Source organism: Anomalospiza imberbis, chromosome 10 (assembly GCF_031753505.1).
Source record: "Anomalospiza imberbis isolate Cuckoo-Finch-1a 21T00152 chromosome 10, ASM3175350v1, whole genome shotgun sequence".
Taxonomy (NCBI): Eukaryota; Metazoa; Chordata; class Aves; order Passeriformes; family Viduidae; genus Anomalospiza; species Anomalospiza imberbis.
In genome coordinates, this window is record NC_089690.1 from 17,109,903 (window position 1) to 17,181,565 (window position 71,663).

General features: G+C 40.3%; 2 protein-coding genes across 2 annotated transcripts; both read left to right on the forward strand.

The window, feature by feature from the left end:
• Positions 1–420: 420 nt before the first annotated feature.
• CUL3 (cullin 3) lies at positions 421–55,787 on the forward strand. The gene is made up of 16 exons (XM_068200941.1): positions 421–621; positions 19,503–19,700; positions 27,044–27,157; positions 33,880–34,040; positions 34,887–35,001; positions 36,279–36,507; positions 38,125–38,270; positions 41,145–41,321; positions 42,356–42,526; positions 43,908–44,015; positions 47,034–47,158; positions 47,524–47,620; positions 48,583–48,717; positions 53,594–53,780; positions 54,517–54,662; positions 55,312–55,787. Exons 1-16 carry the CDS (start codon positions 556–558, stop codon positions 55,441–55,443), a joined length of 2,307 nt encoding a protein of 768 aa, XP_068057042.1. The 5' UTR covers positions 421–555; the 3' UTR covers positions 55,444–55,787.
• Positions 55,788–68,217: 12,430 nt separating this feature from the next.
• On the forward strand, positions 68,218–71,282 carry FAM124B (family with sequence similarity 124 member B). The gene is given in 3 exon segments (XM_068200942.1): positions 68,218–68,713; positions 68,715–69,128; positions 70,650–71,282. Coding segments are annotated over 3 exon segments (1,347 nt in total). The 5' UTR covers positions 68,218–68,398; the 3' UTR covers positions 71,268–71,282.
• The last annotated feature ends 381 nt before the right edge of the window (positions 71,283–71,663 follow it).

The following is a 71,663-nucleotide window of genomic DNA, read 5'->3' on the forward strand; positions in this document are numbered from 1 at the left end:
CCTCGCGCGGCGCTGCTTTCCGCCAATCAGCGGCGCCCTCCCCGCCCGCGCGCCTTCCCCGCCCTCCACTCCCCGCCCGCCGCGGCCGCGTCGGCCCGCCGGAGGCGAGACGTCTCGCGAGAGCGGCGGAAACCTCGCGAGAGCGGCGAGGCCCCCCCCCCCCTCCGCCCCCGCCCCCGGCCCTCCCGCCGCCCCCGCCCCACCGCGGCCGGATCCGAGTGTGCCGGGCGGTGGGAGGGGAGGGAAGGAAGGGAAGGAGAGCAAGGGAAGGAAGAGAAGGGAAGGAAGGGAAGGGGGGGCGCACGGCCCTGCGCAGTGAGCGATGTTTGTCCGCCATCGCGGCGGAGGCTGAAGGAAGCGCCGCCAGCGGAGCGAGGGGCCCGTGCCGCCGCCTCTCCCGCCCGGCCCGGCCGGCCCGGCCTCCGCGCCCCCCCGGGGGCCGCACTCGCAGCGAAGGTCGCCAGCGGCCTCCCCCGGCCCGGCTCCCGGGTCCACCGCCCCGCCGCGCGTCCCCCGGCTCTGCCGCTCCGCGCCGGAGGCGCCGCCGGACCGAAGATGTCGAACCTGAGCAAGGGGACGGGCAGCCGGAAGGACACCAAGATGCGGATCCGCGCCTTCCCCGTGAGTACCGGGCCTGGGCCGGGCCGAGCGGCCTCCGCAGGCCCCGGCGCCCCGTGGGCCGCGCTGTGTGCCGGGGCCGCGGGGCGCGGGCAGCGGCGGCCGCGGGTGCGAGCGGCGCGGGGGGAGCTGTCAGCCGGGCCGGGCACCCCCAGGGCCGTGCGGGGCGGGGGGAGCTGTCAGCCGGGCCGGGCACCCCCAGGGCCGTGCGGGGCGGGGGGAGCTGTCAGCCGGGCCGGGCACCCCCAGGGCCGTGCGGGGCGGGGGGAGCTGTCAGCCGGGCCGGGCACCCCCAGGGCCGTGCGGGGCGGGGGGAGCTGTCAGCCGGGCCGGGCACCCCCAGGGCCGTGCGGGGCGGGGGGAGCTGTCAGCCGGGCCGGGCACCCCCAGGGCCGTGCGGGGCGGGGGGAGCTGTCAGCCGGGCCGGGCACCCCCAGGGCCGTGCGGGGCGGGGGGAGCTGTCAGCCGGGCCGGGCACCCCCAGGGCCGTGCGGGGCGGGGGGAGCTGTCAGCCGGGCCGGGCACCCCCAGGGCCGTGCGGAAGGCGCTCCTCAGGGAAGCGGTGCCGCACGGAGAGTGGGAGGCGGAGGAACTGGTCCCTGCGATTATCGCCTCCCTCATCAAACAAATCAATTATGAAAATCCACGTACGGCAGTGGGGAGGGGGGCAGTGGGGACCGATTTCTTTGTTTTCAAGGAAAAGGCCTCAAAGAGGGAGCCGAAGGTTATGCGCATTCATCAACAAAATTAGTTAGCCCCGGAAGGTGTGGGGGGGAATATTTATTTACGTCTTCTGCAGAGTTTCCTCTTGCTGAATTTATCTCTCCGCTCTGTAGAAAACGTTCTAAGTCGTACGATTATAAAATGTAGGTGGCACAATGCCAGCTGTTCAGAAGGTGTTACTGTAAACATGTAGGCATAGGTAACTTGCTGCAGGTTCGGCAGAGTCGTGACCGTGCCTTCGCTTTGAGTTACAGAGGGGAAGGAGCCAGATTATTAATTTGAAGTGCCATAACGCGGCTGTGTTTTGACAGTCGGTTCAATTAAAGCTTACAACAGAATAACACCTACAGCACGAGTAATGGCGTTGGGGAACGAGAGGAATAGGAAAGGTTCAGTCTGCCGGAGCGTGTGTGTGTGCAGCGGGGTGTATGTTAAAAAGAAGATACTTAGCTGAGTCTCTGGCTTTTAAGCATTAGCGTTGGCTTTTCAGGTGTAGTGTGAACTTTTCAATGCTATGTCTGATCCCAGTAGGCAGTGGTGTAGAACTAATGTGCTGTGCCTTTATAGAGAAACTGGACATACCTGTTTATCTCATTTCACTGGCAAGGCATATATCAATATATTTACTTCATCCAAACTCTTGCTGATGAAATTAGAAGATCCTTTATAGGCTCAGCACCCAACTTTACAGCAATCTGAGTTACACTGTTTTATTCTTTCCTCTACTTTTAATGACTGATAGTTGCATTTAGTGGTAAAAGTAAAAAGAAAAAAGTGGGCTATGAGATTAGGAATTTTAGCTGATGATAGGTTTTTCATCTCCATATTTCATTTATTTCTTTTAAAAAGCCTTTTCCAAAAATGTCAGTTTTGGATTATAGAAATAAAGGTGAAGACTTCCTGCCATGTGGCCACAGTTTTACTAACAAGTAGTAGGAAAACCTGTACAAACATAAACCATGACAAAAGTAATGTGTATGTTTTATAACAAACTGCACCTAAGTTAGCAGCCTTTTAATTTGATAAACAAATTCATGTATTCCAAGTGTGAATATGTAGCTGTGGGTCAGACAACAAAGGCAGACCTGACAATGCAATAAACTGAAGTTTGTGTATTTCACCTCTTCTGTATGTGAAACTTGTTTTACAGGGGTGAGAAGTGCTCTAATGGAGCCCTGTTCTTACATAAAGTTAAACATTGTCAAGTTTTTTTTAACTGTTTTTACTAGCATTGTCTTTCTTTTCAGTTGCTTAAAGAATATCTATGTTAAAATGTGAAAAACAAAGTGTCTTCTTCCTAAAATAACTCAGTAAGTCACAAGTCATCAAGGCCTGCAACTATATGGGGACATGTGTTGATAACAACTTTGCAGGTGTCCCCTCGGATATTATTTTTTTACTTAAGACATTTTGTTGACAATCCTATTGATAAGGTGTTTATAGAAAAGAAGCATGTACTTTGTTGAGAGATTTGGAGGGGTTTCCCTTTGTTAATTGCAGAAGTCAGCAGCTGTAGTTGATGTAAAAATCTTAAGACACATTTTATGTGTGCCTAAGTGGTTGTGAAGCTTGGTCCAGGAAATGACTTGGTGTTGGAGACTGCAGTGGGATTGTTTGTGTCAATGAGGGGCATTTTTGTGGGGAGTAGAGTCTTATGTTTAGAAAATGTGGTACTCATGCAGCAGCTATGGATCCTCGCTCCTTTGTCCCAAATGTGGTGGTTCTGCTCTTGGGCTCTCAATTAAGAGTGCTTCCAGAGGTGGTTTTGTAGGCTGCTTCAATTTGTCTTATTGATCATCTTTCCTCAGGAGGTCTTTCTGTTTTTGATTAGTTTGCTTCTTGCATGGAGGTAGCTATTTACTATTACATTAGGCTAAAAATAGCCAAATTGGAATGGTGGTGTTCCTAGAACATAGCAATATTAGCATAACTTCCTTCATGCAGGTTCTGGTTTTTTTAATATTTTACATTTTTGTAGTGCATTTCATACTTCTGTTACTATGTTTTATAATAGCTAAAGGAATTGAGAAATAGTAATTTGCCAAACATTACCTAAGTTTACCTTTTCTACCTTATGAAAAATTTGGTAGAAGTGGGCCAAAACTTGGAAAAGCACCAGTCTTCTACCTGGAGATCTTAATACTTAGAAATTAGTTTTATTCTATATTTCTTTTTTATTATTCTTGTAATTGGTGCTAGATTATCTGTCATCCCAAGTATCCATTAAGATTTGCTAGCTCCTGGTGTGTGCTGTGATGTGCTTTTTCTTACCTCCGGGCAATGGCATGGGGTGCACTGTTTTGCTTGTACACAAGTGGGTTGTAGAGTAATCAAAATTAACTGAGCAAAATGGTTTTCTGTATGTTTACCAGTTGTTCTTTTCCTAATTTATAAATTATCTTACTATGAAGAACTTTGCATTCTCTTGTTCTTCCTGACTTAAAGATGGTGATAATCCAGATGAGGATGCATTCTCTGAGTCTTCAGATTTGAGCATATTTCAAACCTAGGAAGAGTAACAGAAATGAATTTCTGAGAGAGTTCATTGTATATTCAGGAAAGCAAACTCATGAGGTTAAGCTCAGAAGACTTCCAGTGTGCTACTTTCAGTATCTACTTCTGGTACTTCTAACACCTCCATAAAATCTAGCTGTTCCATAGTTATCTAAGGTCTATCCAGAGAGCGTTCAAAGTGGTCTTACAGCCATACATGGAACAGTGGAAGAGGGACAGAAGGTTCCTTTTTCTCAAGCAGTTTTCAAACCTTGTTGTTTCAAATTCATACACACTGCAACAGATATGAATATGGATGCTAAAAATAAGAACATTTCAGAAATGTCATGTAATTGTCTGTGATATATGTTGACTGCAGTTAGTAAGTTGGGGTTTTTTAATTATTTGGAAGAGTGCAGTGGTCTACTGAATACATGTGTAAGATATGAAAATGCAGGTTTGATACAGCTACAGAATGTGAATTGCACCTGTTTTGAAGAAGTGTTGGGGTTGTTTTCTTCCAGATTTAAAGGTGCTCTCAGGGACTTAGATTGGCTCTCACTCCTTAACTCTCAGCCCATTACTGCTGGCTACAGGAATACTTTCAAAGCTCTCAAACAAGTTTACAGCAAATCTGATTTTAAGATGATTTAGTTGATATGTGAAAAATGGTGCCAAAAATGGTAGGTTTGCACTTAAAACTTTTGGAGAGATGTGATTTCTGTAAGGGAGATCTAGAATGTGTAAATTATGTTTCCTATTTGAGCTGTTTTGCAGTGACTGGTTAGCTAGTGGAAAACTGTAGCCTTAAATGTATTTTGACGGAAAAGTTGTACATAGTAAAAAGAATCTGACATTTCTTACAGAAATAATTAGAATGTGGGAATTCAGAAAGCATTTGGGGAATTAATTTTCAAAATTTAAACAAGCAGCATTAAGCTGAATGAACTTTTTTGCAAGAGCTCATTCTCCTCTCAGTGCAGGTGTCACCATCAAATTGGTTGGACAGATCTTTCTGCAAGCCAGCATGACCCAGTGTAGATTACTGGGTTTGATCATTGCAGTTGGAGGGCGTTTTTTGAATGCTTCCTTTCCTGCAGAGATGTCTTTCTTCTCTAGAGCAGTGCTACAAAGTAGTGTTTTGCCAGTTCTCAGAACTATTTTGGTGAATCAGTGTTACACAGTTACATTATGAATTCTGCACAGCATTTAGAGAGATTCTACATGTGCACTTGCAGTAGAACAAGTCTTTAAAAAAACGTGTAAGCTTTTGACTAGTTTTATTTGAAATACTTGTGCCCAAGAAAATTCTCATTTTATTCCGTCTTGTGGAGAAAGACAGACAACCTTTCATTTCCTTCAACTGTTTATTGATTGATGTTACTTCTTCCTCGAAGTTACATAAACTTAGAAGTAAATAACTCCATCTCTTCCATGAGAAAGTATTAAGACTCATATTTTCATTGCCAGCACTCCTTTCTCCTCAATCTAACAGCCACTTGTTCTAGGCATTGTGTAGGCAGAAGGCTTTTTTTTTTTTTCCCAGGGAGCACCAACTGCTTCTGTGGTTTGTTTTGAGTCTTGGGGAATTGATGATGCAGGTTGAGATGAGGTTTGTTAAATTTATACTTCAGCCTATAGCGTGTAGATCTATCAGTTCCAGCAGTTGGTGTAAATTTGGTCCATCTTGAGCATCTTAGAGCAGATAGCCCCTAGAAAAAACACTGAAATGTGGTTAAATTTTGAAGCATTCAGGTTATGTAAGCAGTACGTGAGGCTCTGCTTTGGCTTGTAACCCTCAGAGCCTGTGTGAGGTGTTGGGGAGAGCAGGGAGAGGCATGGAACGTGGGGAAAGAGTGGAATGGGGGGTGGTTTACTGCAGGGTTTTTCAGCTCTGAATAAAAGAATGTGAGCATACCGAGTGCTGCAAGATCACCTGGTTAACTGCATGTTTTACATGCTTGGCTTGTGAATCTTGACTACTTTATATTCTCAGATGTATTTATGAGAGCATCTTCACTAAACCCATGTAACATTCACAGTCATGAGTTCACATTCACAACTGAAATTTTGGTAGGCTTAAAAACTAGGAATAAAACAGACCAAAACACTAAAACACGTTCTTTTTCAAAGGAAGGGGGTTTTGTGCAAATTAAGAAAAACATGGAAATACTTGCTATTTACTGGACATTAAAGCTCATGAAATCCATCCAGTTTTCACAATTTTTTTCTTTAATGAAATGCTGTGAGCAAACTGAATGTCCTAATAATACATTTAGAATTTTTAAGAGGTGAGAGCACTAATTCCAGGGCAGTCTGAGTAGTTAGTTGTAGGTGGGTTTTTATTTGGTTGTTTTATTTGTAACACAAGGTGCATATAATCATTTAGTTTTTGCTTAATCTTGTTAGCATTCATCAGTTCTGTACATGTTCAGGTTTCAGTTACAAATTTTCTCGGTTTTCCTTGTTAACTGGGTCTTAAGTTCTGAGCAATGATCATTTGTAGTGGTATAGAGTTTTGAGCCAGTGTCTCTGAGTGGCTCAGGAAGGAGCAGTGCCATTTATGAATCTTGCTGTATTTGAAATTTGCTTGATTTTGCACAGGACTGCAAGGCTAAAGCTGAAGTGACCTGTTAGGATTTTTATGCTGGCTAATTCAATCTGAGCTTTTTCAAGTGGCTTCATTAGGGTTCTCCATCCCTTCACTCGAGTTGTATAGTAATGCATTATTGAACAGGAGTTACTATTTTTCCCTTCTGGGGTAGGTAAGAGAACTCTGTGAGAGTGGCTATAAAACTGATGAAGAGTTTTTGATATTCTACATAAATAATTGTAATAGCACTATGTAACATAAAATTAGCCATTTTTCTGTGAAAGACAGTAAAATTTCTCAAAATTTTCCTTTAAATCTGTTCTGGACAGGTACACACAGCATAAGTGACCCCGTTTCTCAGAATTTCAAGCAAGTATTCGGAGGTCTTAGGCTTTGATCTGTAGGGCAGGTAGTCCAAGTGCAGGTGCCTTTAAATTTTCATCACCACGACTGATGTGCAGTGTCAGTGTCCCTGCATGTGGTGAAAACATTTTGTGATAGACTGGGACAGATTTTTCTTAAGATAGTTTGAGTGAGTCCATTCATAAAAGAGTGATTGTGTTACAGTCTGTAATGGGTTCTTGACCTTGTACATATGCTCACTGGATCTTATCTTTGATTTCTAGTAGCTGTACAAGTGGAAAAGCAGCTCTTGAGAAGTAAGGTCATGCTTTTCATTCTGAGTCAGGTTTTGTGGAAACAGAGCAGGAAAGTAGCATTGTAGAAAATTCCAGCACGGCCAGGCATACTTTTAATCACATGATTATTTTCTGTTTCTGAAGGTCAGTTAAAGCCAGTAGAATTTTTAAATGACTGATGTTTCTTTTCTGAAAGTGCAATTACTGGCATCTCAGCATAAGTAAATACTGTTAGATGGCTTAACAAAAGAACTTCCATATTGACTTCAACATTCTAGGAAAGGCAAAAAATGCACTTAATACATGAGTACTGCAAGGAGAACAAAACTGTAATAAACACTTATGTGTGGATGGTGTTTGCAGTGGAGTGGCCTCAATTCTTTAATTAGCTGTGTATAAAATCAGTGTTTGAGGGCTGAAACTGTCTTGCTTGTAGTTTAGATAAGGTATAATACTATGCAAAATGTGAGCAGATAACTTGCTTTATTGGTTTATGGTTATGAATGAGGTTCATTTGTGGAAAAGCCAATTTTTGTTTAATGCTAATGAGAATAAACATAAATTAAGGAAATAAATTATACATGTGAATGATATAAAATTGGACAAGCTTATATAATAAATTCATAACATTAATTTCTTAGACTGCATGTGGTCTGAGGATAGGGTGTGCATGTCTTTTTCTTACATATTGTAAGTGAAGCATCTTTGTTGAAATAAATATTTTACTTCCACACTAGTTTTGTTTTTAGAGTGTTGATAGCATCTGAGTGGACCTGGTTTTTTATATTACACACATGAATTTAATTTTCTGCATGGCTGTAATTTTTTTTCTATTGCACTCATTTCAGTGTTACTCTTAAGTCTTGCAGGCACTGCTGATCTGTGCATGTGATCATGGTGTTTGCACTGTGTGGTACAAAAATGCCCCAGAGAGAGGTTATTATCAGGACACAGTGGTATTGATTATCTGTAAATTTATAAGAGATTTATTGTGTCTTCCTTCTTCTACCTGAAGTAAGCTATGGGGGAAAAAAGAATCATCCTGTGCTGGCTTCTGTTTACCATAAAATTTCATCTTTCTATTCCAGTGCAAGTTCTCAAATTGTTCTGCTGCTATTATTATGGAGGAGGAATTTTCATCAAGCCCCCAAAATCTCTCAAGGCCCTTTAGCCCCATCATCTCCCTTTCTTCCTTCACCCCCCTCATCATTCATTGTATTCCTTGTTTTGAAATGATTACAGGAAATGTGTCTGCAAACTGTATAAGCTGGTGTGTATTTCACAGATTTCCTCTTTACATAGTGTTGATTTTTGGACAATTGTAAAATAGTGAGCTTCTTGTAGGTTAATTGAAAAAAGGCAGAAACAATTCCTGTGGGATTTGCCTTCAGTGTTGAGTAGGCAAGGAATGGGCTATTTGTGGTCCAGGGAAGCTTTCTGAATTCAGGTCATCAAAGCTGGGAAGTTAATGAGCTAATAGATTTTTTCACTTGGGGAGATGATACCCCTGAGAAGACTCAGTGCCTTCCACAGAAGGTGTGGATGTGCAGAACAGCATTAGCATTGCTTTTTCCTTTGACTCTTCTTAACTGGGATTGAGGCATGCAGCATCTCTGTTATTTTTTTAAGGTTATTATAATGTTAATATTGTAGAGGTCACCAGTACAAAAGATTTGCCAAAAAAACCTAATTAATTTAATCCCTTATTTCTATTTCTACTTTGTAATGTTTGTTGGGTAATGGTCTAAAAACTAAATGGACATATGATCACATACTGAATCAAAGTTTTAATCTGTTCTGACTAGGTTAAAAACAATATTTCTATTCATTTAGAGTTAGGAATGATCTTAGCAGTCTGGGGTGTAGTGGTGCTGCTTCTGCTGACAGTGACCTGTTGTCAGGTATGGCACTCAGGACAACCTGCTGCTCATCACCTGCAGTGCTGAGCTCCCTGTGTTGTAAAAGGAAATGAAGAGAGTCAGGGGCCTAAATCCCACTGAAATTTGAGATTTCCAGCTATCTTCAGTCTTTGCTAGTAAATCTTGTTATGTTATATGTAAGCGAACACCTTCCCTTTCTGCTTTCAAGTCTTTAGTAAATTGGAAGTGGTTCCAGTGGAAGAGGAAGGAGCCGCCTTCCATGTCCTGGAGTGTAAGAGCCTGCACATGGTCCCTTATCCCAAGTAAGCAGCTTTGAGGAAATTTGCAAGCGAGTGTAATTTGTGTAGTTTGCTCACAGTCACACAGTCCTCAGGTTTTGAAAAGCTTGTCCTTGCCTCTTAAAAGCTTTTATTGCAGTGGAGTGCTAAATGGCTTGAATGAAATTTTTAGGATTTGGCCCCATTTATAAATGGGAGAAGCCATGCCCAGTAGTTAATAAAATTTCGTGCCACTGTTTGCAATGTCTTGTCATTTTACTTGCCAAGAGCCTGTTTGACAGACACACAGCTGAGCTGTACTTGTCCTTCCCTACACCTTATAGACCTCCAGGATCCTGCTGACAAATGAGAGGGATGATTCACTCCCAGAAATCCAGATTTTCTTTGTTCCGTCTTCTGTTGTTCTAATTAGGTTCAAATATTTTCTTTTAACACCAACTTTGTTTAGCATAGAAACAAAGCTATTGTATTTCTTTCAGGAACATATTTCCTCCTGTTACACAAGCCTTTTTTTTTTTTTTTTCCATAGCTTTAGTTTGAGGAAAGTTGTTTTAGGATTACTACTTCTGAAGTGAGTCAGGAGGACTCTGAACTTCTCATTAGTTTTCAAAATACTGATAATAATTTCTATTCTTTTGGGTAGGACAGAGGAAGTAGATAGATCTTTAGTGTCAAATCCTTATATTTCTTCCTCTGTTTCGTTCAGAATGGGTTTTTATTTAGTTAAGCAATCCTGACACAATACACTCTCTTTTTTTCCTGAGTGTTATTTGCACAATAAGTGACAGTACATCTACTAAAATATAAGTCCAAAACTTACTTCAGGTCTGAAAATGATTCTGTTAATTTCCAAAGCTAAAAGTGAAAGATCAAACTTTCTGAACTGTGACTTAGATATGGACTTCAGCTCTGAATTTGCAGGGAAGTGAGAGTATAGATAATATATAGCAGCATATAGTGTATATGGAGAGTGTATGTACAGCAGTATAGACAGCTCTTCTTTACCCTTGTTAGTTTGAAGTGCTTTTGGGAAATCAATACTTTCATTGCAGGTGTTTTATAGTCCTCCTCTGTTTTCAGCTGCTGTAGTAATGAGCACTGTAGAAATGTCACTGAATGTTTTTGAAAGGAGCCTTGGTTAATAATGTCACTCTTTCGGCTGTTTAAGTACTTCCATTCTGTATCAGTGACAACTATCTTTTGAGATAGAACTTCCTAGATTTTGCCTCTTAACAGTTCTTCTAGAAGCTTGTACAAAACCAATTAATAGTTTTCTTTTAAATACAACTTCTTAAAAAACAAGTTTCATAATGTAATATCAGGTGGGCAAAAGATTGCATCGTGGCAGGGGAGATTTACTCATTCACAGTGAATGCCTTTTGATATTTGAAAGGCATTTAGATTTGTCTGCACATGCTGGGGAAAAAGATGTTATTTAAAAACTTGGATTTCTGGGTTTTAATTATTATTCTGGTGTCTTCTTTAGGCAAAGCATGCAACTGGTAGAATAAGCTCTTTAGTGTATATAGAAGCACCTCAGTTTATGTTGAAAAGAAGTTTATTTTGGTGTGTATTCTTTGCTTTTCCTCATTATCCAGCCCTCTTGGAGGACAACATCCATTAATCCTTGCTGAATAAAGCATATGCTTATTTCAAGCAGTTTGGGTATTTCGGGAAATAAGTAGCAAGGCAGATGAGTGAGGAAGACTTTTGTTTATATGATCACAGATGCAGACATTACCAACTTTATCCCCTGTTGTTACTTAACCTACTGATAGAGATTATAGAGAGAGCCTTGAAGACTGCTCTGTGTGAATCCATGTATATACCAATAAGTGGATGAAAAATGAGTCTGGTGAGCCAGCATTCATTTTTCATTGGCCCACTCAGACAAGCAGTATTCTGCTTTTGTCTGTATTCGTAAGAGTTCTTTATGTGTATTAATAGAGTGACTGAAAGTGCCTTTTGTAAGCTGAACATCATAAATTGCAAAGTGAACCCATAAGTTGATTTTTGGGGAGTATAAGTTGCCCACTAGTATGGGATAGTGTTGGGAAAATGTGCAAAGGTCTGTAAGAAAAAAATTGTCTTTGTTCACAGAATCACCACTGTGTAACTTCATGTTTCAGTTTATTTGTTTGCCTCTTCAGAATGTCTCTGGTTTTTTGCATTTTTTGAAAGAAATGAAACAAAAACTTTATGATTATCTGGAAAGTGATGGCTGCTCAGAATTACCTAGTTCATAGTCTCGGTTCAGATGAAGCAGGTGTTTGGGAGAAGTTCTCATTTTTTTCTCAATTTTCTCCCCTTCAGCATTTTATGTTCCATAGATTTGCAAGACAAAAGATGAGGAAGGGTATTTGGGAAAAACAAAGTTGAACTCTAGAGTAAGAGAGGTATGTTGATAGTTCAAGATAAGTCTCATCCTTCTGAATTTGTTCCTAAAATATGACAGATAAATGAGTATCTGATCCTCAGTTTTGTACAGTTGCCTAAGTATGTCAAAACTGTTGATGCAGTATTACATGTTCTAATAAAAATTTGTTTTAAGCATTTCATACAGGCTGTTAAATTTTGCTGTTGTGTAGCGAAACTCCTCTCAGGCCTAGCTATAACGCAGGCAAGTGTTACATTTTGAGAGAATTAACAAATCCTTTTTCCTTAGATTTACTAGAAAAGGAAGTTCCTGGAGCATAATGCATTTTGCTGTAAAGCTCATAACCAGACAGCCAACCTGCCTTCCTCCTCAAGCTCCTACCCCAAAGCAGCACTTGTTTTGTGAGACCAGCATGCTCTGAGACAATGCCTTGGAGTAAACCAAATCTGCCAGTCGTGGTGCAGGAGTGACTCCTGCTTTTAAGGAGCTATCACTTTTTAGGCTGCTTAACCCAACTGCTCCATACTGGCAGAACAGATTTTCAGTGCTGCAGAACCCATTCAAGCCAAGTGGAGAAGGAAAGGGTTTCATCTAAAATACTCCAGTTCTTGGATGTTTCAGTCGAGGAGTCCTCTTTGATTTCATTGCAGATTCTGCTTGCTTCTGCTGAGTTAAGCCTGGGAAGGGAGAGGTGGATTTTGCAATTCCTGTATTTCTGTTACCGATTGAGTACTGTCGTGGAGCCCTGCCTGCAGTGGCTCAAGCCTTTCTGAGGGTGAGAGTAGAGTTGATTGTTTCCCTGTCCTTTAGAGTATATCTCTCAGCACCGGTTCCTCAGCTCATCTGCTGAGCCTGGAATGGAACATGGTGCAGGCTGTGAATATTCCTTGCAGGAGGAATCTGGAGAAGTTTAGTGTAGGTTTTGCCCACCCAAACAATAGCAATACTTGAATACCACGGGAAGAGTGAAGAACAAAACACAGGTATTAAAAATTGTGTCAGTATTTAATCTTGTAAATGACAACTGGCAGATGTCATAAGCAAGTTATAGGCATTGATTCCCCCCACCACACACACCCTCTGAGGAAGTATAATACTGTAATAGGCATTTCCTGACACTCCTTAGGAGATGTGGATAATATTGTATTGGCATCTTCAATTGTTGTTAAAGGTCACCTAGGAGCAAAAGGTGTCCTACTTATTCTTAGGACAGTTTTGATAGAATATTTCTATGACTTCCCTGTGACTCTTGGCAGATATCCTAAGATTAACAGCCCAGATGCAGGAGAAGAGCAGTGAGACAGGGTGCCCCTTACTTTCTTCATGCTCCTTCTCTTGGCCTTCAGTCATGCCTTTGGTGTGTCACAGTCAACCTGTTCAGATAACACAGTTGAGAAACTTTGTGGAACTTTCTTTGTGGTGGTTTTGGTTGTTCGGAGATAAGTTGTTTTTATTTGTGGGAGAGTGTGTGTAGCCCATGCATCCTCTTCCAGATATACTCATTGTTACATAGTGAGGAAAACTTCAGAACTCAGATAAGTGCTGACATTGAATTCTCCATCTGACATTAATAGGAGTACATTTTATCTACTCTGTAGTTGAAAAAAAATGTAGTTCCATATCTTAATATGCCATTTTTCAGAGATATTCTTGGAGCAAATGCTAGACAATGTATCTCTGTCATTGTAAATTCTTGTCTTTTAAATTAACAATATTCAAAGGGTTTATAAAAATTCAAATAGTTATTAGGTTCTAAGGCAGAAAATGTACTGCTCTTGCCCTTTTCTGGATAACCTCAGCCAAACTGCATCCAGAATGAAGGATACAGGCTCAGGATACTGAGTTACTGTGTAACAGCCAATTTAATACCATCTTGATGGATGCCCTGTCTTGCAGTGGAAGGGAACAATGTTGGTGACAGTCTCCTTTGTCTCAAGGACTGTGTCCCTGCGGTGGCAGTTTTAGATAACAGCAATCAGACCCTTCTCATTTTTTCTGTGGAGGGATAGGAAATGGGGGAGTGAGAATAGGTGGCAATTATTAGGTGCAAATTAGGTGCTACTCCCAGCACTGCTGGCTAACTTTAATTCTTGGTATCCACTCATTTCCTCACTTCCCTCACTTCCTTCAAGGTAGAGAGCATAAACACCTGTATTCTCTAATTCCAGTTGGTTCTTGTCCCAGTGCTCTGTGGTATTAGACATGTGAAGAATGTCATGGGAAGGAATGAGGCAGATGGTTGCTTTTTTTGAAAACTTTGAGAAGCCTTGTTCTGCAGTAATCACTTCCAGACTGACATGTTTCACCTGCTAATGTGTAGAATTGTGGTAAACACTCTCCAGCTATGCTGTAGAAAAACTGAGTAGTAGTGTTTGAGAGTAAAAATGACCTGCAAATGTGTTGACAGTCTATTAAAACTTCTGAGATTAACAATTTTGGTCTGAGATATTTGTGTGAACTTCCTAGAACTTGTCTAGAACTTTCTTCTGCGTGAAGGATAAGAAGCTGTGTCTGGTCCACTGATCTTGGGAGTACTGGTTCATGTATCTCCTGTTGCTGCTGGTGGACTTCTGGGGATCCTCCTGCTGACACTCTGTAGGACATCTGTTTACCTCTTCCTCGCTTCTTTCTTAACCCCCTCTTGTTAAGAAGACTAAATAAGTACTTAAAGCTGGCATAAACTATCAAGATTTAAGAATGCTCCTAGCAGTTTACTTCTGTAATTTTTCCTTGCAATTCACAGCATTTCAAGAATGGTTGTATAAGAGGAGCGAGCTGTGTTAAGTTAGTGTAGCTGTGTAGTGTTAAGGGCAAAATGATGGCAAGGAAAAAAATGACGAATATGGAATGAAGTTGTGTTCAGAGGAAACTGTTGTAGAAGTTAAAGTAAAGAGAATAGAAATTATACCCCAAAACGTTTATTTCTCTGCAAAGCAATATGGTTTTCCAGCAACAGGTATGTTGGAAGTTCCTGAATCTGGGAGTTTTAGTGTTGTTTTTTTGACTGTCGTTGGTAGAAGCTAGGGAGCAAACAGCGGGTTCCACTGGTGACCACAAGTATTTTGTTGCTCACCTTTGTTACCATACGCTGCATTTCCATTGGAAGACTGGTACAGGCAGTTTGAAAAGGTCACGTGTCCACAGAGAGCCCTGGTTTTCCAGCTTCCTCAGCCTACAGCTGTAATGTGTATCACCAGATCACCCAGTGGTTAAGGTTGGAAGGCACTTTGGGAAGTCATCTTGTCCTGCCCCACTGCTCAGGGTCACCTAGAGCTGGTTGCTCAGGACTGTATGCAGGTGGCTTCTGAATGTCTCTAAGGATGGAGAACTTCGCAGCCTCTCTGGGCAACCCATGCCAGCACTTGGTCACCCATAGAACAAAAAAATTTTCATGATGATCACAAGGAATCTCCTGTGTTTGTGCCTGCTGTGTCTGCTCTTGTCACTTGCACTACCGCAGAGGCTGGTTCCCTCTTCAGTACACCCTCCTTTTGGATTTTACGTATACTGATTTGATGTCTGCAGGGTTTCTCTAGGCTGGCTCTAGAGGCTGACTCTGTCCTTCCTATGAGAGATGCTCCAGAGGCTTGTTAGTGGCCCTTCACTGGACTGTCTCCAGTGTGTTTGTGTCTCTCTTATACTGGGGGACCCAGAACTGGGCACTGTGCTCTACGTGTGGCTTTCCAGTGCTGAGGAGAGCCCTTGGCCTGCTGACAACTCTTCCATATGCAGCCTAGGATACCATTAATCTTCCTTGCCTCAAGGGCCCATTGGTTTGTCATCAACTTGATGTCCACCAAGAGCCTTGGGTTCTTTTCTGCCCAGTCATGTTCCCCAGCAGGCATTAATGCATGGGGTTGTTCCTTCCCCCTAGGGAAGGATGTTGCACTTCTCTTTGAACTACATGTCTAGAAGGGGGCTGATAAAATTTTGTATGAAGTTACACGTTGATGAGAAAATAATGAGAATTGAGCTGTTTGCTTGTTCTGATTGAATGCTGTGGTAGATTACTTGGAAGAGGTGGTACTTGTAAGCTTTGAGGAGGGAGAGACTGAGAAGTCTCTTCAGGACTGTTGCCAGCTTTACCTGCTTTACAGGTGATAACAGCAATAGATTGCTGACAGTGATGGTTTATTTGACTTGATGCTTTTAATAGAGTAGACAGACATTGTTAAAGGAAAGGGCTTGAGTGTATCTGATCCTGCACTGTGGAATAAAGGACCTTTTGAGTCCTTTGTAGTCTCTTTTTTGTGAAATGACTGTACTTTCATGTACACTGACATTTTAGTCTAATTTCCTCAAGATGTACTTGTGCTACACTCTGAGTTCAGATGTTTGTGCTCGAGTTGCATCTTTGAATCATTAGCATTTGGGCAGCAGTGTGTGGAAGTTTTCCAACCCGCGGCTTCTTATAAACAGCTCTCTCTCCTGCCAATAACAGACTTGGTTGCTTTCCCATTCCCCAAGAAAGGTAATGTTCAGATAAGTGTGAGTACATTAACACGTTTCCTCTGCTTGGACACTGGCTTCTTGCTATCTTGGTGAATCTGGGTGTAGACACTACTGAAATGACTGGGATTTCGCTTCTGAAAGCCTTTCCAAACCTGTGTGGTTTTTTTTCAAAGACCAGCAGAAGCAGCAATCTGCGTTCTGCTTAAATCTGCAAGAATACAAAGACACAAGTAAGGCAACTGTATTCTAACTGTGGATTTTAGTTCTAAAATATAACCTTTAGAAGAAATCTGGGAAAAACATCTTGGCTCTGATCCTGTATTTGTGGAAGAGGATCACTTACAGACTTCGTTGCTAGGGTTCTAGAGAGTTGCATAAATCTTCATTGGTGGGTCAGACTGGGGGATTTGGATTGCAGTTGTGCTGTCAGTGATGCTTTTGTAGAGAATTTTGAAAAATGCCAGTGTTCTAGTAGCATCAAAAACTTACTGGTTTTTTGTTTGGATTTTAAATCTGCCTGCAAGCCTGACTTAAGGAATGGGATGAAAAGACATGAACCTGTGAGTTAAATAATCCAAGAGTACATTGCAATTCTTACATACCCTTGAGAATACAGGAAGATCTCTTCCGCTCAAATGCTAATCAACTTTTCAGCAGCAGGGAGGAAATAAAACATTTTTCCTCAAACTTTACTGCAGTGACTTACTGCCAAATAGAATGGAATTATTTAAAGTATTAGGAGTCTGCTTTGTTAGAAAACACTGCTGCAAACAAGTTAGCTATGCTAGGTCTTTTTGGAAGACAGTGTTCTTCTAATGTGATATTCTAGAACTTGAGCAAATCTGTTCCCATAAAACCTCACTGATGTTAATCTCAGTCAGAAACAGAATAAGAAGCTGCATTGAAAAGCAGAGTTTTTAATGCTTAATCCTAAAAGGTAATAAGATAATTTTATAGTACTTTTTCAAATATTTACCTCATGGAGATGTGTACTCCTTAAAATTACCTTCTGTCGACCTTTCTTGTGCTGTTGGGAGTAGCTCGTGGAATGTCAATTGTTAAGTGGCAAAAAGCTCTGTGTTCTTATTTGTATTCAGGGCTTTGGAGCAAATAATACTGCAATCATTCCTTTTTTATAGCATTTGGATTAAAAGTACAAGAATTAACAGTTTGCTTTTAGCTTTTTGCTGAAGGGATCTGAATTACCAGATGTGCTGCTTTATCTCTGTGTGTAACGTACAGAGATGTTCTCTGTGACCAACCCAGAAGCAGGAGCACTGTAATACCTCTGCAGACTGGTGCCCAGTGACTTGCCTGGTTTATACAGATCATACCTTTGCTCAGAATACAGAGTGCAATTAAATTGCAGTTGAGATAAAAAGCTTGTGTTGGCTGAGAGTTTTTTAATTAGCAGAGGGAGCCTCTCTTTGTTTGAAAACAAAACCTTGGGTTTATGCAAGGAAAGCTGAAAAGCTTTTACTTGGATTGCTGTCTGCAAATCTAAATGGTTGCCTTCATTATCAGTACTTGTGAAATTGCTAGTTCAGGAAGACTGTAGAAAATAACTTCCCTGAAGGAGCACCAATGTAGCAAATGCAAATTAAAAACAAAATTACTGACCTTTCATTGCTGTGCATAGCAGAATAAGGAAGTGTGGAGGGACCTGTGACATTCCATCCACCATTCCTCTGTTAGGTTGAGGCTTTACATTTAGGAGATAGGGAGCTAAAATTTTTTCAACGTGTTTGTGATTTTATTTTGTTTTCACTTTTAAATATATAATGGCACATCTTAAGTTTGGGGTACATAGAGTTTAGTAGTCAAGTGGATCTGGTATTAGAGGAGAGAAAAAAGTAATAACAGGATTATTTTTATAATAAAAATCTTTGTATTTAACCAAAACTCCAAAAGATGCACAGGATAGAAAACTGCATGTCCTGTTTTCATTTTATTCAGCAGCCCATTCCCTTCCAAGGCAGTGAATGGCTTCTCTTTATTGTGAGCTGTATTGTTATTTATCATGCCTAGAAAACTTGATACGATATTTTGAAAATACATGTAAAAATATACTTTGAGTAAAAAGATTCTACTAAATAATTTTATTTGATTACAAATGCAATCACATCTAGTCTTCATATCTTTCCTCTATTCACTTGGGGGGTTTTGTTGGAGGGAGAAGGACAGGTGGATTAGGGCTGGTCGTGATTTTCCTCTGTAATGTCATACCATTATTCTTTCCTCTTTTAATACTTTCAGTTCCTATTTTCAAGACTACTTTGACAGTATTGATAGACTCTGGGATATTTTCACTTCCCGTAGTAATTCTGGCAATAGCAGCTTTTTTCCCTTCTCTCTTCAGCCCTTTTCTTTAGCTATAAAATGCTAAATATGTTCTTGGTTTTGTATAAACTAAACCAAACTCAACTTTAACCATTGCTTTGAAAATTGGTTCAGTTTAAGTGTTTGGGTTTTTTTGGTTTTTTTTTTTTTTTTTTCATTTGGGTGATAAGACTTGGCTGAATCACAGGCTTCAAGCAATACTGGCATCTGATATTTTTTTGCTATGCTTACTTGCAATCCCAGATACTGCTTTATCCATAAAACATCATATATTGAAGAACCTTTGCAGTGGTAAAGCACGAGTGTGAAATGATTCACACTAAGTACTAGATAGAAGTTTGCTGCTGTATTGAGACTACTTCTTGTAAGAGTTTTTCTCCTTCTCTGAATCTTTGTTTTTTCTTTCTGTCTGTGTGTTTACTGAAGTTTACAGCATCTGAATAACAGATCAAGCAGATGCTTAATGCTTGGTACATGTCATTTAGAAAGGCATTTATTTGTATTTGTGCAAAGGGAATATGTTCAATGCAAGTGTTAGTGTTGAGCACTTGTGGGGGTTTTCAGTGGAACCTGTGATTATTTAAATTGTAGGTACAGTGTTGTAGTTGTGTAATTCTTCGGCCATTAGTACCTCAGCTAGCTCAAGCAGATGACCATGTTCGCTAAATCTGTGTCAGACATTATTATCTTTTGTTGTACTGGTTGATTTGGGGTCTGGTGAAGCAGATTAGTATTGCAGCACATTTTATGAGGTGCCAAATAATGTGTTAATATGGAATGAGAGTTAACCATCTGTCACTGTCAACCTGTGGAGGAAGAGTGGAGAAGAGACTTTTGTCCACAGTTACCTGCCTTTCCACCTCCAAAGGCTCTGGAGTTGGATTCTGGGCAATTGCAGTTCTGAAACAAAGAAAGCATTAAACGTTTGCAAATTAGTTTTCATAAATATTCTTGATATCTGTACTAGTATCATAAATACTGTTTTTCTTTTACTAAAGTTTGAGAAATCCTATGATAATGGAGTCAACAAGATGGGGCAGAGCAATTACCTCATATTATCTATATTCTTTTTTTTATTCAAAACAATAATATGATGTTTTATTTTTACAGATGACTATGGATGAGAAATATGTGAACAGCATTTGGGATCTTCTGAAAAATGCAATCCAAGAGATTCAGCGTAAGAACAATAGTGGTCTCAGTTTTGAGGAGCTGTATAGAAATGCTTATACAATGGTGTTGCATAAACATGGTGAAAAACTCTACACTGGACTAAGAGAAGTGGTCACTGAGCATCTAATAAACAAGGTTTGTCCATTTGTGAATTAAAATAGTAGTGTCTTATATGAAAGAATTCTGAACAGTTATTTAAATGACAGAAAATATAACTTTATTATGTTACCTTGCGTTGCAGTTGTGTAGCTTCTCTCAAAAATGGTAGCATAGAGCTAACAACAAGCTCAAATGATTTCATGTTCCAGGTATTGTTTGTTGTAAATTACAGATGGAAGGCAGACCATAGGAAGCACTTGAAAGAGTGTAACAGGAAACGACTTTTTTTTGAAGAGTAACTATTAAAAGCTGTTAATCTTTTTAAAGGTCTGTGTCATTTTTGGTGGCATTTTGTGACTTTCTTAGGCCAAATTTTGTCTTGTTTCCTAGTCAGTTTTTTTCACCTGTGGAACAAATAAATACCAGTGTAAGAACTTGTTTTCTCTAGGCTAATGAAATAATTTCCAGGTTAATGAGACAGCTGTGCTGGGATTATGCCCTTTAAAGAGGCGGTAGGCACTGTTCTAAAACAGCAACTCAGCAATAGCAAAAGTCCTGAGTAGCTCACATTCTGCCATGTCAGCCTTTGCAAAACCATGTAGGTCAGTCAAAATGACATGCAGAAACTTTCTGAAGATCTATCATCTTCAGGTCTCGTGTTTAACCATGGAAGTCTTTAGCCTTTGAGAGGAGTTTAGAATTGATTAATAAATATGTAAGTGGAAAAAGTTAGAAGTCACTTTTTAGGACTCTGGGTATTTTTTCATGGCAATAGGATTCTAAGTCTATGGGAGGTACCTGCCTTACTCCTCATGGTAACATCCACAGCAGAGAGGTATGTGTCCACTTTCATCCCATATTCTGGCCATGGGTTCAGATGGAGTATCAAGATTTTTGTCCTGTTTTTATAAGATCTGAAAAGGAAAGTCAGAGACCATCATGTGTCTTGGATGATTACTTCTGGCTGAATTACAGAGAATGGATGGGAGATTTATGGCTAAATAATGCAGGATGCTTGGGGACTTTTTTTGTGTGTTCCAACTGCAGTTACTGCTGTGGCAGAGAAATGTGTTATTTCTTTTGTAAAATCCTAGTTTTCAAAGGTGTGGTCCAGATAAGTATAGTCTAAAAGTGCTTTGAATGTGGGGCTTTTTTACTGTGTGCAACAGAGGAGACATCTTCTATGAAGTGGTTAAATAATTTGCAGTTCTGTTCTATAATTGTAGCACATCTGTGACTCTCAAAAACTTCTTGTTTCATTATCTGTGCATTCATAATCTGTACTATTCATATAAAATGTGGCAAATGGCTGAGGCTTTTTTTGCCTTGTTCTTGTATATGTTTATGCACTTAATAATTGTGACACTAAACTTTTATTATTCCTAGGCTTTAGTTTATCCTGGTTTAATTTGATGGGTGTCTTTTTATCTTTGTTCCTAGGTGTTCTGCCACTTATCTTAGTTCCTAACTATTTTGCATATTAAAAATTATGCATTTGCAGAATTAATTATTCTGAAGTGCTGATTATGGCAGGCTGACAAAGGAGCAGAAGATTTTGAGTTTGTACTTTCAGTGCAGAGGCTGAGAGGCCTGCGCAGATAGCAGTACAGAGAAGTGCCTTTCTGACACTTAATATTTCTGTATCTGGTCCTTTAAAAAAAATCTTCTCTGATGACCAAATATTCTGATCTATAATGTGATTAATCAAATTACATCTATGTGTGTGGGTGAAAAAAGATGACCAAAGCTTTTTCAAATAAAAAGGTTAACTGCGTTTTAGTAGTTAATTGCTATAAAAAAAGCTAAATTTTTCTGATGATGCCAGCCTTTAAAATAATCCAAGGAAAAGACTAAAAAATGTGACTTATGCCAAAAATATCTGAAAAATAAGAAACTTACAGAGGCTAAAAGCTACTGCTTGTCCCTTTTGAATGTTTGCTTAGACACATTATGTTGAGGCATATATAGATGGAAGTATGGAAAAGATAGTGCACTGTTTATCAAGAATAGGATCCGTTCTATAATGGCATCTTCTGTTTGTGCCATTGGTACTTGTTTTAAGATAGATAAAAAAGAAGTTTTGTTTAAGCTCACGTTTTGTCATAGAAATTTTAGCAAAATCTCTTATGTTCGCTGTCTCTTTCCAAGAGATTCAGTGGTGGATGCTAGAATTTAGAAGAGGGGGATTTTGCCAACTGAAATATTGTTCATTAAATTCTTTAACTTTAATAAAAATGGAAGTGTTCGCAGATAAATAGATTTTACTGAAGAGCTATACTCAGTTCAGGGAGCACTGCTGAGGAGCCTACCCCAAATTTGAAATTGCAATAATCGTTGAGCCATAACTGTCATTTGCTGCCCACATGTTCAGGTTATCTTTGTAGAAAAAGCTGCATTCTTGTGGTATTCTAGTCATGCTGGTTAATTAAGAATAGATGAAGAGACTAGGTAGAGGCAGTTGTATATGTTGTTGTTTTGTATATGTTCAATTGTTTTTACAAATAGTTTTAAATCTTGGAAAGCACAAGCCTTCATTTTTGGTGAGGCATGGATAAGAGCTGTATTTATGATTTATGCTAATTTAATTGCCAGATGAAAGTTGTGCTTATTCAGCATTTTAATTAGCAATCAAACACTAATGAGAAAAGTATTTAGCTTCTCAACAAGAAAACAGTGCCGTGCACTGTCTTGACAGCTTAATTGTAAATAAAATAATAGGTGCAAATATGATCAATACAAGGTGCATGCAAGCAAGTTATTATCAAGAATGCTTGGTTTTAGACTTGCAGACCCCAATGATTTGCAGTTCTAAATCACCCTGTTCTGGCTGTGGGATAAAGGCTGTAGTAAGTCAGGTACTCTGCATCACTGAGACGAGTCAGCTCTCTTGAGCTGCCTTGTTTTTACTACAGGGTAAGAGCATGCTAAAACTTGTCTTTACCTGTGTATTGACATCATTATTTAAGTATGGTACATGTAGAGCTATTTAAAAGTACTGTTGGATTTTGAAAGTACTGAAACCTTTCATCTTAATTCAGGTATTTAATTCCTGTGTATCTGATGCTTCACTAATTTCTCCCTTTCTTGCCCACTGACAATCTTGTAGCTTGATGTGGACACTCTTCCTTCACACTTCTCAAGCCTAGTCTGTTATTACTTCATACAAATGTTAAGTGTTTTTAAAACACACAAAGCTCAGTTTACAGCTCTCTAAACCATTTGATGATAAGCAACATCATTTGCTTTTAAGTAAAAAAAAAAAAAAAGTTAAAGTTAAAAAGTTTAGAGGATAATGTTTTTAATGTTCGTTTCGTGCATAAGTCAGTGGGGCCCAATAAGGTGCATCCCAGAGTCCTGAGAGGAATTGGCTGATGTAGTGAACAAGCCACTCTCCGTGATACTTGAGAAGTCATGGCAGTCAGGGGAAGTTCCAGGTGACTGGGAAAGGGGAAACATTGTACCCATCTTTCAGAAGTGTAGAACGGAGTATCCTGGGAACTACAACCTGTCAGCCTCACCTCTGTGTCTGGGAGGATCATGGAACAGATTCTCCTAGGAGCTACACTAAGGTGCATAGATGACAGGGAGGTGATTTGGGACAACCAGCACATTTTCACTAAGGGTGGGTCTTGCCTGGCCAAGTCAGTGGCCTTCTATGAAGGAGTGACCACATCAGTGAACAAGGGAAGAGCTACAGATGTCATTTCTCTGGACATCTGTAAAGATTTTGACACGGTCCCCCATAGCCTTCTTGTGTGTAAATTGGAAAGAGATGGATTCAAGGAGTGGAGTTAAATGGATAAGAAATTGGTTGGATGGTCACACCCATTGGTTGTGGTCAATGGCTCAGAGTCTCATTGGCCATCAGTGACAAGTGGTGCCCCTCAGGGGTCTGTCCAGTACCTGCTGTTTCAGAGTAACAGTACAGGCAGTGAGAGCACCTTTGGTCAGGAGGGCACAGAGCTGCTCGGTGCAGGAGTGGGGTGCTGGTGCAGGTATAGGCTGAAAGAAGTGTGTCTACTCTGGCACTTAGAAAATTATGTCTGGGGTCCTTCGCAAGCTTTAAAATTTGTTATCTTAGTGTTGCAGAGAAAAGGGAGAGATGAGAGTCATCTCCATCAGGGTGTTTGAAATTATTTCCATAACATCAATGAAATAGGGAGGAATGACACGAGAAGTTGTGTAGGAGGCAAATTACCTACTGAGCATTAGAATGAGCCTGACTGGCAATGTATGAAGTGTTATCTGCCTTTTTATTTTCTTAATGATGTTTTCAGATGATCCTGAGCAAGTCTGCTATTATATGGAGGGCAAAAGGATGTGAGGGAATTGCTCGAAAGTACATAACTGTTCAGAATCCCCAGTATTCTTCAGTGTTTGTTTCTTCCTTTTAGCAGTAGGATAGCTGCAGGGATGAACAGACATTTCTGGTAGTCAATCCATTAACCTACTTGGGACTCCTAAGATTTTTAGAATACTATCTTTTAGACTACTCAGATTTTTTTTAAAAGTAACTCTGTAATAAAAGTTCTTAGAGCTTGAGGCCTTGGTTCAGAAAGTGCTGTTCTGTACTGCTGCTCCCCTCAGGATGTTCTGGCTGTCCTTACAGTAGTGGAAATTACATAATTGAACTATTTGTGCTGCTTCATCAGGCCAGGCCCTGTAAGATAGAAATAGTAGGCCATAAGTCTTCTTTATGTACACTTAATCAAGAGTTATTTAAAAGTATTGAAAGCTTATGCCAACAAACTACTCTTACTGGGGGAAGGTTTCTGTGTTTCCTGAAGACCTGTATCCAGTAGAAAATTCAGTTGGGCCTGAAGTTACACACAAAATTTCATCCTTGTAACTATAAGACGACTTTACATATATTACGAAGTTGCTAATTTATTTTCAAGTACATCTGTATATGGACAGTCCTATTTAAGCTGGCTTTCCCTGCAATTTACTTCATAATTGCAAATACTGTCTCAGAAATCACCACAAGCTCAGCTAATTTAACGTAACATTCTGCTGATAAAAATCTTTGAGATTTTAAATTTTCTAAGGCTTTGGCAGAGTAGCAGCTGTGTCTCCTCTTTGTTCAAAGAGTGTGAGTATGCACTTTTTTTACTTCAGATCATTTATTCTACCAAAGTGGTGTGACTCTGCACCTTAGCATGCCTGAGATGTTTTGTGCATTATAGCAGTTTCCCTGTAGTATTGCTGAACTAATGGCCCATACAAGAAATGTGTTGAACACTTGTTAACTATAAAGTTGCTGGAAGTGATAATTTGCTTGGCAGTAGTTTGGTTGGCTTTTGTAGCAGCTGAAAGAATGCCTTTCCAAGCCTCTTCTGCAATTTCAAATAAACCTAGAAGAATGTAATTGAGAAGCTTCACAGGGAAACTCTGAAGGTTGCTCTGTACAGCACCCATTTCTGAATTTCAAGCCATTTCCAGAAATCCACGTGGCACACCATATGGAGCAGAGGTGCCACTATTGCAGAACGTGCCAGTGTCTGCTTGGAAGGAAGTTGTCACTGTTACCTGGTGGCAAGTATCAACCCCCTTCTGTGTGACTTGGCACTGGCTGGCCCAGCAGGATTAGTGTGATGGATGTGGGATGTGAGCAATTCTAAGGGCACACTGCTTCTGTGTTGTTAAAGTAAAGGGTATCATAAAATTGATCAGTAACTACCCTTGGTTATTTGTGCTTATAATCTAATCATGCTATGGTAAATTTTATCAGTGTGGGTGAACTACCAAATAATGTTTTTAAAGCTTTTCCATACTGACCAAAGAAGTGAAAGCAACCATGTCATGTTTGTTTCTCTTGTTCTGGGGGATCATGCATCATCTTCACAAGTATGTCTGCTGAAGTTTTTAGTGTGTATTTATGTTTTGGCTAAAAACTACCTGGACTGGGTGACAACAGAGCACACATTTGGGAGACCAAAGGGTAAATGATGATCATGATCAGAAAGAATGATGCAGTTAAGCAGTGCTTATAACTGCATATTATGTTTTCCAAAAGCAGCGAGAGAGGCCTTACTCAGGTGTGCAGAGTAGGTGTTTGAAGATGTAAGAAAGCTTTGAACAACTTATGCATACCTGTATTGCCTAGATGCAGTAACAAGGTGAATAATATTGGGATAAGATTCCCCTCTTTCATCATTCCCCTCTTACTTCCTCACTCTTCTCTTTCTCCTCCTTCCTCCCTCTCATCTTTCTTCTCCTGCACGTACATTCCTCTCCTTTTCTCCTTCATCCCTTTCATCCTTGAGACCATTGTGTTGGATGATGTTCCACGCTGTGTCTCTGATTTGCTCATCTGAGTTTGTGAGTGTGTACAGTAGTGTGGCAGATGGGATTCTGTTACCCTGGTTTGGCCTAATAACTTCATAAGACTGGAATGACAGAATGAAGCCTGTCAGGTGATTGCATGAGAAGTTAGTGCAGCTTGTGGCTGCCTGGCATGTGTGTTTTGTTTTCCTGTTTGAGTCTCTGTACTGAAATTTACCCTATTTGCCAAGTATCAGTCCAAATCGGTGAATGTGATCATTCTGTTTGGTTACAACAGTGGGCAGAATATATTTGGCATGTTATGTAAAAAGTCAATTCCCACATTTCATTAACTCGAACAATTTTTTTTACATTCCCACAGGTTTCTCTTTGACATTACTTTAAATTTGAGCACTGCAGTGTATGCCTACTGGAAAAAATCAAAATGTGAAACTGGATGGGCTTTTTTAGTAGTAGGGAGAGTGGTGGCAAAGAGGCTTAAAATCTGAAGTTGATGAGACAGATTAAATTGCAAATACATTCATAAAAAACAAAGATGACTTTTCTTTTTCTATGAAATCTTTTTGTTGGTATTATAAGTCTGATCTTTACCAAGCAATTGGTTCCTTTCAGAACTGTTGTTTGCTGTATCTTCACGCTATCTCAGCTTGTCTCTCTAAATGTCATCATGGCAAATTTTCCACCTGTACTTGTTCCTGTTTGTAGCATTTACTGCTACTACCCAATGTTCTGAAATTACTTGTGATAGTAAAATTGCCAGCAATTGAAGCACTGTAACACAGGAAATGAAAGCTTTGAGGAGCTGTCAAAGACTATTTTTAACATTTGAGACTTGAGGAATTCCTTTGAAATTTAAAACCCATGTTTATTTTGTTTCTCTTGTTTCTAGCATAATTTTTCTTACTTATTTTTCCACAGAAGGGAAATACAAGGTAGGGATAGTCAGCACCCAGAAAAAGCAAGAACCTGTTTGCAAAATTCAGGTCCATAGAGGAGCAAGAATTCTTGTGCTGAAGCTAAGTTTAAGATTTAAATGCTGCAGGAGAAACTGACTTGAGTTTATGTCAATATATCTTTTGTTTTTTCCACTTCAGGTGCGAGAAGATGTGTTAAACTCCTTGAATAACAACTTTCTACAAACACTAAACCAAGCCTGGAATGATCACCAAACAGCAATGGTGATGATTAGAGACATTCTCATGTACATGGTGGGTATTCTGCTATTTCACACATTTCACAGTATAGTAAATTGTCCTCTTATCATGCGTACCAGTCTTCTTCCAAAGGCTACTCTCTCTGCTCCTTGTTTTCAATTTTTCGTGTGCATGCAAGACTGCTACAGGTGTTTGACAAATTGTAATTGCATTCATGTTTTAGGTTATCTCATTATCACTTGAAAAATTGATCTAAAATATAGTTGAACTTTACAGTTCTTAAAAAATAAGCTAGTCAGACCCATTCTGGCAGATTTTAGGTGTTAGTTCAGGTGTAGTGGTGTTTTCTTACTGTGGAAAGCACTGTAGTGTAAAGCCTCCTGAAACTTCCAGTGTGGTTGTTCTTTAAGCTTTAGGATTCAAAGAGGATAACTTTGTTTGGGCACAGTGTGTGTCCTTGAATGTTAAATTATAGTTGGATCCTTTGCTGTTCAAGAAGAACTTGTGTAGAAGATTAAGCAATGTACATAAAATGTGATTTTTGGTTGCGTGCTTGCCGTTTCTCACCTATAGCAAAAAGAAAAGACTTTTTTAAAGAGAGAGAGCCTAAGATTTTTGTGTCTGGATTGTGGTATGCTTTAAGTAGTTGGTCAGTGTTAAAATTCCCATAATATTGGGGATGTTTTAGGATGCAAGAGATGCTTAACTTCTAGTTAAAGGTTTTGACTTCAAAAAGAAGTGTTGAGATGCTGTGTTTTTTGTGTAATTTTTTTCCCTCCAAAGTATCTTAAGTATAATAATTGAAACTTGACAGTGAAGGACAGACAATAATGGACTTCTTTGGTCCAAAAAGCAGATGAACTGGAATTGTACTCTTATTTGGTAAACAAGAGGAGTTAAGATCTTGTCTTGTAGCTATTAAAAATCTCATGCTGTGACATTGACCATGTTTGTATAAGCTGTGAAGTCCTCTTTGGTCAATAAGCTACTACAAGTTAAAGAATTTGAAGTAATTACACAATCACAAACAATTATTTTTAATGGATTTACTGGCCTTCATGTTGGATGAGTTGGTTTATTTCAGTAGGGAAAAGACCACATATCAAAAAATAGAGTGCTTGATAATATGCCATCAGTGACACTGAATGATTTGTGTGCCAAAAGGAAGATGCACAGATTGTTTTGGAGATGTACTGTCCTTGCTGTGAGAGATCCTGGACTTCCTAATCTGTTTGTGGTGATGGACAAATACAAATCAATTGCTGTTAGTGGCATCTAGGCATATTCAAGAATATTTAATGATTAGTTTAATCTACCAAAGGCAGTGGTGAATTTTCAGAAAGGTTAGAAGATGGAATCCAGAGCTTTCTAGGGGAGTAGCTTTTGTGTTTTAGCCCAATATTATATATTATTTCAGCACAGGAGGTGCTGGATGGTCCAAAGTAATGGATAATGCAATACCATCTGCTGCTCTTAAATCAATACATTTCTGATCTTTCAAACAGTGGCAGGGAAAACTGGCTTATAAGCTCTCCTTGTTTTAGTGGCTTGACCAGTATATTAAAGGCCAAAATCTTTTCTCTTTGAGGAAGGGTTGCCTGTTTCAGTTACCACTCCTAGGGGAGCAGGAGAGCTGTTTCCTGAGTATTTTTTGCAGTCAGAAGAGCAATGTCTTGACTTTGTTTTGAAGCCTGAGAGTGCTGTTCAAACATCCAGCCAGCCTTTCTTTTCCACCAAGGTTCCAGGAGGAGGAAATCTGCAGCATTCCTTCAAGTGTAAATTGAACCTCATCAGCTGTCTTTTAGATTGAGAACAGAATAATAAATCAGTTTGAATCCTCTGGACTACATAGCCTTCTGTGTGCTGTTTGACAGTTCCTAATTATGTCAAGTGGGTGTTCAGTTGAGCCCTGTGACTAATTATTTGACTCCCACAGATTTTTTTTTCCCTTATACCACAGAAACAGAAAAAAACTATCCACAATAAAATATATTTATAGTATAGTAGTAAAAATAGAACAAAATTTTCTTTCAAAATGCTTATATAAACTTAGGGGCACTGATGTTTGTTTTTTAAACCTCTGTAATGTAACATGAGGTTTACGGTTATAATTTTAATTTTTCTTACATAGAACTGTCTAGTGTGAAGGTCTAATTCAATGGGCAGTCTCCCTTCTTTGACTTGGAGGGACATAAGACAGATTGTCAATTACATGTTTTGATTACAAATTGCAGAATAATCAATGATTTACAACAGGACTACTTTGAAAGATTTGCAGTTTCACCTTTGTCACTGGGATGTCATCTTGAGTCAGACATAGTTTTCTTCATTCACAAAAGACTAAGAGTAAAAAACTTCCCAGTCTTGAAAATGTACTCATTCAAAAAGTTTGGGAAATCAGCCAGTACCACAGAATTATAAAGCACCTGTGAAAGATCAGACCTGACTGCTTTTCAAAGAAGCAGTTTTCAAGAATTTTATAAAATAATGATTTGTCCTTATTTTCTGATGTTGAGTCTGACTGACATGTAGGTTTATAATGATATGCTTATGTCAGAAATAATTTATACACTTTTATTCAAGCAAATCTAATATAACTGGCATTATATTATTTTATCTAAAAAAAAAAACCCCAAACACTGTGCAGCCTGAGTCACCAGACATTGTGAATTAATATGCTTGTGTTCTAGCAGGAGAAGTATCTGCAATTATCTTACGTTTGTAAGTAAAGCATGACCCAATCCTTCTCTTGTTTTGTAGGCCATCTCGATTACACATCAGTTTCAGGAAATGTGCCTATTGCCCAACAGGCCACACTGTGACATCAGTGAAAGTAAAATATTTAATACCCTCTTGAATTCTGGTCTTACTCTCTTGAATTCCTGCTTCAGCCTAGTGATTTTACATCTTAAACTAAATTGTATCTGTTTTAATGCCATATTTGTTTTCCAACTTCATTTCACCCATTGGCTGCCATATGATTTAAGTCAAAACCAACACCTTTCCAACCCACCTTAATTTCTTTCCTCTGTTTAATGTTTCCATTTTCAAATAAAAATCAATACAAATAAATTTTTTTAGGAAGACATGTGTTTTGTACAGTGGGGTTTGTGCATTAGGATGCTTAATAACTAGAAAACTTGCTGTTTGAGGTTATGGCAGGATTTCATTGTTCATGCAGAACATCCTCCACAAGACACTATATCAAGTTTGCCTTATAGTTATGTTTTTTAAAATGTGTATTACCTAGTCTCTTGTAATTGCTCTCTGGTAAAAGTCTGTTGTTTTCATTTCTGTTGCAGTTATAGTATGTGGTTTTTGCAACCTTTTGCACTTACTGTGCAAGGTTTGTCTTGATTATTTTGAGACATTCCAGGTTCCCTGACTGAATTTCAAGTTTGTAGTTCCACTGGATTTTGCTTGATATATCATGAGCTCTCTTCCTTTTTACATGTTGAGGGTGCAGTAATTGGTGCCAGAGTAGATGGAATACACTGTAAATTCTGGCACTGTCTGTGACAAGTAGTGAGGCACTGAAGCAGTCAAATCATGTGCTAAGCAGCATCTTTGCTGAGTCAGGTCAGGTACTAAGATAGAAGTGGTGAAGTACATTTGGGCATATCTGAAATTCAGCCTCACAGTGGCAGTGCAGGTAAACATACCTACAGTGGGCTTTATTTAGCTGCTCTATGGAATGGGAGCAATGGAGGTGGAGTTGTTTGGGCTTTTCTCCAAGCACTGTGAATGTGTGTATTCTTAGAATGTCAAATGGAAACTGGGTTAAACTGGATTCTGTGGTGTGTCTATTACTTGTGCTTGCTAAATTTAATGCAATTTCAGGTATGCAAGTGCAGCAGTCACACCCCTGGCTGCATTACTGTCATATGGGTAGTGCCAGTTATACACTGTCAGAAGTGAACAATTGCTCCTGCAAATACAGCTGTGGATTTCTCAGAAGGCAGAGCATTCCCTTCTCATCTGTGCTGTGCATAAAGCTGGTGTCTTTTTTCAGGCCAGCACTGACAGGTTGGATGTGTGAGTTTTGACGAATGGCTCTCATTGTCCATGGATTACACACAAGGTAATAGGGAGGAATGTTGTTTTTATTTCCAGAACTAGGATCAAAGGCACTTACTGTATACACAAGGGTGTCTGAAGGCTGCTGCATCATCCAGGTAGTGCATCCAGAGATAGGTAAAATGTGGCTACTGGTACCTGACAGTAGGTGACTTCAGAATTATTCTGGAGTGTAAGCAGGATTGTAATTCATCAGTAATTGCTGTCTGAAACTCCATCCTTGTCTCCTGAAAGTTACTCCTACCTTTAAGCACCCACTGCTTCTCCCCATGGGAAGTGATTTCTGTTCAGTAGTGTGTAGCCTTGTCAGTCAAACCTGTTCCAAATGGGGCTCTTTGTGATTTTCTTTTTTAGACTGGGAGAGCTTCCAGCAAATGTGATCTGTTACCAAGGGTGAGCAAATCAGCAGGATCAGAAATGTTAATGTTGCTGCTCTGGTTTGGGTATTGTTTAGAGGTCTGGCTTACTACAGAGGCTGCTGATAAACTGAAAGGAGTTACTCTTTCACAATGGCAGTGTTCAGCACTGCCACAACAGAAGCTATGCAGATGAGTCATGGCCATGGCTTTAATCCTTTTAGATACCCGGCTGCCTGTGCTTCAGAGGCCTGAATATTTTTTGAAAGTAATAATTATGTTCTTTTCTCTTCAAGTTACAATATTAGACATTACATTTTAATTTGTTCTTTCATCTCTTTGAAAATGTATTTTAAGCTTGTCTTACTTGAGAATCCCATTTACTTCTGTTCTTGATGTGTGTAAAGAAGGAAGTGAAATAAACAACCCTGTTTCTAAAAACAGAGAAGCAAAAGTAACCTATTCCAAAGATTAAGCCCAGCACACATCATTGAACTGACTTCATGAGAGCAATTAGTAAATGTTGTGCTTTGAGACAGCTGAGCTTGCTACAGAAGCCACAGAGGAGGCATATCTGACATGTTCCCATCTTGTTTTTTCATTTAAATTCAGGGCTGCCTGTCTGAAGGCAGAGAGTGGGAAATCACACATTAATTGCTGAACCCAGTGTTTTGCTTTCCTGTGGTCACCACGTGGCAATCTGGCATATAATTAGTATAGGAATAATTTTGCCATGTGAATACAGGTGCTAGATGCTGGGCTGTCTGTTCCTTCTTGTTTTTTGAAATTGCAGAATTTACTTAAACTTGCAATTTTGGATTATCTTTTCCACAGTCTGAAGCATAACTTTTGTTCCTTTAATGGTTTCATTTTCCAGGTGCTTGAGTAGCTTTACTCTTTAATTCTGTGTGTGATAAAGCACTTAAGATAGTGATGGAACCAGTGGAGGAGCTAATCTTTCTACTGAATTTCATAAATTAACCATCATTCTTTATAGAATTTGATTATTTTTAGTATTATTGTTTTGTTATAACTATATACATTCTTACAAAACCTCATCCTAGTCAGACTTGTGAGTGGGTACAAAACTCCTAGCTTTTTCTAATGTCATTGTCCTGATGCTTAGATGGTACCAAAGCAGTATTTTTAGTAATTGCCCGAACTGTTAGAGAATATTAGAGGAATGGATTATGCCCTGACAGAAATTAACAAAAATAATGATTGTTCATCTCAGAAAGCGGTTGTAAAAACTCCATTTTTCTATTCTTAATATTGTTTTAAATGGTCTGACACAGTAGTGGCTATTAATCAAATACATGCATTTTCTGTCCACTAGTGACTTTATTAATAAATTCCTTTTTTCAGAGTTAAGTTGGGAGAGAGGAGTAGAAAAGGAGAGACAAATTTTTGGAGCATTTCTTTGGGTAGCAGTAAGAGACTTGGGGTCTGCTTAGCACTCTCAGTCAAATCTGTATGATGGATTCTGGGCTATGCAGTCTTAAAAATGCTGATCTGAGGATCAGCATTTGTTTTTAAATGTAGGTGCATAAAAAATGGGTAGTTGAGGAGCTTGATCCTTCTCATAGACAGAGATTATATATGGAGATAGAATTTAAACATACATGGAAAAAGTATTTTCTTCACTCCCTCTTCTTTTTTTGGGGGGGGGCGGTGGTCTGTGGGTGAGATTATAATGAAACATAATAAGGTTTTGAAATATTGCTCAAGTGGAATGAAACTGAATTTGGGGAGGGTGGAGGGAGAGATGTCTACAGAAGTCTTGTGTACAATTTTGCAGTACTAATCCACAAAGATTTTGATTGTAACTCTTCTTGCTTTGGTTCTGTATTTGCTGCTATTTTTATAATGATGCCATTTCAGGAAATTTCACTGAATATTGAATATCTTTTGCCTAGAAGGAGTGGTAGGAAGATGCATGGAGGGGAGGGGGAAGTTAAATCATTTTTCTTAAAGATCAGAAAGAGATGGAAGGGTTTGAGTAGGTAAGTAGAACCTCTTTCAATAGTGCTATGCATTTAGTCAGTAGTTGGAGACTCCTCTGCACCCAGACTAAAAAGTGGGAAGGCTGTTGATCTGTTCTGTCATGCTTTAGTCATAAATGCTGTGCTTATACTCCTAAGCCAGATAGAACTTCCAGTGTAAATGAAGTTTTGGAAAATGGGACTGATTTTGAATCTTGAAGAGTATACATAATTTCTTCCTATTAAGAGAAGAGATACATTTGGTCATATTTCCACTGTAGAGAAGCAATTGATCTCTTGTATTTGTGAATAGCATTGATGCAGTGGATTCACAATTGTATTGCCATTCATGCCCTTGTAGGACCGAGTGTATGTGCAACAGAACAACGTGGAGAATGTCTACAACTTGGGCCTGATAATTTTTCGAGATCAAGTCGTACGTTATGGCTGCATCAGGGATCACCTGAGGCAAACTCTGCTGGATATGATTGCAAGAGAGAGGAAAGGAGAAGTTGTAGACAGGTAAGATGTTTGTAAGTGGAGTCTTTCATTGTAAATAATGGCTGTCAGTTTTTAAAGAGTGACTCAAGAACATACACAAATAATTTGTTATTTAAGATCACATTTGTGACTAAAATTTCTCCATATTCTGGAGTAACATATTTCTTTTTGTATTATATTTTAGCATAATGGTAAACAGGGAAGCTTGCTAGTGTGCCTGCATTTCTGTGACTAAGATTGCCCAACATGCAATTCAGGAAAAGAAAAAGACTCCCCAGCTACTGCTGTGTATTGTCCCCTACTGCTAGAAAGTGGAATCTTTTTCTAGATGTAATTCTTTTGTTTTCATTAATTTGCTGATATATTTGAATTTTGGTGGCATTTATTTTCTGTTCCGCTGGGGATTTTTTGTTTGTTTGTTTTTGGGTGGTTGTTTTTTTTAAAACAGCCAGCCATCCGAAACCTCAAACTTTGCATAGCAACTTCCACATGTCCAGTTGTTTTGAAGTTGCAGTTGCTCAGTTCTGACCTATGTGCGCAGTTTTCTTCGAAGTACTATTTTGGGTTAATTTCTTATATATTAATATATATTATTCATAATTTTATGACCTAGTAGAACTTGAGCCATTTCTCCCTGTCATTGCATTTAGAATACTTAATAAACATTGTCAGCTCTTTTCTTTTGAAGAAAACAAATGACCTTGCTCGTGTAGTGTTCTTGAAAATGTCATGTACCAGAGTAGAATGGACTTTCTATTGCTACATTTTATTAAAGTTAATATTGTCTTGTGAGTTGTTATTCTGCTGTGTACTCTGTCTTACCACCACATAGATTTCTCAAGTTGTTAACAACTTACTTTTTGGCAGAGGCGCAATAAGAAATGCTTGCCAGATGTTAATGATTCTAGGTCTTGAAGGAAGGTCAGTCTATGAAGAAGACTTCGAGGCTCCATTTTTAGAGATGTCTGCGGAATTTTTTCAGGTACAGCAGTATTCTAATACCATATTTGGAATGCTGTTATAACTCTCAGATCTCTGAACTGTCAGCTTTGGTGGTACTTTACATACTTGTTGCTTTTTGATGAGTATGTCCATCTCTATTAAATGAAATAAGAAAAATAGTCACTAACTTTGCAGGGGAAAGTAACAAAGATTTTACAGAATTAGCATAATTTGAATGTTGTTTTGAGCTATGGGTGCCAATGACATGTACAATAATCATCATGCTAATCTTGTGCCTTCTTTAGGTTATTTCATGTCACTTAGTCTACATCTGCTTTGCACCCACAGTCTTTTTGAAATGCCAGTAGCATGAAAGGTTCAAACTGTTTCAGGCTTGGAAACCTGTCAAACTGCCTTTGAGGAAACTTTTGATACCTTCATAGTTTCCACATTTGTGAGGTTTTTTTTGTAATACAATAAACCAAGTCAAGGAACTAACCATATCCCAGTGGCTCTCTAGTTGTTGATCAGCCACCAAATAATACATTCCAAATATTTTCTGAGGTTTTTTTTTTTGTGAGATACTTGGAGAAGGAAAGCCAGTTAAGTGCTTGTTGAGTGAGATCATGATCATCTATTGCTGGAAATTGATAGAAATTTTAAAATCATGTTAAAAAATATCTAGATAAGGTAATTTGTCAGTCTTCCATTTCTTATGCAGGATCAATTATCATATGCTCTGATCTCCTAACTTCCTTGAAAAGTAGAAGCATATGTTGCACAGCCATTTAAAGTCAGTATTCTGTTTTTCATTGGTGTGTATATAAAATTAAGAAAAACAATTACTTTTGTTTATGTTCTATTACTTAGCTTTGCCTGAAAAATAAGACAGTTTTTCTCCAAAGATTCTGCTGACCATATGAGTAAAACCAATTTAACATGAAATAATGTGCTCAGCATTGTCACTAATGAGAATAAGGAGAACTGCCATAAGTTGGTATTTGGAGGGAATTTTTGATCCTTCACTTCCCCCATTTTTGTTTTCTTTGAACCTGTGGCTAAAACTGTAGTTGGTAACTGGAAACTAAGTTGGCTTGAGTTGTTTTACTATGAAAAATGCATTGTTTAGAGTGCATGTACCCCCTTATGAAACACTTTTAGTATAATAAAACCTTTATTTTGTGTTAAGTGTGTATGTGAATCTTGGATGTGTTGGACATGCTGTTTAATTTGAACTTGCTTATAAATGCTGATCTGACATCTTTTCTTTTTACCCTTTACAAAAAAGTCTAAAGTATTAATTTGTTTTAATCACAGATGGAAAGTCAGAAATTTTTAGCTGAAAACAGTGCTTCTGTATATATAAAGAAAGTAGAAGCTAGAATTAATGAAGAAATAGAGCGGGTGATGCATTGTCTGGATAAATCAACAGAAGAACCCATTGTGAAAGTTGTTGAGAGGGAGCTTATTTCCAAGCATATGAAAACTATAGTGGAAATGGAGAACTCTGGGCTAGTTCACATGCTGAAGAATGGGAAGACAGAAGGTAAGACTGCATCATTTGTGAGACACAAATACTTCTGATACTGCTTATTGTTTTTGAACGTGGGATAAGTCAAGCTGAACATCTGTGATTCTGTGTAATTGTGGAAACATTTAGTAACTGTTTCACAAACATCTGAGAATATTCAGTGACTATTAGATGGCTCTTAAAACAGAGCCCATACACTTAACTTGTTTCTGTTTAGTACCAGATACACGTATTTTTTTTGGTAAACCAAGTATCTGATAAGAAAAGTAGAAATCTATTGTAGCGATTTTTGCCACAAATTGACCATGAGTTTTTTTATTTTATTTTATTATTTCCATTCCTCTAATATGTATTTGTGAAAATGCATCACACTTTTTTTGGCCCACAGGGAGTTATTTTAAAAGTACTTGTGTAAAAGACTTAAACAGAAGCATTGCAGGACTAATTCTTGGGGAGGGAGCGTTGTTGCAGAAAGGAGTTGGCAGTTTCTAAAGGATAAGAAGCAGCTTATTTGAAGTGGTTGAAACAGAAGGGCTTGGCTTGATTTGCTTTTCCCTAACAGAGGTTAATGTGGGACAGAGTGACTGAATGAAAGTTATTATGGAAATAGAACCTAAGTTTCTAAAGCAGCATAACGAAGAGAAGGATTGTAGTATTTATATTTAGAAATCAGTGCTCACTCTAAAGCTGTGAGAATGGGGAGCAGCCTTGCTGCTTAGATTAATGGCCTTTGCTCATTAAAGCAGCTTCACAATTACTAGGTGATAATCAGAGAACAAAGTGAGCACATTTCCTAGCTGTAAAAAAGAATTGCTCTGTTGAAAAAGAAAGTGATAATACTATACTTAACACTTTCTTCTTTTATATCCAGATTAGATAACCTTCAGGCTGAGGGTGCAAGGATATTGAAGGGTATTGATAAAATACAGGAATTTGTTTAATTTTATAGGCCTTGATTTGATTCAGTTAACTAGTAGAGTGGAAATGCTGCTTTGTGAAGATGAGATTTTTCAGAAAGGTACAAGGATGGATTGTTCTTTTGGAAAGAAATGTTTAGCCTAAGCCATTATTTTAGCTGGATAAAACGTAGTAGTGTGAAAGTATATGACTGGCTTTAAGACAAACTCTCTAAATTAAACTTTAAATTTTTGCCAGTTTTTGCTTTTAATACAGAAACAAGTATCTCATTAGTGTTGCCCTATTTGGTTTAACTTGTTTAAAAAAAAAAGTTCGATGCAATGCTTGATTTTGAGAATGATAATCTTGGAAGCTACTTTCTTAAATACCCCTGGAAAGCATAATCTTACTGGAGGTCTAATAGGTTCACTGTCCTTCAGAATTAGCATCATCTTTTGCTGGCCTGCAGGTTGGCAATGACAGGTTCCTTGCTACAGACAACCTAGAATAATTTAATACAGTCTCTACTTTTCATTTTGATGCTGCTGCAGTCAGCATCTTGTCAGGGCTAAAGGAAAGAGGAGATCAGAAGAATCTGGTGCCTGAGCTGTTACAGAATGCTTTCTGTGGCTCAAGAGGCTGAACTTTAACTGTCAGCTTTAGCTCAGAGATGAATGAGTTACAGAAGTGTAACACACAGAGGTGTCCTGCATAATCTCTCACTGTTCCTTGCAGACCTTGCTTGCATGTACAAGTTGTTCAGCCGTGTGCCAAATGGTCTGAAGACAATGTGTGAGTGCATGAGTTCATACCTGAGAGAGCAAGGCAAAGCACTGGTTTCTGAAGAGGGAGAAGGAAAGAATCCAGTTGACTACATTCAGGTAGTTAAATACCTAAACTTCCTTTTCTTTCCCACATTCCCCACAGTAGCAGTTCACCACATACACAGTTTATAAGGTATACCTTAGTATTGATTCAAAAGGGGTTGCTATTAATAAGCTAAACTTATAAATGTTTTTTAATGTACATTCTCTGAATCTTCAGACATGTTTGGAACTCTTACTGAAATTGGTTGGAAAGTACATACTAAGTTTTTGTGCTTTTAGTAGTTGCTTTTAATAAACAACTTACTCAGCCTAATTATCTAACTGCTGGGAACTTCTTGGGTTTCCCTAAGTGCTGTGTCTCCAGAGTGAATTGTATGTCTGCTGACAAATAGCTTTATAGTGTCCACTTTGTTTAATTTTATGTAACATTAGCTATCAGTGTGTATTGAGGCAAAAATCACATGGTAATATTTTATGGCAAGCTTCGCTGTGACTGAGAGGTGAATGTGTTTATCAGTCATAACAAATTACTCATTCCTTTCTCTGTGTCCATGAAAAACAGAACAGTTCTGCATGTTAAAAGATGTGAGTGTTCTTTCTTGTTCTCTCTCACTAAGTAATGTGTACCATTAATTTATCAAGATCACAAAATATGCTTCAGAACTATTTGTCATCTTTTCTCTTCCATTGTCTCTGAGAAGATGGTTTGAAATTTGCGTATAAAACCTTTAGACTTCATTGAACCTTAAAGTTGTGTTTCTATAGCTGGAAGATGTTTTATATTTATTGTGAAAGTGTGTATTCATTAAACATTGCATTTTTAAAAAATGTGTGGTTCAAGTCCTTGTGTCTTTTCTTCGTGAGAAACATTTAATATATGTCTGTCAATCTCTGCTGTTTTGTTTGAAGACAATAACTGTGCTAGAACTGGTTACTCTTTGAAGAAGCCATTTGAGTATGAAAACATTTTTGATTGGATTCTTAATTTTCTGGCAATGCTGAAGCAAACTTCTTACCAGGCTTACACAATAATCACCTCTTCAAGGCCTGGTAAAAAGAAGAGAGAATGCTCTTGAAACATTATTAGCTTTAATGATTAAGGACTCTTACATTTGTGGTGGTGTGATTTAGAAAAAAAAAAAAAAAAAACAGGGGACGGGAGATGTGTGCAAATTATGTGGCAAATAAGGGTCTGGATTACTTTGAAGTAATTTTAGCTCCTGGTGGGCCTAAAGAGGTATCATAAAAAATTTAACTGAGAAAGATCTAAAAACTTAATTATAAAGATAGTATCAAGGTTTCCTGTCACAAAGGTGGAAAGCAAAATGAGGCTGAGGAAGACTTGCCCATGTGCTTTGGCAGAGCTCAGCCCCTCAGTATGGACTCCAGTATCTCATGAAGATGTCCTGGGGCAGGGATTGACATTCAGTTACTGAAAAACCCCCAGAAAGTTTTATCCACCACTTCCACTGAGGGGATGGAAGAAGAGAGGAATATCTATGAATTAAGAAACCACCTTGCTCTTTTCATCTCAGCCATGTTCATGTGACTCTGACAAGGACAATAGCACTAAGGAGACAGACATGAAAGCTGCATTAAACCATCGAGAAAAAAACTCCATCACAGCTCAGCACTGCTTCCACAACATGACATCACCCTGAGCATAATTGGTGAGATGCTTGCAACAGCATTGCCAGGGGATTAGATTTGAAACTTTGTATAATAGTTTGAAGGGATGTTGAAATGCTTTTGTAATTCAAGGTACTAACAGTTTCTCCTGTTTAACACCAGGTTGTTCAGATGGTGTACTCCTGGAGAGGAGACATGAGCTAACCTTGGTAAACAGAGAGATAGTGGGATTTACTTTGAATTTAAAATTTCTAATACGCATTAATTAGCATGTCTAAAGATCATTCCTTTAAGTGAGATGGTGAGTTCCTAAGAAATATTACTACTTCTTTGAGTAATTCTTGAATGGCTTCTTTAAGTAACCGCATATGAATAATTTCTTGAGAACCTGAAGACGTAAATATCACTTAACTTGAAAAGGTTTTGCAGGCAGTCGTTTTCCATGATAAATCTAACTCTCAAGTGAAATTCTCTCCCCTGCCTGCCAAATGCTGTCTCAGTTAAAACCTGTGTGTATCATATATACTTAGCAAGGTGCTCAGGTGATTTGAACATGCTTCCCCCTTCTATGCTCAGTTGCTTTAACCTTGGGTGGAGATCTAAAAACAATGCTGAGAGATGTTTTAGTTCAGAGGAGGTGTTTTAGTTCAGTTCAGGTTCCTGATGCATGTATCTAACTTTCATATGCTCCCAGTGACTCCTAATGATCAGCAAGAAACACACAACTGAATAATGCAGAACATGTCCCTGGACTAAATTAGAGGGAAATACAAACACTGACAAGTTCAGGCCTGTTGTTGCAGTGTGTTTTCTCTTCAAACTTGTTCAGTAGCTCTAGGGATGCACATAATGGGTGCTCAGCCTCAGCTTTCCCACATGCTGTGTTTATGATACTGACTTTGTCCGTGTTGTTTGGAATAGAAAAGGCTTAATGAGTGCAACAAATACCTCCTTTAAGTTGTTGATTCAAAAATACAGGAAGTCAACCTATTTAACAAGGGTGTTTAAAAAGCTTTCTTAATCTGAGAAGTGTGTTATAACAAACTGCACCAGTGTTTGACACCAATATTTTAGCCAGTTTATGTGAAAATTGCTTCTATAAGAGATTCATGGCAGCAATAGAAATTTAAAAAGGCAAATGACATTTTGGATACTTTCTAACAATTCTGAACAGAGAGCATTTCAGAACCTCTGAGTGTAGATCTGGTCTTCTCTATGGCCTCATCTATTATTACTGTTTCCCAGCTTACAACTTCACATCAGTGAAAACGGTTCTGCTTTCTTCTCATTTTTTGACAGGGTTTACTGGACTTGAAGAGTAGGTTTGATCGCTTCCTTCAGGAATCTTTCAATAACGACCGGCTCTTCAAGCAGACGATTGCGGGTGACTTCGAGTACTTCCTCAACCTCAACTCCAGGTCTCCAGAGTACCTCTCATTATTTATTGACGATAAGCTGAAAAAGGGAGTCAAGGGAGTAAGTATAAATCAGCTCAAAATATCATGCTTTTTGCTTTGTAAACTTGGATGGAATTCAGCTAAGCTACTTTTCTAATAATTATTTTTATATTAAGAGAAATGACAATTTTACTTTCAAAAAGGTGTATGTAACACGTCTGAGCTCATAATACTTTGGATCTAAACTTAGAGAAAAATCAGGCATAAGGAAAAATCAGGCATCTTTGTGGCTTGTCACCTACCTCTGAAGCAGCATACCTGAACTACTTGTAGCAGATACTGTCTCAAAAAACAATTAGGTTGTGGGTGATTCTGCAGCTCCCTTATTTTGAAACCTTACATATAATTTCCTTAAGTATATTTATAGTTTGGCAGCTATTCTCATTATCTAATAATTTCTTCTGAAAATTAATTTGGTTAGAGAAAAGGGTTTGTCTTTTCTGCTTTTTACTGTTTTTACGTACCAGAGAACTATTACCATATCTGTCTTCTAGTTCTGGGTACATCTGTTGCCTTCAGTCTTAGCTTCTTTCATGAAATTTTCTGAGGTACAGAATCCAGAACGGGACAGGATGGTTCAGCAGAGGCTTCAGTTACTCTAAATAAAACTTAGTATTAGAGCATACAACTTATGCTTTGGGAATCAAATAGTAAATTCTGTTTTTAATAAAACAATAATTTTATTTGTGTGGCTCTAGACAGGCTTTGCAAAACATGTCTTAACAGTTAAAAGCTTTCATTCGAAATGAACTTTTCTACTCCTAATACTGATTTCCCTCATGCTTTTTTAGGAACTTTTGCTATATTTATCAAGGCATTCTACCCATTTATTGTTTCCCTTTTCCCTTGCTCTTGCCTTTCCCTTCATTTTAAATCTATTTCTTACTCCACTTTATTGAGTTAGTGCACTGTTCTTTCGGCTGTCAGTCATAGGTAGGACCGGTTTTGTTGGCTACTGTTAGACCATCTGCTGCTGTGAATTGCTTTAAGTACTTAGGTTGTGTAAGACACTTATGCTGGAAGACTAAAACCAGCAAATTATTTCTTTTACAGCTAACAGAGCAAGAAGTAGAAACTATATTGGATAAGGCAATGGTTTTATTCAGGTTTATGCAAGAGAAAGATGTTTTTGAACGCTATTACAAGCAGCACTTGGCAAGAAGACTTCTCACAAATAAGAGTGTTTCAGATGACTCTGAGAAAAATATGATCTCCAAATTAAAGGTAAAACAGTACTTGCATACTTTTTAGGAGGTTTTCTTTCTTTTTTGTTTTTCATAAATATGGTTTCTTCTGGTTTTACATGAGATGTATAGATAAATTTAATCTTGATCGCTGCTAAATACTGAGCTGATTTTGAAAGCCCCAACAGAAAATACAAAAGGTTTTTTGAATATTTTCATGGAAATAAAAGGAACGAAGTACTGAAAAGCTCCTGTGATGAAAGTGCAATCTAGAAAAGTTTTTTTATTTCTAAGTTTTTAAATAATAGGACAACTGCAGTGACTGAATTTGAAGACTGTGTTTTGTCCTGGATTTTCCGTTATTCATGGTGCAATTTTGTTATTGCTTGTGTTGTTGTTTTTTAGTTGTCTCTCTCAGCAGACTTGTGATAATGCTCAATTCCTTTTTGATTAAGTGGTTTGTAAAAAAAATCTTCATATCAGTCTCTAGAAACACATTTTCCTTAGCTGGTTAAATACTGATTAAATAGACCAAGAGAGGGAGAAGAAGTTAAAGCCTGAAGTTGAATAGACCTTAAATGGAGTTCTGTTGCAGCTTCTTCTCAAGTTGCATGATAAATGATTAGAGCACTTCTGAAGCAGAGGGATCCTAAAATCAAACTGCACCGATGCTTATTTTTCACCTTCATATTCTGTCAGAGTGTGAAGCCTGTTTGTATCAGATTGCTCCAAATTTCTCAGTATTAATTCCTTCTCAATTATCCCTCCATCACTTTTAGCCTGGTAATGCAGAAAGCACAGGGCACACACGCATTTGCAAGACAAATCAGCGCGCATGCAGTGCCCTCTTTTCTTAGAGAACTGCAGAGTGGTCAGGATGCTGAAGCTAGCAGGCTTCCTTTCCCATGCATTCACAGTACATGTTAGAAACGGGCACACAGTCCTGCCTGTGCACATCCGTCTGTGTGCAGGCGTTCCTGATTGTCACAAGGCCTGGGAATCTTGCTGGGTAATCTGCAGTCAGCCTTCAAGATCAAACACTCCTAGGACAACAGGAGTGTCCTTGTGATATAAATAGGGTTCATTCCCTTTTACAGAATTGTGCTAAAAGCAGGTGAAAGTGTATGTCTTGATTTGATAAGCTTTCACAGTTTTTTAAATAAGATGCAGAAATCTAAGACAAAAACACAATAATGGAGAAAAGAGAAGGAAAGCAAGTAAAGATCTGTGTAAGGTTAGATCTTTATATAAGATAGGAATCTTTTCTGAGATCTGAATGTAATGCAAATGGGATGTCCAGTAACCAGAAGTACAGAAGTGTAATTTTGGGGATTTATAAACTAACTTTAGTCTTGAAGTTTGCCTATCAGAAGCTTTGTTTTCATAGTGCTGGTACAACAAATTATTTTGTGTGTTTTTAGACTGAATGTGGATGTCAATTCACATCGAAACTGGAAGGAATGTTCAGGGACATGAGCATCTCAAACACAACGATGGATGAATTCAGGCAACATCTTCAGGCGACAGGGGTAAGTGCTGGGGTCTGTGCTTGATCTTTTGCTTCAGTACAAACCCTGCACTTGTTGGTAAATGTGTGTGCTGAGAAGGACTTGATCAGCTTGTGCAGATTGTTCCTTTTTTACTGTGTGTCTTATATCATAAAGTGCATTAGCATTTCCTGAAATGCCAGGGTCGACTGGGACTCCACCCGCAGCTCGAGTAGCGCCGGTTCCGTTCCGTGGGATCTGTGCGCCCGAAGGGCCGGGGCCGGGCCGGGCCGGGCCGTGCGTGCGCGGCTCAGCGGCTGTGCCGGGCGGCCCCGCCAGGGGGCGCGCTGTGCCCGCCCCGGCCCGGCTGTGCCGCACTCCGCGGCCCGGCCGCCTCTTCCCGGCTGTGTTCCCTGCAAAGCCTCCCATTCCTCAGGCTTCGTCTCCAGCTGTGATGTGTGCTTTTTGCTAAGAGTAAGAAAAATACTGCATGCTGCAGGTATTTGCAAAGGAAATATCTTATGTTGAGTTTTCCTGACACAATGCCTTTGCTAAAACTGCTATTTTATTGCAAATTTCAAAATTTAGTTAAGTTTTCTTGCAAATTGTAAAATATTGATTTAGTTGCTTAATTATAAAAATTACACTGTCTTGTAGAAGTAGGCCCTTGGAATATTTTAGGGAGACATCATTCTTTCTGAGATACCCGTTTACTTGCTCTAAAACCTTGTTTTTCTGTACTAATACTCAGTAGCACTTAATAGTGTATAATAAACAGCCAGGTAGTTCCCTGTGTGCAGATAAGTAGGGTGAATATCAAACCTGTTTGAGTCAGTTTCAGAAGTCTGAATGCCAGGAATATTTTCATGGATATACTCTGTCCAGTGTCCCTGGTTGTGCAAGGTGATATGATATCTTTGTTGTCTTGAAGCAGTTGGCTGAAATCCTCCTCATCAGCATTCTGTGACTCATCATGAGTAGGAGAACAGCATGTTCTCTAAGGGGATTCAGAAAAGGATAGAGAGGAAGTGGATAAAGGTGTTTTTGGACAGGTAGCTTTACTACTGGTTTGTTTGGTTTCTCTGCTTTAGGGGCCAGTCATGTTTGCTTCTGGAATGCTTGAAATATAAATTTCAATAAAAATTAGTTGGAGCATTCCCATTTTATTCAATAGCATGGCAGGCTTGGACATGTAGGGATAAGAGGAGGTTGTGCTTAAAGATTCATGTACTTTATGTGACAGTCTTAAAATAAGTGAGTTAATAAATTATATCTCTATCTTCTTTTTAGCTATATACAGCTAAGATGAATTTAAAATGTTAACAGATGTTCTGGTAAGCTTTATTTGAAACTTCGTCTTTCTCTTGGCAAGACACCAGCAGTTCATGTGATGGTTTCCTTGTGGTCAGCCTAATCATGGCCTTTTAATGAAATTTCCAGAAGTACTATTTAGGAAATACTGGAAGATTTGGGGGATTTTCTTACTGTTAAATTGCTGGTGATACTGTGTTTTATATGAAATAGTTTGTTTTGCTCCTTTTTAAACAGTTTCAGTACCTTGAATATGTACAATGCCTCCTAGAGGAGTCAGGCATCTGCTTTTCTCTGAATAATCCCATCTGCAAAGTTTCCTTCTGGATCCTCTATCCTGAGATATAGGCAGTGCCAAGGTCTGTGTAGATGATTGGTTTGCTCTCAGAAAGTGGAAAGCTCAGCACCAGGGAAAGACCAGGCTTATAGATTGAGAAATTTCTGTAACTGTGATCCTGAAACATTTTTTGGAGATTGGTAAACACTGGGTCTCTTCAGGGCACTTTCCACTAATTCATACCATTTTTATGCTGAAAAAACATCTTGTAAAATAAAGTGCTTCCAAAACTTTTTTGTGTTACCAACTGCTTAGTGTTTATAATCTATGATGGGAGGCATTCTGAATTAGGGCTGTGTTCTGGTCTGGCAAAGGCCAAAAAATTTTTGGGAAATTGTTGCCATCTCAGCTCAAATGTTTCAGTTCCAGATTAATATATTTTCTGTATCCTTCTGTCTGCACTGGTGGCCTTTTCCAACACTTTGGCTAGATGAAGAAAACTGTTGAAGCTTGTTTAGGTTTGTGGCAATTTTCCTGGGCACAAGCTGGTTGGTGCACACAGGCATTCAGTACACACAATACCAAAACTCTTCTGTAGTGCATGGGAATGCCACTCTGCTATTGAATAGTGAAAGTTTGAGTTCAGGTGGCAGTTTTTGACTTTCTAAAACATAATGTGCTCTATTTCTGTGTAGTGGATTTATATAAGTTGAATATTGTATGCTTTGGGTTTTTTTGTCCATAATGCGTATTCTTTGAAGGTATTGGTTCTACCTCCTAAAGCTGAAAGTAGTCAGTTTTAAGCTTAATACTGCTCAGCTTAGTTGGGATACCTAATAAAGATTGTGCATCACTGGTAGCCAGACCTTTGTCATCTGCCAACACATCTTCATAGATGTGCACTTGAGCTGGGGAATGTTTCCTCACCAGTGCTGAATACTCAGAGCCACGGCTGTCCTTAGGGAAAGAGGGTAGGTGGGCTGTGCAAAAGTGAGTAACTGTTGGCATTGCAGTTCACAGATAAGCTGCCCATGGTTCAACATCAGATAGGCAGTATTTCCTCTCTGCTTCCAGAGAGTACATTTTGAAAGAGTTATTTGGAAACTGACACGTTTCATGCAACCCAGCTTTATTGTATGTCATCAAAAAACCTATTTACAAAGATTTGTTGTACATATCACAAGTTCTGTTTATGATCACAGACATTTAGTTCTTGATTAAGAATTCTTTTTGTTCAATTCTGTATGCTCTTAAATGCCAGAGGGGAATAATGTAGAGAATTTTTGCTGTACCATCTACTCTGATAGTGACGAATCAATGTATTTGTCTGGTTTTGTAAAAAGAACGTTTACAGATATGTCTATTTCTTTTGTAGCTAAACAAAATTCTAAGTATTTTACACTGATACAGACAAAGTGGTGAAACATGGTCTTGTTTTAAAATAGTGTATGTTTTCTTCCAATTATCCTTAGGTCTCACTAGGAGGTGTTGATCTCACAGTGCGTGTCCTCACAACAGGTTACTGGCCTACCCAGTCAGCCACACCAAAGTGCAACATCCCTCCAGCTCCCAGACATGCTTTTGAAATATTTAGAAGGTATGTGTTACTACAGATTTCTAGGTAGAGGTTTAAGAAGGAACTTTCTAAACTTACCTGTACAGATTTTCTTTACCTGCACAGATGTTTTTTAAACAGCTTTACTGTTAAAGATGTGCTGACAAACTGTTCTTTTTCAGCTCATGTGAAAATTGGAGAATGCAATACTTGCATTATGATGCTTGAGGGTTTGCGAGATATTAAATAGAGTTATGACAAAAGTTAATGCTTTGAAAAAGCAAAACATTATAAATGTTTTAAGAATGTTCTCAATAGCTCCAAAAGGCTATGTAACTTTTAAAAGGTATTTCCTCTTCATTACAAAATGTGAGCTATATATTGTTTTCATTTCAATTCTATTACAGATTTTATTTAGCCAAACACAGTGGGCGACAGCTGACACTCCAGCATCACATGGGTTCTGCAGATCTCAATGCCACTTTCTATGGGCCTGTTAAAAAGGTAGAGAATCAAGAGTATATAAATATTGTATCTTTTGTTAAAAGTAAGCAAATGCATTTTTTTGTAACTTCAGAATTTTGTAAAATAATAGCAAACCCATTGAGAATGTAAGAATGTCTTCCATCAGCCTTATAGTCTGATTCTTTCTGTGCGGTAATTTTGCTTTGACCTTTTTTTTCCCCTCTGAATTTAATTTGAATGCATCACTCAGCTTCATCTTTTACTTGTAGAAAAGTAATAAATGTGATCTTGAAGGGACCTCAATTGTTTGAGTGGTTTGGATTTTGACTGTCAGTGAAAAGAAGCTTGTTCTGTACTTTTGCTAAGCCAAGTTTAGCCTGCTTCTTTTATATGCAGAGTGCAATGTAGACAACATTTTTTTCAAAAACAAGAGTCTAGCAGAGTTTATAGAAGTGCAATGCTTAATTTGTTTGTGTACAAGAAAGGAGTTTTATAGTGATTAGACCAGTACTAAAATACTAAGCTAGAACTGGTAATGACATGATGCTTGGGGATGTAGGAGGCAATTTAAAATGAAAGCAAAATTCTTACAACAAAGCATTAATAACATGCACTTGTGAGGATGTTGAAATTTTGTTACTGTATGATAAATACGTTGATAACTTTAAAGATAAGCTTAAGAAAACTTGGAGGGTGGAGAAGTAATGGAACAGGGGCCTCAGAGGTGTTGAAGTCTCCATCCGTAGCAATGGTCAGTGTTTTATTGGTGGCTGTAGATGGCTTGGTGTGGGCTCTGTGTGGGCCTCCAAGCTCAATCTCCCTGGCATTATGAGGCAGCTGCTGGAGGAACACCCTGGTCATGCCCCTAGATGTTGGCTTTTCTGTTACTTCTGTAGGCTGATCTCCTAGAGAAATTTTTCATCATGAAGCTTTGATCTTATCAGGATAAAACATTTTTCAGTGAAGAATAATCTAACAGTAGTTTTGGAATTTTAAAATAGGAAGATGGCTCAGAAGTTGGTGTAGGAGGTGCCCAAGTAACTGGCTCAAATACACGGAAGCACATATTGCAAGTCTCCACTTTCCAGATGACAATATTAATGCTATTTAACAACAGAGAAAAATACACGTTTGAGGTAAGTGGTGTGGATTTCTTACCTGATTCTAAATAATTGGTTTGGGCACCTTCTTGTCCTCTTGAGATAGGCATTTGAAGATCAGGTGTTTCTCATTCTGAGTATGGATCAGGCCAATTAACACAGGAAGCAGATTGTTAGCAATGCACCTGGGAAGCAGTTCTAGGGGAGGAAATTATAGTTCTAGGGGAGCTGAAGGTTTCAGAAATGTTTGAGAATTGTGAGTGGGGTTGTTCTAGGCCATTGAGCTGTAGAAAAGCTGAAATTGCAATGCAGCAGGTGGCTCCACTTCCTCATTTTGTCTTGGAGAAACTGGATTTAGAGGCCAAAGGGTGGAAACGGATCCTGGCTTCTTGCATACCTAAGTAAAACTGGCAGGCTGGACCAGGCTGGAGGATGACTCAAAGAACTTTCAGCCTTTCTCTGGGCTGGTCAGCCAGAAAGGACAGCGAACAAAGGGTCTGGATAGATTCTTAACAAGGAGACTAGAAGGGTGTTGCTGGGAAGGGTTGAAATCTCAGCTAAGAGATGATGAAGAAGGCTTTAGGAGAGGAGGAGGATCATGTGCTTTGTTGTGTGAGCACTATATTGTCAAGATAAATTGATAGTTTTGTTTTGGACATTATCTTCTGTTTGAGAGAGCATTGGCAGCCTTGAAAAGCTGTATGGTTGCAGTTTGAAACATTTGATTTCCAGGTTTTCTCATCTGCTTTTGACTGTGCTATGCATAGTAATCATCTGCCTTTTTGTTTGGAATGTGTTTTCAGCTTATTTGGCATATTTCTAGCCTGTTAATAAAGAAAGTTTCTTTGAAATGGTCGCAGTAGTGATTAAGGAAGGCAGGATTTGATAAGAGACTCTTAATACTGATAATTTAAAATGTTATTTTAGAACACGAAGTCCTGTGTGTTATGAAATCCAGTGCAGGAGCATTACAGCTTTGAGTTCTTTGCAGAATATTTGAGGGAGTGAAAACAAGGAGGGGTACTTAAGAGCTCTTTTTTTTTTCTTGAAGTTGATTTTGAAATTGGGATAGTAGCTGCCTTTTTCCACCAAATTGTAGGCTTAATGAGTAGTAGAGCCTTACCCATATATGAATAAATAACACTTGGGAGAGCAGTGAAAAATACAGTTTTTAATACATGCTCTAAATTTATTTTACCAAGAGCAGATGATAGGTAAATATGTCCATCAGCTTTCAGGTTGTATGTTTTGTTTATTTCTCTTTTGGGAGTTCTTGAGCTCTTGCTTTGTGTCCCACTTGAACTAAAACATTAAGGAGGCATATTTGTGTTGTTTGGTTTCTTGGGTGAAGTGTGTGGGAGTTGTCTTTAACCCCAGCCAGGAAAGCTTATGAACACTTCAGAGGAGAATGAATTTTATCTTTGTTCATTATTATTGGATGGATACCCTGATTAACTGCTGAGTGCTGGGCAACCATTTCTTCTCTGCTGTGTCAGATGAGTGCTTTCAGTGCAGCAGAGCACGTGAGCTGGCTTGTGTGTGCGTGTCTATCCTAAAATTGATAACAAGTGTTTCTGCAGATTCACAGCTCGACGGATTCATCTGAAATTGCCTGCACAGCTGAACAGACTTTGCTGTTTTATTTTGCATTCAGTGTGATTACTAATTGCAAACTTGATAAGATCCTCATAATAATCCTAATAGCCATTAGGCCATGTGATTGAGGGAAAAAATGGGATACTGATTATGCAGAAATTATCCATAAAATACTACGTAAGCTTAAAAGATTGTTGCATCGAAAAATTTCATCACCAAAAAATGTATACATTTATTGTATTCCTATACAGCAGCATTTTATTTGTATATGCAAAATAGCTATTGGCTGTATAGGTGTAGGTTAATGCTACTGAAGTGGAAGAGGAAGAATCTTCATGCAGGCCTTCAAAGAATGCTACTTTTTTCTACAGATTCATTTTCTAATCAGGTCTTATACCCCACATATCTTTCAGTTGATTTATATTACAGGCCAGTGTTTTAAAATGTGAAATGTTGGCATCAGAAATAAGCATGGTTCTTTATTTTTAACAAACAAGAAATACAAATGTGACCATAGTAGAAATTAAGTTGTGGAATCATTCCACAAAAATGAGAGGTTAGAACTGTAAACTAGAACTGTATTAGATTACCTGTTCCCTCTTTTGCTGTCTGCTTTGGAAGGTACACAAGTTGCAGTCTGTCTGCAGTCCAAATAAAAGTAAAAATACTTTTTATTATTTCAACAAAATGACAGTTCTTTTCCTTTGTTTTTTTTTTTTTTTCTGCACATTTTCCTTCTAATAATGTTTCCTTGTATAGAACTGACAGAGTTCCATATCTGGAATGATCTCTTTTGTAGCCCCCAGATAGAGCTATCACTGTGACTGTATAATCAGTACTACTCCTGTGTACAAATCTAATGTGTTTTGTAAAATAAGGCATTTTTGGAGATGAGGAAGAAGTATGCATTTCTCACTGCTACATCAAATATCTACATAAAAATATGTTCAGGAAAACATTATGCTACAGGCTGAGGGAAAGAGAGCACAGGAACATCTGTTATTCCCATTTACATTCATAGCTGCATTTTTTTTATTCAGCTTGAAAATTTTGGCTCCTTCTGAGGCAGCATATTGCAGTGCAATTCTTTGTGGTCCTTACTTTAATGCTGGCTTATAAATTCTAAAAGTGAAATGGTTCAAGTGTGTTCATGGCTCAGCTGCAGAGTGAATTACAACAGCAAATGGTGGTTTATATAAGGATGGGTAGCATGAAACCCCCTCAAATTCCCTCTTGGCTCTTTGTTTCACTTTTGTTAAAAGCAGAGTGTATATATACATGGCCTTGTAGAACTGGTGTAGTTTTGAAAGGATTAATTTTAATTGTTGATCAAAAATCAAAGTTTGGGAGCCTGCATGTCAATGGCATCACATCATTAATAAGCTGGGTTTGGTTTGTAGCCTTTAAGGCTTTTCATTTATCTAAGCTCTAAAATCTTGCACCTTCCCTTGGCTTGTTAAATTTTATGCTGATCAGTCCATTTCAGTAAGATTTTTTTTGTTGTGACCATGTAAAGGATTATAACTTCTTGTGATTTTTTTAATACTACTTTGTACTGAATCTGAAACAAATGTGTGAAGGTGACAACTGTGTTTTAAATAAAGCAGCAAAGGAAAAATAGTAACTTTCTATGAGCAGCTTGAGAAAAAATATTTTGATAGTAGGAAATAGTTAAAATATGTGGATGTTTACAACTTATTTCAAATGGTGTAAGTATTTCTGAATGGATTATGCTAAGAATGCTCTAGGGAACATTTTGGTATTTCCAAATAATCTATAACCAGAAGGTACCAAAAATCCTGAATTTTTAAGATTTTGGACTGGGTGATTTTATTCTTTTTATCTCATTCCAGTTAACTTGAATTTATGTCAAAACCAGTTTTGTTTGGCTTCATGTAAAGTCACCACTCTGTAGTGTTGGGTCAAGTTAAAAAATAATGCCTATTTTGTCGGAGCCTTGGCATCACAGAGAGCTGGTAGTGAGATGCTGTGTATGAGGTGTAGTCTATTTCCTGAAAAAAAGTCTGAGTCAAAGCCACTACGTCCAAATCATTTTTATTCTATGTTGTCAGTGGTGTCTCATGATAGAAAAGTGGTTGTTTTTTCTGGGTTGATTTAAGAAATAACTTGAGTATACTCAAGAAATAACATTATTTGACAGAATTTAGTTTGATTTTTCTGTCACTCTTTAAAGAACTGCTGTTTTTAACCTAAGGTTATCACATATGGACTTTTGTGTCACGAGAATCAGGAGTTTATGGGGACAGTGTAAGGGCATAATACTACCCTTGGAGCCACAGTTGGGGAAGCTGAGAAGGGGATAGCTTTTGTGGACAACTGCATGTCTGTGAGATTTTTTTCTCTTGAGCTGCTACTAGTCCCTCAAGAGTCTGAATGGGAATGTGAAATCAGAAGTGTCTGCAGTTTTCTCGGGCTAGAAATAGGAAGAAAAGAGATGAGAAGAAGTGAAGTTCTGCTGAATGGGAGTTCAGTAAACACATTAGGTCTGAGAGAGCAGCATAGTTGGCCTTCTCCTAGAGCATATTAAGGCATCATTCTGCATCCAGTGTAATTTATTTAGTAGCTCGTGACCACTGTTGACTTGCATAACATCCATCTCTCAGCTGACTCTTGAGAGCACAGACAGAGGTACACCAGGTTATGTACATGTTTTACAAACAGTCTTCTTCAAAGTTCATATGTTTGCTGCACTATAAGGGGCTCTTTTTGTATTTCACCTGGAGAAGTCCTAGCCAAAGGCATCTGGGCTGTAAATAAATTGTTGGAGCTATTCAGAAGGGTGGGAGGTATGATGATCTAGAGTATTTGTATGGTACAGTGAAACCAGACATTGTTTGCTCCATTTGTAAAGATGCTCCATTTGTAAAGATGATCTTTTTAACAGTGTGCCTGAATGCAGAAGTATTTGTGCAGCTCTTGGTCAGGAATGGTCATGATTATCATGGATGTTTTCCATCACTGAGTTAGGCAGAAGATTTGGTTTCACCCTGTTCAACAAACCCTGGTAACAGTTAACAAGCCCTTTCAGCCCTCTCAGAAATTGCAGGGAAATGGAGCAGCTGGTTATTCATTCTTCTCCTTCCAGCTCATGGTGGCTGTTCATTTGACAGAATTCACTGAGTGCTGACCCAGGTGGATCATTTTGCACAGTACCCACTGAGACCTTGCTGCTGAATGAGTTCTGACTTCTCAAGTGCCACAACTGTCACAGTATTACTTTTAAACAATCCCTGATGTTGTGTGCAACACAAAATACTTCTGCCACAGCATAAGCTAACTAAGTATTCTTCTTTAGGAAATTCAGCAAGAAACTGATATCCCCGAAAGAGAACTGGTTAGAGCCCTACAGTCCCTTGCATGTGGCAAACCAACACAGCGTGTTCTCACAAAAGAGCCCAAGTCAAAAGAAATAGAAAATGGTCATATATTTACAGTGAATGATCAGTTCACATCTAAACTACACAGAGTCAAGATTCAGACAGGTAAGTCAGCTTTATATTCTACTCTCTTGCAGTCTCAAATCTGCCTTAAAACTTCAAATTAGGTTTTGCAGGATTGATGTCCACAGAGGCAAAAGGAGAAACTTTTTTTTCTTGGTGATTAATTGCATCAAAATGAAAATTTAAATGCCAAGAACAGTGTGGAAGTCAATTAAGCCTTTTACTTTACAAAATATGTAATTATCTCTTATAGGAAATACTGAAAGAAAAATAAAATTCAAATTAAATAATAAAATTTAAAATGTGCTACTGATTGATTCAGAAATAGGAAAATTGCCTCATAAGTTGCTGTATTGCAGTGAAATGAGTGGTGTTTTTAGCCCATGATACAACAGCCATTTTCAAGTACCAGGTAGCTTATAATGGTTTTGGGCAATGATTTGGGTTAAGCAAATAAGGGAAGCTGAGTGTGTAATAACCACTTCATTAACTTACAGAAGTGCTGGTGCTTGTGCCTGTAAGCAGATTTGAGTACTGTTCAAATTTTAACATAGTAGTAATTAAATAACAGTTTATCTTGTCAGTTGCTATCAAAATATGCCAGAAAGTGTTAGTATGTTCTTGTGGCTGCTTTTCATTTAAAAAAATCAACTTTGAGAATGTCAAAACTCAGGAAAAATATAACTTGATGTCTAGATGAAGTAAATAGTGATGCTAACACACAATGAAATATATTTTAATTTTGCTAACATAATCTACATTCTCTATTTTCTTTAAGTTGCTGCCAAACAAGGAGAATCTGATCCAGAAAGGAAAGAAACAAGGCAGAAAGTAGATGATGACAGAAAACACGAGATAGAAGCTGCTATAGTTCGGATAATGAAATCTAGAAAGAAGATGCAACACAATGTGCTAGTAGCAGAGGTATGCTGGTCCAGAGCTTTGGTTTTGCTGTTATCTCATTAAAGTTCCACAGCTCTTACTAACATGGTCCTGAAAGGCTTTTGAGAGATGCCATATTTAACCCATCCTTTCTTTTCTCCATGTCTATCTGGACACACACCTAAATCCTTACCCTTCACTTTAGGATGTACTTCAGGATGTACTCCTGAATGTATCTAATTTTCCTTCCTACTTTTAGTGCCGTTATGTTAAATTGCTTGAAAAGCAAACCAGTGTGCTTTACATTATTTTTGGCTTTGATCATGTTACTGGCTGTTGGGTCCAGGTTTGAGAGATTTGAGCTCTCAGCAGAGAAGCAGTCCTGCTGCTTTTCACTGCTAAGCTCACACAGCTCCAGGACATTGTACATTTAGCACTCCTGAACTCCCTTAGAGCTGTGAAATTGGGAGCATTCTCAGGTTGTGACCATGCCTCTGTAGAACTTTGAAACATACCCCAACACGAGCAAGCAAGTGGAGGGACTGTCAGAAGTCTGCAGGCTGCTTTTTACGCTTCGTAGTTGTCACCATCTGTGTCTTAATAAACTTTTCTGGTTGTTGTGTTCTGTTAGGGTACTTCAAGATCTTACTTGTGCTGTGATTTTATATTGTTGGGTTTTATTTTGTTTTAGGTAACTCAGCAGCTGAAGGCCCGATTCTTACCAAGTCCAGTTGTTATTAAAAAACGTATTGAAGGACTTATTGAGAGAGAATATTTGGCACGAACACCTGAGGATCGCAAAGTATACACTTACGTAGCATAAAATGCGTTCAGAAAATTTGATTTATTCTTGGACTATACTCTTCGCATGAACTGGGAAGTTCTTTTAAATCATTAATATTAAGACAACCATCTTCTCTATTAAATTACAGTACATGTTCTAGACCAGATCAAGCCTTTTACTCCTTTTGAGAGTTTTTGACATGAATTAATTGAGCTTCAGGCTTTTCAACGTTATCCCTGTAGAGATCATCCTTACAATTCTTCGGGAAAATGTGAATGTGCTGCGTTTGTTTTCAATACTGTATGAAAACAGAGAAATAAAAATGACTTTAGAAAATACAGCTCATTTAAAAAATAAATTTGTTGGAATTTCATTTCCCCAGATCTTCAGTGTTGATGTAAATGTGTTTCTGTAGTGTTGCTTAGCACTTCGCGCATTGTACAAGTTGGGTTTAAAAGAAGCCACAAGTGGTAAGGCAAAATTCCCACTTACCTTGCTCTGCTTCAAATGTTTTTTTAATTAGACATCTTTAATTTAAATACTTGCTAATTTTTTTGAAGACCCAAGAAGACAACTTGAGCATGCTTCACTCTTCCAGGTGCACTCACTGTTCCAACAACATGAATCAGGAACTTCTGGGGGCTCAGAAAAGACCGTAATAATTTTGGTTCTCCCTTCTGTAATTTGAGTTCTTCTAAATTAAACTCTATATTGATTAGGTTTTTTTCTGGTTTCTTTATAGGAAAAAGGATAAGATTTTAGTGTGTATAAACTGTATAATAATTTCTGCTGTTGTACTCACTGCTGATGGTGGATTGTACAGGGCGATGTTTTTATTTCACTAAATGTAGACAAAATAAATTTAAAATAAATGGATTTAGTGTACACAAACAACTAATTCAAGTGTGTTAGAGTACAGGGTTGACAATCTTTTGGAACTAAATACTGTCCCCTGGGGATGTACTGGGATTATATTTTGTTAATAAACATAATAGATGGAGCTGTAGCCCCAGGGCTTCCCATCATAAATGCATATTTCAGGAGATTAAATTGAAGCCAGCGTGCACTATTTGTTTTTAAAAATGCATTTTAAACATGCAATAAAAAATTGTTACTGTAATGAAATTTTTAGTTCTTACCCTGGAACTTTTTTCTTCTTGACAGTGTGCTGCAAAAATAGATTAAAACAAGCAGTTTGGTGGCATCATTCTTCTCACAGTTAGAAATTTTTGAGTGTGCATTGTACTGCAGTTTTTATTAAACCATATTTCTGACATTCCAGTGCACATATTCTGTGATTTCCCAGCCATAGCTATTTTTCTGCTTTAATTCAAAACAGTATTTTTTGTCTTGGTTCACATTACTTTCACCCATAGATCTTGAAGAATATAGCTGGGATGGGCTTTCCAATATGAAGAGCTGGAAATGAAGCAAAAAGAAAAGCTTGGCTGTAGAGCATCTGCCAGAGCAGTTCTTGATGGGCTGTGCTAAACTAGTGCGTGGTGCTGGTGCAACGTTCCAGTGTGACTGGAGAGTGTTTTTCACAATGTGTCCACAATTTTACCCCTCTCCAGCCTGTTAAGGTACAAGTCCTGGCTGCTGTTCAAGAGTAGGATATTTCTTCTAAAGTGAGGGACTGGAATTAGGATGATATTTTAGCTTGACTATTTGGAAGCTTTTTTATGAAGCTTTAAGTTTACTGCACACCCCCGACACACCTACACACACACAGAGTAGTTTTTGAATCAGCAGAAGGAGGTGGTGGCTGAAGAAGTTTCTTGCCCTTGTCCATCAGGAATTTAGCTCCAAAAGAAAAGAGCTGGGCCATTGGCCCTATTGAAAGGGTGTTTGCTGGCTGTTACTGAATCACCTCTGTGTCTGCACAGTGTAGGCAAATCTTCAGCAGGGATGTGGTCAGTGTTTAGCCAGTACAACAGCACTAAACACAGGGAGCTGATCTGGGGGTTTGATTTTGTTGAAAGTCATCAGAAACATCTTCCTCAAAATGTAAACCGCTCTTCCGTGTACCAATATGAAGGTTTTCCTTTATGTGTTACTAACTCTTTATTAGCATCATTGTTGTGATGTTGCATGTTAATGTTTTCCCATGTGCTATGCAGGGAGAAATGGGTTTAAGTCCTTTTCCCTGAGAAGTTTACAGAGACATGAGTGTTGTGATTTGGGACAGGAGGTCTTTGTCCTGTGCATTGCCACTGTACTGTTGTATATCAGCTGAAGTTTCTTGCTTCTGGGGGCTTTTGGAAGCGCTGAGGCTGAATGTTGTGTGAATGACTGTATAATTAGGTGTCAAAGAGTGTTTTTAAAAGCTGTGTGGGCAAGAGTGCTTTCCAGAAGAACAGCAGGTGGTGATGGCTGTCTTCAGTAAAAAATATCAAAAGCATAGTTTCCATTTTAATAGAATTTTGAAGACACTATTCAGGAAGAGACTTCTGGTGAAGTCAGATTTCAAAAATATGCCCTTTACCATTGAACATGAGGTAGAGGATTGAAAAATGGAGAATGTGAAAGTTCCATTAAAAGAGATCAAGACATCACTAGGACTGTGCTTAAGGTGAGTTTGATGTTTACATGTTTGTATGTCAGTGGGATTTCATTTACAGTCTATTGTAGAATTCTGCTAATCCTTATCTAATTTCAGTTCTTTATTTCTACTTAAAGCTTCTCTGTAATTTTGTTAAAATTTCATTAGTAGGATTGTAGTTACATGTGTGAGTGCAATTATTAGTAAGTTTGGTTTCTTTGCATTAATGTGCAGTTAAATGCACTTAGAAGACTTAATAAACATGAAGTTTAATGCTTTAGAATTTTTAAAATTAAAGTTAGGGTTTGAGTTTTATAGCTGTTTGAAGATGTGTAGGCATGTACTTTTCTTGTACGTGAGTTTATTTAAAAGGATTTAGAGTATTCCTCATTTACCACCATAACAAATGTGATAATCCTGTGGATCCCTGGTGCAGGTCTTGCTCTTTTCCATGTTCACTACCTGTACAGCTTTGATTTACTCTTTGTGTCCCCTAGAATTAATCCATACAATTTCCCCCACTGGCTACAGAATAAATGAATGCCAAGCAGATCAAGTCTGTGATGTTAAACTATTCCTGAATGCAATGTCTTTCCTCTTTTCCAAAGACAAACTTTGTTCTGTTGACCCTGAAGCTTCCAATGCAACACAATTTGTTCTACTTGCCACTGCTCATTGAGAATCGGCCACTGATGTCAGATTTACTTTCTCTCACCCTGTGGAAACAAACAAGCTTTGCACTAAATATGCTGGATGGCTGAAGTATTTTTGTTTGTGTGTATTGCAATCAAATGGTGTAGTACCTGATGGGTGGCACACACACACACACACACATATATATATATATATATATATATATATATATGGTAATAGAGCCTTTCCTTATGCATCACTTTGGCGATAAGCTTGCACAGAGATGGGGTTCCCATCTTTTCAGAAGTACCAAAAAAGTGGAACTACTTGTGGCCTCTGCATGTCCAAAACTGGCCAGAACCTCTATAGGTCAATTAAACCCTTTGCTCTGCTTTGTTCCTTGTGGTGCTTAGAGCTGAGCCGGACTCTGATCCTGAGCTCCTGCTTCCATGGAGCCCTTCAGAGTGAGGGTTTGACAGCCTAGACTGGACTCAATAGTGTGCACAGCTGGCCACATCTTGTGTGTGTCTGGGACAAAGCTGAATTTCTGTTGATACTCTCATTTTGATAGCTTGGACAGTAACTGTAATAACCATTGTCTTCAGTCTGAAGTGTGAGTTTAACAGTTCCTCTGTCCTCTGGAATGTGTCATTTGAAGATTCTAAGATGCAGCACTTACAGATCCAATTGAAAGCTGGATAAAGGTACAGGACAATAGTTCACCTGCTTTTCTGTTCTTTGCTGTGCAGGGAAGTGTTCGTAGATTGTGCCCCCACACTGCATTTAATATTCTGAATTTTTCAGCTGTGGTTTGTGGTTGGTCTAACTGCATGGACATGGCTGGACATCTTGCCCCAGGACAGTGCTTGTTGTGCTGGCATTAGTATGTGTCAACTGTATAAACAATTTTACTTCTGCTCTTTCCTTCCTTTCTTCTCCAAAACTGGAGCTTTCACAGGGAGTAAGTCGATGGGTGCTAATGCATGCAGTACCTTTGACATGAACACAGAGCTTATGGATAGAAAAGTAACATTTGAATATACAGCAGTGATGTTTTGTTAATCGTTCTTTCTCCTGCAGTTTAAAACTTAACTTTTATTCAGGGACAGCAGATGTAGAGGAACCGCTGGATCTTAGAGCTGCTCTCTTCCTCCTCTGTGAACATCGTGCATCGTTCACTTCATTTGTGTGCCATTTCCTTCAAATCGTGTCAGAGCAGTGGTGTTTGGTCTGGCAGGAGCTGTAGCTAAGGTGGTGAATGCTCAGGGCAGCAGAGTGAGGTGTGTTTGCTCCGAAGGGCTGTTTGCTGTCACCGTGCCAGCTGCCGTGTCGGGAGGAAGGTGCATCTCTGGGGGTCGCGACGGAGGGCTGGAGTGAAACGGCTTCCGAGCTTGTGCTGGGTGTTACGGGGCAGAGCGGTGCAAAACGCAGGTTTAGTAACTCGTGCTCACCATGTGCAAGACGTTAACCTGCGCTGGTGGCTTCAGGGCAGCCTGGGGGACCTGCAGCACGGCAGGTGTGTCACTGAGATGCGGAGTGTGCAGTACAGAGCTGCTCTGAGCGTCCGGAGGTGGGAGCGGGGCAGCCGGGCAGGGGGTGTCCCAGGCAGGGACCCCGCTGGTCTCACAGGGCTTCCCGGTACTCTCACCCTCTCCTTTGCGACTGAAGCTCTGTTGAGCATTCAGCAGCGTCTTTAACAAGCTGCCTCTGCAGTTTGTGTATCAAAACTTTTAAGAATGTGTTTTGGAACAGCATGGACTGGTGGGAAGAGCAAATTCCCATGTGCAGGAAATGTTTGAGGTGAAGGAGGACTGAGAGTTACCTACACGGCGTCAGATGATGAAACAAAACACTGTTAGATCTGCAAATTGAATCTGACAATCATGGCTTTTTAATCTAGTCATGGGACACCTTTTTAAGTTATAATGCCACACTTTATTCCTTGAATATGTTTCTTAGAAGCTGAAAAGCTTTTGAGATTTCCACAGGCCACAGAAGGATGTGGAGTAGTTGGCAGTGATAAATACGTTTATTATTTATTTCTCCCTTGCTGTAACCACTTCTTTAGATAAGTGTGGCACAGCTGGAGTGACTTATGAGACTTAGCATGTACTGAGAGTCTTACACATCCTGAACTTGGAGTGGGTTTCAAGAAATTAACAGAAAAATACTAACAGCCCTGTGTAAGGCTGAAATCCTGGTGCCTTGAGCTCTGTGTTCCAGCAATCGGTCTGCAGCTACACGATATGACAGGACTTGGGCTCACTGGTTATTACCTCTAAAAGGAAACAGGTACTGTGGATATCAGGGGGGGATTTAGCCCTCCCAAAATGAGTACTACCTGAAATCTTGGAAACAAGGTAGTTCCTGTGCACAAGTCATGTTCTTTGAGTGATGAAATTTGACAATGAACTCTGATTTTTCAGTTGTTTAGAGGTTTTTACTATGAAGTGCTGCACTGGGCAGAATGACACGGGTACTGCAGCTTGCTCCCCAGGCTCCCCAGCCAGCAGTGAGCAGCTGGTGTGATACCCAGAGGGGAGTGTGAAAGCAGGGGCAGCACCGATGCACCAAGCAATGTCACCTGCTGGATTCTTTAGCACTGAACTCTTGTAAGAGCCCTGCTCTGCTGTAGAAGCAGTGCTGTTGGCAGCAGGGTGACCGGCACCAGTGCTGGTGTTTGACTGGTGACCCAGCCCGAGCTGGGAAACTCACCCGTGACATCTGCAGGAATTCATCCCAAGCCCCAGGCTGCATGATTGAGTCCTGGGTGCTCCACAAAGAGAGAGCTCAGCTGCTTATTTCCTTGAAGAAATTGCTACTCATTGCACTCTTGAATGAAGCTGGGAATTGTGTTCCTCCAGGGATGCAAATTTCACAAAGAGGCAAATATAAATTCTGGTTGTAGGAATTGTGATTCAAATGAAGCTGTTGATTTTTCTTGAACTGGAACACAGGTGAGAGAGTATTGTCTGAAACTGCACCACTCTGCTCTTGTCTGATGGTTGCAATATAGAATGGTATCAACATGAAATAATGTTTATTTTCAATCTGCTCAGGTAATAATGGCATCATAAAAGGAAGAGCAACAGAAAAATGACCTTTTAGGAATTGGTGAATAATAGAAAAGAGTGAAAATACAATCGCAAAGAATAGGAGATGGGCTCCAGGTTCTCAAATCACTCTGCTTCTGTACTTTTTAGCATCTTTAGCTTCTTTGGCATCTTCTGCACTTTAGCTGCAGTAACAAGTGTGCTCTGAAAAATTCATGGATGTGGTCTTATTGCCCAGGGGCAATCAAAAATCCATGGATGTGGTCTTATTGCCCAGGGGCAATCATGCTTTCTGTTCAGGTGGGCTGTTAGGATCATGTTTAGTCTGGTGGTATTTTTATCCTCTTGTTTTTAATCTTAGTTATTTATTTTTATTAGGTTAGTACTTGAAGCCTCAGTTTTGACCACACTGTATTTATCCAATATGTGGAAAGCCACAGCATTAGTCCTTGCTTTAAGGAACTTAGATGTAAATATCATAATGTGAATGTCTCTATGTTTACAGTCTTTTAAATAAAGCCAAGTTTTTCAAGGACAGCCCAGCTTTTTTTAGGGAAGTGCATAGATTGGTAAGTGTACTCTGCCCCATTCTACTCTAAGCCACAGAGGCTTAGGCTGGTGCTTCCAGTTTTCTCAGACACAATCTGACCTTTATTCCACAGCCCCCCCACCCCGGTTTTACCTTCAAAGAAAATCTTGCAAACGTGTATCTGCTTGGGTCTCCAGCCAGCCTGACAGTCTGCCTGCTCTCAGCAGCTGCTTGTGCTAAAGCAAGAAGCAAATTGCTCAGGAGGGAAAGGCCTGTTTCACCTCCCCCAGTCCAAAATGGGATGGAGAAAAGGGGTATCCACCATCCACCTTGGAAGGTGCAACTTCCAGCCCCTGTTTATGCATAGCATTCATTTTAGCAGTCCTGGGTTTGGGAGGAAAAAATCGCAGTAAGAAGTCCTGAAGCCCTCAAAGTGATGCTACATTAGAGCCTGGTGCTGCTTTACAGTGGCTTTCGAGTTCACATGCAGATTTTCCTCTGCAAAGTTACCAGAACATGCCCCAAATCCCAGTAATGCCTGAGTTTCCTGGACCTCGAGAGCCACTTCTGCTAATATTTGTTGGCTGTTGAGATCCTGCTTCTTTTGAAATTCTGTTAAAGATGGGCTAATAATGTGCAGTTTGTCTGTCCCAGCATTTGGTATCAATTATGCAAATCTGCAATTCCAGAATAATGTGGGATCCAGGCCAAGGCTCTTTTAATTAGAAGTTTGGGTGTATTATTCTGTATCTCAGGAAGGTTGTCTTCAGGAAAGGGAGTAATTATAAGCCTTCCCCGTGCGTGGGTCTGACTTGTTCCTTAAGCTGGAGCTTGGCCTCGCTGGCGAGGTCACCACCTCCTGGGGACTCGCTCTTATTAGCACTCGGCAGGGTGTAGTCACGCCCGGCTCTGCCGCTGGCCTTCCAAGAATTCTGCTTTGAGTCGCCTTCAACAATGCTAAATGTGAGTTGATTGAACAAACACTTCACTGGGCCATGCAAGTCTTAGGTTTGTTTAGATCTGCCTGTTTTCTTTTTCTGGGAGATTTTTAATTGAGGTGCAATGTATATAAAAATTGCTGGGTTCAATCTCTCAGAAATGAGTCCCTGAAGCTGGGCACCTAAATTCACATGTAGCAGGCTGACTTCCCCCTCGTCCCACTCTGACCTGTGGAAATGGATTGACACTGGGGATGTGGCAGAGGGATCCTGGAGATGCCATCTTGGGTCAGTGCTAAATGTTGGCTCTTCAAAGTCAAGACACAACAGGAAAAGCTGAGAGAGTTGGGCTTGTTCAGTCTCAGGAAGGCTGAGAGGGGACCAAATCAGTGTCTATAAGGGACTGAAGGGAGGGTGTCGAGAGAATGGACCAGGCTCTGCTCTGTGGTGTGAAGCAATAGGACAAGAAGGCAATGGCAGAAACTGATGGCCGGGAAGTTGCACTGAATGTAAGAAAGAACTTCTTCACTGTGCAGTGACCAAGCACTGGATTAGGTTGCCCAGAGAGGGTGTGGAGTCTCCCCTCACCAGAGATGTTCCAGAACCCTCTGGACACAATCCTATGCCATGTGCTCTGGGCTGATCCTGCCTGAGCAGGGAAGCTGGACCAGATACCCGACAGTGGTTCCTTCCCACCTGACCCATTCTGTGATCTTTGTTACCAATACTTTGTTACAAAATACTTGTTTCTGCTTTAATTTCCAACTGGCTCATTACATTTAGTGGGTCTTGGTTTGGGTGCATGCAATGTCTTTAGATTTTTAAAAAATATTTTAGACAAACTGAAAACCGAGGAAAAATGGAACTGTCTACAGGTGCTCTGTAACTGGCTGAGGACACATAACCTGCCTTTAGTGAGAGATGAGTATGAAAACCAGCCAAGGCCATGCAGTGCCTTTCTACAACACACTTGTTACTACTAGGAAGCTCATCTCTGTGTCTCAGTGCTGCTTTCAGCCTTGCCCCAAAGCCTGGCTCGCCTGAGGAGAACTTTGTTTTACTCTCGTTACTGTAGTCACCGGGTGCGCCGGGAAGATGCGGTTTAGTCCCGGCTGTCCCTGTGTGCTGTCGTGCCGAGGATCCCTGTTCCCCGGGAGCCGTGGCTCAGAGGAGCTCTCTCACTTCACGCTTTATCTCCTGTGAGCCTCGGAGCTCTCCCTTGTCCCGGCGTGTCCCGGAGCCGCGGTGCTGCCGGGCTGAGCTGCAGCAGCTCTGCCGGGGGGACAGGCTGCAGCCGGAGCCGGCTGCCTGTGCCTGTGCAGCTGTGCTCTCCTTTCCCTCTCCTCCCTGTGTCTGTGTGCTTGCATCCTGACTCACCGTGTGCGGCGGAGCTCTCTGTATTTTCTGCCGGCTGACAGACACTTGCTGGATTACTACTTTCTGATTGTCGGCTAAAAAGAAGAAATAAGAATAGCTTGGGAAAGAAGTCTACTTAAATAAATGCAGTAGGTTAGATGGGGTTTTGGTCTTTTGGTCATTGGGTCTTTAGTTCCTCCAAAGTGGTGATGAATTGGAATCACAGGGTTTGAAGCCAGAAACAAGCTCTGAAAAGATTTTTGTATTCAAGTAAGGCCTTAATCTTGATTTTTATCTCAGTACTGAGTATGCTGTATATAATTGTCATCTATAGCAGGTTAATTTATTAGTTTTTGTCCTTGTCATTGGCAGAGTTTGAGATTGGTGTAAAACAAAAAAAAATGTTTTTAAAAGAAATTAGAAAGCCTGAGTCATGTATTTAATGAGGCCCTCTCCCAAGGTGCTTGGGTAATACATACTCAGTCTCTCTCAAGTTAATTACATTCTAATAATCCTTGTAAAGTACCTTCCTTACAGATGTTGCTCCGAACTTATTAAATCCTGTGATGCATCATCAGTTTTGGTGGTGTCAGCTGGAGCAAAGGGCTCTGAACAGTGCAGAGGACTAGGCACAACTTAGGGATTGATTATGAAAAGGAATTTTTAATTATTGTGCTGTGCCTTTCCACTGTAGAATTTTAGACTTTCAGCAGACAGTATTCTCTGAAGTTTCATACCATAAAGTGTTTATTAGTTGTTTATGTTTGGACTTTTGTGCAGGGCTTACCAGTGTATGCATTAGTGCCAGTTCATATTTGTCTTGCTCTTACACAGCTGGAGTGCCCCAGCAGCTTCCTGTATGTTCTGCTGTGTTACCAGTCACTGCCGTGTGGGAATGGGGCCCCAATTTTTTTGAATCCCATATCAGACTTGTTCACCCCTCCTCCCCTCAGCAAAGTGACTTTTCACATACGATTGAACTGCTATTTTCCTAATCTCTTGAAGAAATCTTTCTTGGCGCGTTCAGTAGGTCACTATGAAAAATGTGCTTTTCTGTTCGGCGGCCAGACTGGGAAGCTGGGGGAAGGGGAAGCAGAGAGGAAGACAAGGACTCATTCCATTCAGGGATCGGAGTGAAATCAGCACTTTGCTTTCCTTAGAAGATCCAGCAAAAGCCAGCACTTTGTTCTGGTGGCAGCCATCCCTTTTCCCCTGGGACCAGCAGTGGATGAAGGGTCTTAGCTCACCAGGCTGCAGCAGTGAGGGCCATTGCACCCAGGCTTTATCCCGAGGTTTGGGGGTGCAGTAGACAGGAGATGAAGGGAAGGCAGGAGGATACCCTTGTCCAAGGCTGAGGAGCCTGGTTTGAGCCCTTCCCCAAGGACACTGAGTTGCCAGAGCAAGTGGAAGAGGAACAGGAGGGTTTGGCTGGGTGGTGGGGCTGCCCCTCTCTGAGGGAGAGGGTCAGGCAAAGGCTCTCATGCTCCTTGCAGGAGGATTGGTGGGTTCTCCTGACCCAGAGCTGCTGGAGAGCTGAGAACCAGCCCTAAACTGTTCTCCAGGCAGCTTCATCAGGTAGAGTTTCAGAGCTGAGACTGTTTCCCTGTCTCACCCCTGCAAGCGCCGAAGAAACACATGGTGGAAGGTTCAGGATTTAACCCTTTTTGTGAGTAAGACTCAGGTTTTTGGCTGTTGTAAAAACAGGAGAGGTGGTGCATACCTTCAGCAGCCTCTGTGGGAGGCACTTGCCCATCTGGAAAAGAATTTGGCTCCCCCTGGCCACAGCGGGAGCTGGTGAGGGCCAAGGTTTCTGCACCATTCTCTAACCAGCCCTTACTCTCCACTTGCTCTGCAAGATTTCACATCCCCAGTCCTCTGTCACCTTCACCACAGAGCTGCGGCTGCCCACCGGATTTTATCCAGCAGATTGGAGCAGGGCTGGGGCGGAGAGCTGCCCAAGCCAGCAGTGATGGCACTGCACGAGGAAAGCCTCCCCTTGCTCCCTGCTCACTGCCCGGCGAGGGAGCCGTGTGCAGGGGCAGGAGTGGGGGTCCTGCTCCCAGGCACTGGGCTTTGGTGCAGTGGCAGCCCGAGGATCTTCACCTGGGGTGGGAATAGGGGAACCTGCTCATGGGAGCTGCTTGCTCATGGGAGCCACAAACCAAGCCCTGATGAATTCACTTAGTTTCAGTGTTTTCCTGTACAGGCAAATTCCCCTGTTCTTCACAGGCAGGAAGGCAGATGACTGCCTGCCCCTGCCCTGTAGCAAGGAGTTGATGAATCATTTCCTTTTCCATATTTTAGTGAAATTGTGTTCAGAGCTCATCTAGAGCGTTTTAATGTTTTGAGCACTTGCACTCTTTACTCTCTTCCTGTAATTGTCTGAAGGCTGGATTTTGTTTTTGTCTCCCTCCCAACAGCAGTTGTTACTTGCTCGAAGTGTTGCAGGTGGGTGTAAAATAATTTCTCATTTTCTAGACAGTTTTATTTTAATTTTTATTGTACATAGGTGTCAGTGTATCTTTTAAAGCATGAATGTGAGTTTCTGCCAGTGAGAGAGATCTCCCTAAAGGAAACCAAGGCACTGCTGCTTATACCTTTAGACCTTTGAGATTTTACTTAGTTGAATATAAAGTTAGGGTCATATTAAAAAAATTAGTTCAGAATTTTGAATAACAGACTTATTAATGCTGGGATTTCTTAACAGTGAACCACTGCTTTGTGTGCTTGGCTGTTTGAGAGGGAAGTTGGCATGTCTGCAGAGAGAGATGTGCTGCCCTTAATGAGATGGAGCTGGACAGATCACCAGAGGCCCCAGTTTTGATTTAAACACTGCCTACAGTGGGGGCAGCTCTGTATAGGAAGTGGGTTTGGCTTGACCTGTATTGTGCTGCTGCTGGGCTGGCAAATAGGGAGATGAAGGGACAGTGTGATTTATTGTCCACACTAGAAGAGACCTGGAAAGCAGTGTATTTTCAGCATTCCTACTGTAGCTTATGCAAGTATCATCATGTAAACCCAGGGAGCAAGAAAAAAAATCCTGGGACTTTGATTAAGGCTGCTGATTACATGGGTATCTCAGGAAAAAAAAATAATGGAGGAAAAAGAAGCAAAGAGGGCACTGAAAATGAGAAGCCTGGTACCCAGCTTTCATGGGCAATGTACAATAACCCAGGACCTGGTTTCCAGTTAGGCAGCAAGTTACCTGTGTTGTGAAGGGTGTAACTACAAGTCGAGGTTTTTTCCCAAAGCTCCTCTTTCCTGATTTATATCTGCCCTTATTGTTATCTGTTATGTTCACATGGTTGGGTTTTTTTCCTTTGTTATTTTGTTTTCCTTCCTTGTTTTCAAAGAATAGCTTATCTGTGTGCCCCAGCAGGGTGGGACTCACAGAGATCACAGGCTTTTTACAATGAGCCAAAGCCAGCCTGCTGACTACAAGGAAATTTGCTGAGGGTTTCAGCCATGAGTGCCACACGGGCTTTGCAAAAAGCAGTGATTGCACTGGTGGGACTCGCTGGAGTCCGGAGCGGCCGCTTCCACTGCCAGGAGACCGGTGAGCATCACCTCACCCTGGAAAATCGCTGCTTGCGTTCCAGTGCTGTGCATCTCTGCGGTCCTGTGCTGTGAACGGCAGGAGCAGGCGGATGCAGTGCTGTTCCTGGACACTTGGGTCGCAGGTACTCAGTGACCAGAGCTCCAGAGCTGGGAGTGAGCCTTGAGCCGAGCTCTGCTGGGATGTGAGCTGGGACCGCTCTCTGCACCTGCCCCCTCTGCACGTTCACTGTGCTCACCCACGTGCTTCATCTGGTTACTGCAAACCCTGTAGGAGTCCGAACTCATTCTCTTCAAGGCTCAGAGTACACCCTTGTGTTCCCGAGGAAAAGAGTAAAAGGAAGGCACCAATTTGTCTGTTTTAATTTTTTTGCCTGGAGTCTTTGCCATGGATGATGGAGCAGAGTCTCTGATGACTGTGCATCTACTCACCCATTTGGGACACTCATTTCTTCTGCAGCAGACTCTGGATCGGCTTTTGGAGTGGCTCTGCCTGGACATTCGCCTTTTCCTGGTGTCTGAGCGAATTCCTCCCCTGAAATACTACGAGAGATCCCGCAAGAGGAGCTGCAGCTTTCCTGGAATATCCGTCCTCCTTTTTCTGCACGAGGACTTGGGAGAAGAACGGATTTTCCAGGTCCATGAGCAATTCCAGCGCCCTCCCTGGCGGTACCAGCGTGCCCAGTTTGCTAATGGGCAAAGCCCCCCCCTATGCCCCATCCCACCAGGACTTCTATGGCCTGGATGAGCAGCTGCCCGTGTGGGGCATCCGGCGGGTGCACTGCGGCCCCGAAGTCCTGCGGGTCACCCTCTACTGCAGCTTTGATAACTATGAGGACGCAGTGAGGCTCTACGAGATGATCCTCCGGAAGGAAGCTACCGTGCAGAAAAGCTCTTTGTGCGTCTTCGTGCTGCACACCACCCCACACGTGGCCGTGCAGCTGTGCCTGAAGCAGCTGCCCTTCGGGGTGACGGCCGAGCCCCCCGACTCGTCAGCCTTGCAGTTCCAGGTGCAGGAAATTGGGCAGCTGGTGCCCCTCCTGCCCAACCCCTGTGTTCCCATCAGCAGCACCAGGTGGCAAACACAGGACTATGAAGGAAATACAATTCTGCTCAAGGTATGTCCGTGGTGCTCTCAAGAGGAGGGTTTGTCTACTTTTTTCCAAGGAAAGCAGGACTGGCTCAAAATGGCAGTTACGATTTTGTTTGTTCATGTTTCTTTTGAATTTGTGAATGCAGTAATCGGTGTCTGCCAGTGCAGTGATGCTGCTGATAAATACAAGCACTGATCCTTGGAATGTTTTTATACAGTTAAATTAACATCATTACTGCTTGCCTGAAATGTAGATTATTAATGCTTTCTAGGGCACATTAGCTTAACATCTTCCCTCCTCTGCCTCAAAAAAATGGTTGTAGCAGCCTAAGCTTTTTCTGATAAGACATTGCTGTATAAATGTTTTTCAAAGCAGATTTTTGGCATCCAAAACCAGAAGTTTTGTAAGTGTAATGTTGATACAGCACTGCCTGCAGTTGAGGTTGTGAGATCACAAGTGAGTTGTAGTTGGGCAAAAGTGACGAAGAGATGTGTCCTAGGAAATCTCTGCCTTGTCTGTTGAAGTGTGCAGTCCAGAGGTTATATGAATACAAATTAAAAAAAAAAAAAATAAAATAAAAAGTCTGTGCTGAGACCATATGCCATATGTAGTGAGAATTACACATGTGAGTAGAATGGAAGCTTGGCTCAGTGTGCTTTCTTTCCATTCTAATAACCCCTCCCACCTCTGGTTATTTTTTCTTGTAATTTGGATTTTATATTATTTGCCCTGGCTTTTTCCTCCCAGAAGTCCTCTGTTAGAGGTAAAGTTAATTATTTGGTTCAGCCTATTTGTATGCTGCTCTGAACACTAATCTTAGGGCAGCTCTTGCTGCCTCATTCAATATCAATTTATAAACTGGTTTTCACCCTCTTGGAGTGGTCAAGGCCCTGGGTATCTTCACGTAGCTTTGAAGTTGGTCCTACCTGCATCAGGGGACTGGGCCAGTTGACCTCCAAAGTTCCCTTCCTAAAGTACTCTGTGGCTCTTCCTGCTGTAGACACAAGGTCTTTGAGCTGACAGATGTACATGAATTCACTGGTAGGAAATTTGGAAGCTTTTTTGGGGATGTGACCATGCTGCACTGTGCTTCCCGCAAAGGAAGGTGTAATCCACTTAAACTAGAGGATGTATCTTGTGTCCAAGCTCCAGACAGCAGAATGACAGCCAGTGCTTTATTCTGCAACTCTTCAGCCCATATTGTAAGTCTTTGTTTTGAATACCGGCAATTTACCCCCCGCCCCGACCTTCTGCCATATTGCAAACTAAATCCCAGGCTCTGCTCACAGACTCCACATGGAGTTGGCATTTCCCCCCTGAAGCCCCTTGTGGTAAGTGGCAGTGGCTCTCCTTTCCAAATGTTTATCTAGGTTCCCCTGGAATGCATGTGGGTTTTTTTGTATCCACAACCTACTCTGGCAGGGACTTCCCCAGGTGCGCTGACTCAGGCTGCAGGTGACCCCAGCACAGTGGGGCTGGGTGAGAGCATCGTCATTAGTCAAGCTAGAAGTGTGTGGTAACCGGGTTCTCTCTAATTTTCAACAGGTTCAAAGCAGCTCCAGGACCCTTGAAACAAACATCGGGCTTTGCCAGCAGCATAACAATACAGGCAGCGGAAGAATCCCGCAGGACTGTACGCCAGCCCCCCGCCCTGTAAACCAGGGTAATCCTGGGCGGAGAAGCCAGGAGGTCAGAGCTCTGAAGGGTAAAACAAAATCTGACCCAAGTGAAGTCCTTGCCTCTGAGCAGGGCGGCAGTGACCTCCAGAGGCACTTGTGCTCCCCTCCCGGTGTCGCGGCAGCCCGGCCGTGCTGGGAAGCGCCGTCGCTCCGCAGGCAGGCGGGCAGGAGGCTGCAGGCTCGTGTGCCGGAGAGCCGCGGGCACCGGGGAACAGAGACCAACGTGGACACCGGGCTCGCCGTGGGGAGCCCCGGGAGCGGCCGCTGCCCGCTGAGCCGGCTCCCCAGGGCCCTGCGGAGCAGCCTCCTGCAGCTGCCAGCCCCCAGCGCCGCGGCCGGCGCTGCCCTGCCCGCCCCGGGGCTGCGAGCCGCGGCCGGCAGCGGCAAAGCGGCGCTCGGAGCTCCGGGCTGCCCCCCGCAAACACCGCGGGCCAGCCCGGCACAGCGAGCGGACGACGAGGAGGAGGAGGAATTCTTTATATGACGGAAACCAAGCGTGCCTGATGGACTCATCCTTGCCAAAGGACAGCGGAGCGCTTTTGGATGTGCTGTGGCCGCTGCTGCTCAGCGTGTACCTCTGCCGCTGTGACATCCCACTAGGGGTCACTGAGGCAGACACTGAATTTCCATGGAGGGATGCTAAGGAGGCTGCAGGGAAAATAGCGCTGTATTTACAGAAAGCTGTTGTTGTGGTTTGCTTTTTTAACGCAGAATAGGTGAGGGGTATGTTGTGCAATGAATAGGAATAAGCCATGAGACTCCTACAGCTGTTCTAAGCAGCTAAAAAATAGACAGTGACATCTTCAGATGCGTTTTGAAGGTGCAGCTTGGCTGAGCTGCCCAAGCAGCTGGATGCCCCCAGCCGTGGGGACTCACCATC

Bases quoted from the DNA above. Each gene is read 5' to 3' on its own strand.
- CUL3 (XM_068200941.1), top strand. From the start codon at position 556: ATGTCGAACCTGAGCAAGGGGACGGGCAGCCGGAAGGACACCAAGATG. The intron at 19,701-27,043 runs GTTTGTCCATTT...TTTCCACTTCAG, and splicing joins CTGAGCATCTAATAAACAAG to GTGCGAGAAGATGTGTTAAA. The intron at 42,527-43,907 runs GTAAAACAGTAC...GTGTGTTTTTAG, and splicing joins ATATGATCTCCAAATTAAAG to ACTGAATGTGGATGTCAATT.